The following is a 68,722-nucleotide window of genomic DNA, read 5'->3' as shown; positions in this document are numbered from 1 at the left end:
TCTTATAGGAAAACTTTTTAAAAACAGATCTAATATACTTGAAATTCCATGGAAAGCCTTATCAAATAAAAATTAATAGATATATATTAAATATTATAAAAGTTTTCACCTATAAGAAAGGCAAAAACAATATATTTCTTAAATATAGCCAAATTTTTCAACAGCAATAGAATTTCAAGAAAGACAAAAGCCATGCTTTTGGATCAGACCAATAATGTATCAAACCTATAAGTTTTACTGAATAAGTTTCTTTGCCAATTTTTTTAAATTAAAAAATACCTACTTAAGTTACTTTATAAATTAGCTTTTACAATATAATCGATGTCATATAAATTAAGTTACATGAGAAGCCAATGTTTTATAAATAATTGAATCCTAACTATATATGGCCGCCTACATTTTAATTAAGCTAAAAGCAAGGCAACATTTGTGGCTTATGAATTCAAAAGTAAATTTTCTTTATTTTAAAAGTAAAGATACCTTGCCATGATAGCAGTCAGCACCTGTGCATTACTACAGGTTGCCCAAGACCAAGGGCAAGGAAGGTCGGTGTACACACCCTTCTACATAGAAGTCAAAATACTTAATATTTTATATTCTACCAGGAACCCTAGCTTAGGGGCTTGATTTATTTCTAACACAGAGAATAGTATTAACAACCACATTAAAAGAAATTTTTTATCTCAGGTATTAACCATTTTTACAGATAGATCCAGTTCTATAAAGGCTAGATATACTACAGCAGAAGAGCAAAGGTCCTTCAAACCTCTTATATTTCAATAGAAATACAAGCTCTTATTTATACCTTAACAGATTTTACTACAAAGCCTATCAATCTATAATAATAGTACTTATATGGCAAGTATAGCAAAAATTATTAAAACAGCTATTATAAGGCACATTAATTCAGAGAAACTTTTCATTTAATTTTCAGTCTATAAAATGTTATTTGAGAATGACAATTTCCATATTTTATTATTAGAAATAATGTCCTCAGTATATTATCCAACTTCCTATACCAACTTTAGAGATAATTCCCGAGGACTTAAACCTAATCAAATCTAGTAAAATAAATATCACTCAATAGTAGAAAGAGCCATTCGTACTCTTAAGATCATTTTAAAAACAAAAAAGGGGGAGATAGATATTATGTGTCACCTCAAGAGAAGCTCAGTCATACTTTTTATACTTTAAATTTTTTTTAATTGTGATGCATAAGATCGTACAGCAGGCGAAAGGCATCAGGCCTCCTGTACAATAGCCTCCACAGAGTCAACTAGGTGGAAGGAAGCAAAAACCAGAAAAGAATTTTATCAGATTCAGTAATAATGCGGGGCTAGGAGTGGCTGTACATTCTTATACTAAATTATCTAATCAATTAATCAATGATGTCTAAGCCCTCACTAGTACCATTAATGATCTTCAAGACCAAATTGACTCCTTAGCTGAAGTTGTTCTACAAAATAAGAGAGGGTTGACTTACTCACAGCAGAGCAGGGAGGGATATGCTTAGCCCTACAGGAACGTTGCTGTTTCTATGCCAACAAGTCCAGAGTCGTCCGAGACAAGATCAAGAAACTACAGGAAGACCTGATAAAGCGGCGGAAAGAACTGTTCGAGAACCCTCTCTGGAGCGGACTAAACGAACTTCTCCCCTACCTTCTCCCCATCCTGGGCCCCCTCATAGGCTTTATATTAATCCTATGCTTTGGCCCCTGGGCTTTTCGGAGATTAACAGATTTTTGTAAAACAGCAGGTTGGCAGCATCTTGGCCAAACCCATCCAGGTACATTACCACCGTTTAGCCATAGCTGACCATAAGCAAGATTATGAACTTTACCATCGCTCCTTCCCTGTGGGGACAGCATGATGACCAGAGGAATGCTTACCTATTCCTCACTGGGAGAAAGGTATGGGTACCGATATGGGTGCAGAGCAAAGCATTGCAAGGGAAGGTCCAAAAAATTTTCCGGCCCCCTCTTCCCAAGGGAAGGTCACGGGAAAATTTTGACCCCCTCTGGATTTCCCTGTGAGTATACCTGGTTTGCATAGAGGTTGGTATCAATACAAATCCAATCGGCTCTGCCTCTCCTCCCCAAAAGATACCAAGAGCCGCTATTAACACTGGTGGGCCTGGGAAACCCACGGGAGGAACTAGGTCACTACTCTCCCAATCGGTTAAGGCCCACCCTCAATAAGACAAAGAGGTAGGAGATGTTGGGAGCCATCAGAGTTGAGACAAGCAACTCCATCTTAGAAAATACAACTCAATCTTAGAATTAAGTTCCTTCTAGCAGAAGTTATGCGGTGCCCTGCGGGTTTGGCCAGAAGCTAAAGATTAACCTGCCGCTTAGCACACCTTGCTCTGGAGGATCTCTGCAACGTCCCCTTCTTGATCCCCCCCCATAGCTAGCCCGGCCTTGGAAGGTTACACCTTGGAATGTTCACTGCCCTGGCAGTTAGCCAATCCTGTGTTGCCAGGTACCTTACCACCTTGTCATACACTGTCAAAGACCCCGCTGTATAGGCAACCCTGCCCCCCTTTGTTCCTGCTGTATATATACTGCCATTTCAAAAATAAAGTTTGCGGCTTGATCAGAACTTTGTCTTGCCTCCATTTCTCTGTGCCCCTGTCCCTTCTTTTCATCCTCCACAGGTCCTCCCTCTCCCCACGTTGCTGTGCCCCACAGGTAGGGGCATCAGCACAGAAACATCAATCCTAAATGACTCATTAGATCAGATGAAATTAATGGTCATCTTCAGAACATTTCACCCCAAAGCCACAGAATATACATTCTTCTTAAGTGCACATGGGTCATTTTCAAAGATAGACCACATGTTAGGACACAGGAAAAATCCCTTCAAATTCAAGAAGATAGAAATCATATCAAACATCTTCTCAGATCATAGTGGCATAAAACTGGAAATCAACTACAATAAAAATAATCCAAAGAAATCAAACACATGGAGATTAAACAGCAGGCTAGTAAACAATGACTTGGTTACCAGAGAAATCAAGGAAGAAATAAAAAACCTCCTGGCAACAAACGATAATGAAAACACAACAATCCAAAATCTATGGGACACAGCAAAAGCAATCTTGAGAGGGAAGTTCATAGCTCTGGCTCTACAAGGCTACTGCAATAAAATAAAATAAAAATAAAGTAATACATTTTCTAACACTACAACTCAAAGAGTTAGAAAAAGAGCAACAAGAAAAGCCCAGTGTAAGCAGAAGGAAGGAAATAATAAAAATCAGGACAGAGATAAACGACATGAAGACCAAACAAACAATACAAAAGATCAACAAAACCAAGAACTGTTTCTTTGAAAGAATAAACAAGATTGATGAACCCCTAGCCAGGTTTACCAAGAAACAAAGAGAGAGAACCAAATAAAATCAGAAATGAAAGAGGTGAAATAACAACAGACCACGCTGAAAAACAAAGGATTGTTACAACATACTCCTAACAACTCTACTTCAACAAACTGGACAATCTGCAGGAGATGGACATATTCCTAAAAAAATATAACCTTCCAAAACTCAATCAGGAAGAATCTAAAAATCAATAGGCCAGTAACTTTGGAAGAAACTGAAGCAGTCATCAAAAACTTCCAGCAAACAAAAGCCCGGGCCAGATGGCTTCATAGAAGAGTTTTACCAAACATTCAAGGAAGAACTAAAACCTATCCTCCTCAGACTATTCCAAAAACTACAAGAGCAAGGAACACTTCTAAGCTCCTTTTATGAAGCCAGCATCACCATAATACCAAAACCAGATAAAGACAACACAATGAAAGAGAATTTCAGGCCAATATCCCTCATGAACATAGATGCCAAAATCCTCAACAAAATCCTAGCAAATCTGCTCCTGCAACACATCAGAAAGATCATATACCATGACCAAATGGGAGTTATCCCAGGAATGCAAGGATGGTACAATATCCGCAAATCAATAAATGTGATATATCACAAAAACAAATTGAGAGATAAAAATTATACAGTCCTATCAATCGATGCAGAAAAAGCATTTGACAAAAATCCAACACCCTTTCCTGAAAAATACTCTCAACAAGGTGGGAATAGAAGGATCATACCTCAACATAATAAAAGCTTTATATAATAAACCCACAGCCAACATCATACTCAATGGGCAAAAACTAAAACTATTCCCTCTAAGAACAGGAACAAGACAGGGATGCCCACTCTCACCACTCCTGTTTGACAGAGTACTGGAAGAACTAGCCATTGCAATTAGACAAGAAGAAGAAACAAAAGGCATCCAAATTGGAAAAGAAGAATTAAAATTGTCCTTATTTGCAGATGACATGATATTGTACGTTAAAAAAAAAAGACTTCATAAAAAAATAGATTTAATAAATGAATTCAGCAATGTAGCAGGATACAAAATTAATGTTAAGAAATCTATGGCATTTCTATACACCAATAGTGAGCATTCAGAAACAGACACTAAAAATCCAATCCCATTTACCACCACACCAAAAAAATTAAGATAGCTAGGAATAAACTTAACTAAGGAGCTAAAAGACCTATATGTGGAAAACTACACGATAGTGAAAAAAAGAGGTAGAAGAAGATGTAAACAGATGGAAGAACATACCATGTTCATGGATTGCTAGAATCAACATCATCAAAATATCCATACTTCCCAAAGCAATTCATAGGTTTAATCCACTCCCCATTAAAATACCAATGGCTCTGAAACCAGTTTGACTCAATGGATAGAGCGTCGGCTTCAGCACTGAAAGGTCCCGGGTTCGATTCCAGTCAAGGGCATGTACCTTGGTTGCGGGCATACCCCCAGTAGGGGGTGTGCAAAAAGCAGCTGATCGATGACTCTCTCTCATCAATGTTTCTAACTCTCTATCTCTCTCCCTTCCTTACTGTACAAAATCAATAAATAATATTTTAAAAAATAAATAAATAAATAAATAAATAAAATAAAATAAAATACCAATGGCATACTTCACAGACCTAGAAATAACTCTCCAAAAATTCATCTGGGCAGAAACTGATTTGGCTCAGTGGATAAAGTGTCGGCCTTCTGACTGAAAGGTCCCAGGTTCGATTCTGGTCAAGGACATGTACCTTGATTTCAGGCACATCTCCAGTAGTGTGTGTGAAAGAGGCAGCTGATTGATGATTCTCTCTCATCAATGCTTCTAACTCTCTGTCCCTCTCTCTTCCGTTCTGTAAAAATTCAATAAAATATATATTTTTAAAATTAAAAAAAATTCATCTGGAACAACAAAAAAAGACCCCAAATAGCTACAGCAAGACACAGAAAGAAGAGTAAAGTAAGAGGGATCTCAATACCAAATTTCAAGCTGTATTACAAAGCCACTGTTCTCAAAACAGCCTGGTACTGGCACAAGAACAGACATATATATCAATGGAATAGAATACAAAATCCGGATATAGACCCATACCTCTATATTCAATTAATTTTGACAAAGGAGGCATGAACATACAATGGAGTCAAGACAATTTCTTCAGTAAATGGTGTTGGGAAAATTGGACAGTACATGCAAAAAAAAATGAAACTAGATCACCAACTTACACCATACACAAAAATAAACTCAAAATGGATACAGGCCTTAAACATAAGATGGGAAACCATAAAAATACTAGAGGCATCCACAGGCAGCAAAATCTAAGACGTATGCCAAAAGAACTTCTTCACTGATACTGCCCCTAGGACAATGGAAGCTAAAGAGAAAATAAACAAATGGGACTACATAAAAAAAAAAAAAGCTTTTTTTACAGCAAAAGAAACCATTAACAAAACAACAAGAAAGCCCACACTGTATGAGAGAACATATTTGCAAATGTTATCACTGAGAAAAGTTTAATCTCCAACATCTACAGGCAGCTTGTACAACTTAATAAAAGGCAGATAAATAATCCAATAAAGAAATGAGCAATGGACCTAAATAGAATTTTTTCAAAAGAAGACAGAAGGAAGGCCAAGAGGCACATGAAAACATGCTTAAAGTCACTAATTATCCGAGAGATGTAAATCAAGACGACAATGCAGTACCATCTCATACCTGTCAAAATGGCTATCATCAACAAATCAGCAAAGGACAAGTGTTGGCGAGGCTGTGGAGAAAAAGGAATCCTTGTGCACTGCTGGTGGGAAAGCAGGCTGGTGCAACCACTGTGGAGAACAGTATGGGGTTTCCTTAAAAAACTGAAAATGGAACTCCCATTTGATCTAGTAATCCTACTCTTAAGAATATATCCTAAGAATCTATAATAGAAACACCAATTAAAAAGAATATATGCACACCTATGTCCATAGCATCAGAATTTACAATAGCTGGGATTTGGAAACAGCCTAGGTGCCCATCAGCAGATGATTGATACATTTACACTATGGTACATCTACATGATGGAATACTATGCTGCCATAAAAAAGAAGGAATTCTTATCATTTGCAGCAACCTGGATGGAATTGGAGAACATCATGCTGAGGGAAATAAGCCAGTCAATGAAAGAGAAACACCACATGACCTCACTCATTTATGGATAATAAAGAACACTATAAACTGATGACCAAAAAGATAGATACAGATGCAGTAAAGGAACAAACAGACTGTCAAATTACAGTGGGTAGGGTAGGGAGATATGGGGGAGATAAGAGATCAACCGTAGGACTTGTATGCATGCCTATAAGCATAACCAATGGACGCAAACTCTGGGGAGGGAGGGTATCTATGTGAGTGGGAGGGGCAATGGTAAGATATGTACACATATAATACCTTAATAAAAAAAATAATAAAAATTTTAGCACACTAGATCCACTATTACATTTGAAAGATTATTCACCATGACCAAGTGAGATTTATTCCAAGGATGCAAGGCTGGTACAATATCCGCAAATCAATAAAATTTATATGTCAGATAAACAAATTGAGAGACAAATTCATGTAATAATATCAATTGATGCAGAAGAGGAATTTTACAAATTCCAACACCCTTTTCTGATTAAAACGCTAAGCAAAGTGGTAATAGAAGGTTCATACCTCAACATAATAAAAGCCATATATGACAAACCTATAGCCAACATCATACTCAATGTGCAAAAACTAAAACCATTTCTCTTAAAAACAGGAACAAGACAGGGATGCCCGCTTTCACCACTCCTGTTCAACATAGAACTGGAAGTGCTAGCCAATGCAATCAGACAAGAAGAAGAAATAACAGTCATCCAAATTGGAGAAGAAGTAAAATTTTCATTATTCACAGATGACCTTATACTGTAGATAGAAAATCCTAAAAACTCCATAAAAAATTATTAGACTTAATAAATGAATTCAGCAATCTAGCAGGATACAAAATTAATGCCAGGAATTCAATGGCATTTTTATACATCAACAGTGAATTTTCAGAAAGAGAGATTTAAAAAACAATCCCATTTACCATTGCACACAAAAAAAAAATTAAAATACCTAGGAATAAACTTAACTAAGGAGGTAAAAGACCTCTCCTCAGAATACCATAGGACGTTGAAAAAGGAGATAGAGGAAGACATAAACAGATGGAAGAACATGGATTGGTAGAATCAACATCATTAAAATGTCCAAAGCAATTTATAGATTCAATGCACTCCCCACTAAAATACCAACAGCATATTTCACAGACCTAGAACTAACTCTCCAAAAATTCAGCTGAAATAATATAAGGCCCCAAATAGCCGCAGAAAGCCTAAGAAAAAAGAACAAAGTAGGAGGGATCTCAATACTGGATATGAAGCTCTATTACAAAGCCACTTTCTCAAAACTGCCTGGTACTGGCACAAGAACAGACATATAGATCAATGGAATAGAATAGAGAACCCAGAAATCGTCCCAAACCACTATGCTCAATTAATATTTGACAAATGAGGCACAAACATACAGTGGAGTCAAGACAGTCTCTTCAATATATGGTGCTGAGAAAATTTGACAGGCACATGCAAAAAAATGAAACTAGACCACCAACTCACATTATACACAAAAATTAACTTAAAATGGATAAAGGACTTAAATGTAAGATGAGAAACCATAAAAATACTAGAGGAATCCAAAGGCAACAATATCTCATATATATGCCAAAGCAATTTCTTTTCCAATACAGCTCATATGGCAATGGAAACTAAAGAGAAAATAAACAAATGGGTCTACATAAAAATGAAAAGTGTCTGTACAACAAAAAAAATCATCTATAAAGCAATAAGAAAGCCCACTAGATGGGAGAACATATTTGCCAATGTTATCATTGATAAGGGTTTAATCTCCAACATTTACAGGGAACTCATACAACTCAACAAAATGAAGATAAACAACCCAATCAAAATATGGGCAATGTCCATAAATAGATACTTTACAATAGAGAACATAAGGAAGGCGAAGGGATATATGAAAACATGCTAAAAATCACTAATAATATTAGAAATGAAAATCAAAATGACAATGAGGTACCATCTCACACCTGTCAGATTGGCTATCATCAACAAATCAACAAATGATGGATGTAGAGAAAAAGGAACCCTCATGCACTGCTGGTGGGAATGCAGACTGGTGCAGCCACTGTGGAGAACAGTATGGAGTTTCCTCAAAAAACTAAAAATGGACCTTCCATTTGACCCAGCAATGCCACTCCTCAGGATATATCTAGAAACACAAATCAAAAAGGATATATGTAACTCTACGTTCATAGCAGCACAATTTACCACAGCTAAGATTTGGAAACAGCCTAAGTGCCCATCAGCAGATGAGTGGATAAAATACTGTGGTACATCTACACAATGGAATACTATGCTGCTGTAAAAAGGAAAGAACTCTTACCATTTGCAACAGCATAGATGGAGCTGGAGAGCATTATGCTAAGTGAAATAAGTCAGTCAGAGTAAGATAAATATCACATGATCTCACTCATTTGTGGATTATAATGAACAACATAAACCGATTAACAAAAACAGATCCAGAGACAGAGAAACATTGTTCAGATTCTCAAATATCAGAGGGAAAGCAGAGGAGGGTGGGGGAGAGATCAACCAATGAAGACTTGTTTGCATTCATTATAGCATAACCAATGGATGCAGATAACAGAGGGTGAGAGTGAGGGCAGGATTGGGTGGGTGGGAGCAATAGGGGGATAACACATTTGCAATACCTTAATAAAATAAATAAATAAACAAACAAACAAATAAATAAAGAAAGAAACACCAGAGAAATTCCAATTCAAGGACATTCTATAAAATAATTGGACTATATGCTTTGAAATGTCAACATCATGAAAGGCGAGAGAAAACCAAGATGGTGGCATAGGTGTTTGCTGCCTTGCACAACAATTTCAAAACTACAACTAAAAGAAAGCACGGACACCATCCAGAACTACAGGAAAGCTGGCTGAGTGGAAATTCTACAACTAGAAGGAAATATGATAGAAAAACTCATGGAGAATCAGAGGAGCTGTAACGGGCTGAAGTACAGAGACACACATTCAGAGAGAAAGGGTGTCTGAATGCCTGGCTGGCTTTCTTTGTGGGAGGTGGAAGGAAGCCCCTGACCTCACTGAACCCCAGTTCCAGCAGAAACCCTGTGGACTCAGGCTCATACAGGGGGAGTCTGGACTGTCAGGTAGAGAGAAAGGCACAAGGAGTCTTGGAGACTCAGGGGAGCCTTGGCAGGCAGGGTTCTGGAGGCATGCACATGTGTGCGTGCATGCAGAGAAGACTGACTGCAGAGGTTGCTGTAGGCTTTCCCTAGCAGAAGGGAGTCAGAAGCTCCTGACTGCACTGAACCCCAGTTCTGACTGCATTGAACCCCAGTTGTGGGCAAGCCCCTGGGGACCCACACTTTTACAGGGTAGGATCTGGACTGTCAGGCAGAAACTCAGGAGAGCTGCGGAAGGCAGAGGTCTGAAGGTGCACACACAAGGGTAGAGCTGACAGGAAGCCAAGACTGTCTGCTCAGCCCTGAAACTCCACCCTATCCAAGCTGAGCACAGAGGCTTTTTTAAATTTTTCAAGTCTGGTCCTATAAGGCTATCTCCAGCACAGAAGGTCCCCTGGCATTGACACAGCTGATTCTCACAGCCACTGGCCTGGAGGTCAATTCCTCCCAGTGATACCAACAAAAATCAAGACTTAACTACAACAATGCTGTACACACAGTCCACAAAGTGGTGCACCAAGAGTGTCCACCTCAGGTAACTGGGGAGGCCAATCCACTGGGCCATATAGGAAATCTAGATCACAAAGATACCCTACCAACTCAGTGAAGCAGCAAAAATTTCAGAGACAAAAAAACAGACCACAGACCAAAAAAAAAAATGGAGGAAAACAAACAACTGGATATAGAATTCAAAACCATAATTATAAGGTTTTTCAATAATTTCCTAGAAAAGGCTAATAAATTTAGCGAGACCTTTGAGGATATGAAAAAGAACTACCTAGAAATTAAACATACACTGACTGAAATAAAATATATATATATATATATATATATATATATATATATAATACAGAGACCCAACAGCAGACTAGAGGAACACAAGAATCAAGTCAAAGATTTGAAATACAAAGAAGCAAAAAACACTCAACTGGAAAAGCAAAAAGCAAAATGAACCAAAATATTGAAGATAGTGTAAGAAGCCTCTAGGACAACTTCAAGCATACCAACCTCAGAATTATGGGGGTGCCAGAAGAACAGAGAGAGCAAGATACTCAAAACCTATTTGAAGAAATAATGACTGAAAACTTCCCCCACCTGGAGAAAGAAATAGTCCAGGAAGCACAGAGAACTCCAAACAAGAGGAATCCAAAGAGAACCACACCAAGACACAACATAATGAAAATGCCAAGGGTAAAAGACAAAGAGAGAATATTAAAAGCAGCAAGAGAAAAACAGTTACCTACAAGGGAGTGTCCATACAACTGTCAGCTGATTTCTCAACAGAAACTATGAAGGCCAGATGGGAGTGGCAAGAAATATTCAAAGTGTTGAACAGCAAGAACCTACAACCAAGATTACTCTACCCAGCAAAGTTATCATTCAGAATGGAAGGTCAGATAAAGAGCTTCACAGGTAAGAACAAGCTAAAGGAGTTCACCATCACCAAACCAGTATTATATGATATGCTGAAAGGTATTCTTTAAGAAGAGGAAGAAGAAAAAAGTGAAGATAAAAATTATGAACAACAAATACTTATCTATCAACAAGTGAACCTAAAAATCAAGTGAATTAAAAATCTGAGGAACAGAATAAACTGATGAATATAATAGAATTGGGGCATAGAAAAAGAGTGGACTGACAATTCTCAGAGGGAAAATGGTATGGGGGGTGCAGGAAGAAACTGGACAAAAATTGTACACCTGTGAATGAGGACAGTGGGGCGGGAGTAAGGGCAGAGGGTGAGGTGGGAACCGGGTGGAGGGGAGCTACCGGGGAAAAAGGAGAAACAATTGTAATAATCTAAACAATAAAGATTTATTAAATTAAAAAAGAATAACCTCTCTTAGGTATCTAAGTATAGCAAGTTCATAATTGAACTAGAGGCCCGCTGGCATCTGGTTGGCCCACCCCGCCCACCCCAATTGGGCCAATTGGCAGGTTAGCTGGGAGGAGGGGCTGAGGGCGGTCAGATCAGGATTAGGGGGTCCGGGTGGAAGGGCTGCAGGCGGTTGGCCGGCCTAGCCCCCTGATTGAACTCCCACTTGAACTCCAGGTTGAATTCCTGGTTGAGGGGACAATTTGTATATTAGCCTTTTATGTTTTTATTTTTATTATTATTATTTTAGGTATTATTTTATTTTTTTAAATAAATCTTTACTGCTCAGATTATTACACTTATTTCTCCTCCTCCCCCCCCCCATAGCTCCCTTCCACCAGGTTCCTGCCACACCTTCTGCCCTTACCTTCCCCCCTCGCTATTGTCATCATCCATAGGTTATATGATTTTAATCCAGTCTCTTTCTGCACCTCCACACCCCTTTCCCACTGATAATTATCAATCCACTCCCTTTTTTTGCCCCCGATTCTATTATATTCACCAGTTTATTCTGGTCTTCAGATTTTTGTTGTTGTTGCTGTTGTTGCCAATGCAAAAACTAAACCACATACCTGTTATTTTCAAAACTTGAATGTCAAGAGCAAAACTCTGGCTATTAAATAATAACAACAATGCCAATGCAAAACAACAAAATAAGAAATCAGAATTATGGACATATTAATATTTTTAGCTACTAAATGAGTCTTTTGTTGCTGGTGTAGATTTACTCAGATTCCTTGGACTTGCTGCACAAGACTTTGCAGAAGACTGAAAGCTAACAGATTCTAGCATGAGCAGGAACATGATTAAAGAAGAGGCTTCCACTTCAGTCTTTAATTTCTTTAGATGACTCCATGTTGGCACCTCAGTCCCTTGTGTAGCCTTCAGTTTTTTTCTCCCACTTTGCTGTCGTCTGGGCAACTCTCAGTCCTTTTGGATGAAGGGACACAGGAGCTTCTCTGAGTCCATTGTGATGACAGACATAACACTCTGGTACCCCAATTGGCTGCATTGCTCCTTCTTTCCTTTCATTTTGAACCCAAGGTTTGAACCCACAGCACTCCCGGCCTGGCTGCTCCGGGCCTGGATGCTGTTCTGGGCCTGGCTGCTTCGGGCCTGGCTACTCTGGGCCTGGATGCTCTGGGCCTGGATGCTCCAGGCCTGGCTGCTGTTACTCCGGGCCTGGCTACTCCAGGCCTGGCTGCTCTGGGTCTGGATACTCTGGCCCTGGCTGCTGCTGCTCCAGGCCTGGCTGCTCTGGGCCTGGCTGCTCCGGGCCTGTCATTCTTCCATTTCTCCAGCTGGTCACATTTTAAGAGCCCCATCGGTCCCTCATTGCTCTTATTATCATGTTAATTGTTGACTATTAACTACCCAGTACCTCCTTCCTGTGGTTTTGGATGACAGATGTCCTTCATATTAGTTTTAATTTTTAAATTGTTGTGGGAGTGGCAGACCAGTTGCTCACCTATGCTGCCATCTTGGTTTCTCATATATTAGCCTTTTAGTATATAGGATGATAAGCTTATTTCAAATATATGTCCTAAATACTGGTTTTGGGGAAAAAGGTGGGCAGAAATTCAGAAACCTGAGGATTAAAAAAGAAAAAGATCATGAAAGGCAAACAAAGACTAACTATTTCAGATTAAAGAAGACTAATGAGACACAATAACTAATTGCAATGAGTGATACTGGATTGAACCTCGCATTTATATTTTCTATAAAAGACGTTAGTGGGACAAATAGCAAAGTTGAATCAAGTCTGAATGTCAGAGAATAGTATTGTTTTGATAATTGTGTTGTGGTTATATAAGTGAATGTTCTTGTTTTTAGAAAATACACACTGAAGTATTTAAGGATAAAGGAGTATCACGTGTGTAACTTATTCTCAAACAGACCAGAAAAATGTATTCATATTTATAATGAAAGAAAATAATAAAGTATAATGATATAAAATGCTAAGTATGGGAGAATCTGGATGATGAGTATATGAAAATTGTAATATCTTTGCAATTTTTCTGTAAACCTGAAATTATTCCAAAATGAAAAGTTTAAAATATCTGTAGTCATCTATCTTTGTCGCTCTAATATGTTTTAGATGGAAAATCTACACACAAATCATCTTCTTTTCCTGGCAGAGGTATCTTCAATTAATTCATGGAGCATATGATCATATTTAAATCTAAGAAATAATTTAAATCCACTTTAATTTCAAAAGTAGACCTGTGAGGACTAGGTGATGCAGAGACTCCAAAATAAATCTGGCAGGATTATTCCAGGAATGACAGACCATTCAACTTGATAATTGGTACCCTAAAGGGAAGGTTGCCATCTCTGCTGGGTGCCTACCAACTTTCCAAGCACCAGTGCCTATTCAGAGATGTTTGTCCACAGAGCCAACTTCCATTAAAATCCATTGCCGCAGTATTACGTTTGACCACCTGAGGGCGTGCTAAAATTACTTTTACTAACTAAGAGATTTCCAGGCACTGGGAAGTGTGTGAGAGGTCTGAGTCCCAGATGTCTTCTGGTGCCTATACAGACTCCTGGTAAGCCGAAAAGGGAGGGAGTTGTAATTTCAACCTTAGGAAAACTATGTTCTCTTCAGAGTTCGACTTCATTGTCTTCTGCCTGCATTCCCATTTCTCTTCTCTAGATATCCAGAGCCCTCTTGGTCTCTTTAATCCTCCAACAGTTTTGCTCCAAACTCATCTACGCTCAGGTGTAAGACTAATAATAATGACAATCATCATAGCAGAGGTCTCAACTGATAATGATAATCATGTTAGCAGAATGTGGCCTCTCTCAAGAGAAATTTACAAGTTAACAGGAATCCATGCGTTAAACTTTAGGATTAGGCTCAGATTGGAAATTCACACCTCAAAGCTAGTGAAGGAGAATATGGGAGTTCATAGGAGCCTTTATTACTATCCTAAAATCATACTTTGATGTTTAAAGGGAGCCTGGCTGTGATCCAGCTAGGCAAGGAAATAAGGTGCTTAGGATTTGTGAGGGGTTGGAGGGAGATATTTGTTTTTCAGGGCTGAAAACTGGCCTGTAGAGGGGTGTTGGTTGGAAGACAGAAAAGTAGATAAAGTGAAGAACTGTCACCACCAGGGAACTTGGCAAATGCCCAATTGTCACAACCTTTTTAAAAAAAGGTTGAGTAATACAACTGTAAAGCAAAGATTGCAGATCCTCTTGTAGTTGCCCCTTTTCTACCCCCCAAAAAAGCAGAACTCTCCTTTATTTTGAAGCAGAGAAGAAAGTTGGGTGTGATACAGCAATGTACATGGTTAAGGCTTCTGGGGGAATTGATGGTGTCATGAGACTAAATCTATTAAAGGGACCACTTCCAAGAACAATGTTGCCCACCATATATCTTAAGAGAAATTTATCTATACAAATCTTTAATCACCAATTAAAAACTTATAAACATTCATTTATTCATTCAGTAATTATAGACCTGGACTTTAGATGCCTTTTAAGAAGTTTGATTTTAATCCAGTCTGTTTTATCCCAATTGTCTCTCAATAAACGTGTGGAAATATCCATCAAATTTTGAGCCCCAGGCTGGTTTGCCTCTGCGCCAACTTTCCTGCCCATACTGAGTTGTCACCCTAACTCAATCTGTTAAGATTGGCCTCCAGTAAAGCAAACAAATGTCTATGTTCACCCAAAATTGTGAAACTATATGGTGAGATGTTCTGGACCACCAATTCCTGAAAAGCAGTAGGTATGCCTCTTTCATTAAAGAGCCTGTACCTTGTTATCATTGGTCTACCTGTACTCCACATGTCTGACACTGTGTATTTTGAATAAGTAAATATTTAATACATTTTTGTGAGTTTGTAGTGTTTTTAAAGGATATTATAAAGTAACATACCATCCAAAGTTGGCAAATGTCTATCAGATACTCAACTCTATAATTTCAAATTATTCTTTAAGTTCCAGTTAAAATCACTTTCCAAAAAATACAGGGAGGAAAATAGCTAAAACACTGCCAAAGTCAACTTTTGGGAATGTACTTGCTTCTATACTATAATTTTCTGTATTATATAACTAACACATTCCAATCTATATATCTAAAAGGCTAATATGCAAAGTGTCCACTTAGGAGTTTGAACCAGAGACCGGGAGTGAGATCGCTCACTATGATGTGCGCTGACCAGGGACCAGTGCAGAATGAAAAAAGGCCCCGGCTGGCAGCCGGCAGCGAGGGAAGGAAGGCCCTGGTCAGCAGCCAGAAGACCCTGATCAGCTGTGATTGCTGGCCAGGCCTAGGAACCCTACCCATGCACAAATTTCATGCACTGAACCTCTAGTTAATTTATAATTAATAACATTAAATATACCCTTAAAATATATAGTATGAATATTCTTTTATGTCTAAAAGCAGTGTGATGTTAAAAAGGAAAACACTTTCAACTTGCCTCAGGAGACCTAGATGTAAATTATCACAGTGTTTATGGTGATGCCAAGTGATGAGATCCCTGTGCTTTTTCTTGCCCTCTCCCTTCAATCTGCCAGGAGGACACCACTTATTCTGTAAAGCTTTTCCTTTTTACAGACCTTTCCCTGGCACTAATATGTTTTTCCAGTACTTTCCTATGCCAGTCTCCCTGCTGTACCACTAGAGACTTCAGACAAAACCTTAGGACATCATCTTCCCCCACACACACACAACCCACCCCCAACACACATACCAGTCACATTTGTCTGTTCACACATCTGTCTCCTCTGCCAAAGATCAGACAGTACTGGGTTTTGTAGCTGCTCTTCTGAGTTCAGCACCTGGTATCCCGTAAGCCTTTGATATAGGTCCATATATTTGTATGTCTTCATAATTGTGCATTTTATTCTGCCACTTGTCTGCTCCTTTCATTTCAGCCATGTGATTGATTCTGCAGTTGTAGCTAAAGCAGGCCAATTTTAATACAGAAGCCGGATTGTCCAGCAGAGGGAGCCCTAAAGCCCTGGTCTGTGCTTGGGTGGCATGGAATTCAACTCTCAAACTGCAGCCTGGGCCTCACCTTTCCCAATGCCAGCTTCCCTCTACTCAGGAATACATATCTACTGTCAAGCTCTGCACAACTCAATGCCTGGACATAAATGGACAAGGGCAAGCCACAGGGGTTCTTCCAGAAAGAGATATATTCTGTTTGTAATCTAAGATAACTGAAACAGCAAGTGGGTAGCAGCACCAGAAATGAACACTAAACAAAGCACCAAAACCCCAAGAAGAATAAAAATTCTTGTTTTTGTTGTTGTTATAGATAACATGATATGAGCACTGATTAGGTGCCAGGATCTATGCTAAATGCTTGACTTATGATTTAATCATCAAAACAACTCTCTGAAGTTGAGGCCATTATCATCCCCATTTTGCTAATAAGAAACCGGAAGCTCTAAGAGTTTAATGGAACTTGCATGTTCATTTTGATATTAAGTAATAAAGCCAAGATTCAAAATCTGTTTTGTATAATGTGAGCCCCAACATGTATATAATATGTCATAATTCAAGGAAGAAATTGAGATGAGGAAATGTGGTTAAATGGGAAACAAGAACATGAGTTGGTAACTGGACAGTTGATTTTTAGAAAGTTATACAATAAACCTCTCAAAATCATCTCTCATACCACTCTTTGGAAAACACTGGGTATTAAAAAAATGACATTGTCTCCAGAAGGCCACTGGTTCAACTGAAAATATATAACTTAACATACTTAACTAGATAGTGCTGTATGTTTCTACACTAATGGGCTTTCTTGAATAGAATTTTGAGAGGACAGTACACATGACAGGTATCAAAGATCAAGGGGAGCCTTTAATATGCCATAGGGGAAAAGTTCCCTGAGTGAAATGGAAGGATTTGTAACAAAATCATTGCTCAGTGGATAAATCCAAGCTCTTATCTTCTGAAACCTGATTCTGTTCACAGGTCTTAAACTCAGCTGGCCCACAGGGAAAGGTGTCACTCTTGGGTGTAACTCTTAAGACATGAATGTTGGTATTTCACTATTGCTTTATGATAATGTTTCATCTTTAAGAGTAACCATATCGCTTTATGTCTCATTCTAAGAAGGTCTGATTCCCATTCACAATCAACTTCTTGTAGAGGGAAAAGCAAACAAGGAGGACCCTATATGTACCCAAGAATAGTGCTCATGGAGAAGATGTGAAAGATTTGCATACCCACTCCTGAAGACATGGCAACCAAACAAAGTGGAAAGTTGCCAGTCAAAACCTTTGCCAGCCCAACTGAAGTCACAAATGTTTATGCAGATGGTATAACTTTCTGTCTCAAAGTGACTTGATATGTGTCACAGGGGCATAAATTTCTTCCAAATGTACTCTTCCTGAGAGAAACTGAAAAAAAAAAGTTTCACAGCAAACTGTGCCTAGGAATGCATATTATTGGGGGCCTTATGCCTGTCTTGGAAAAAGAAGGTAACTTCACCCTTAGACTCTCAGGCCAACCTCACTGCTACTGCTTGGAAAGCCAGCCTTGGTGTACGTATAATTAGTACATCAAACTCATGATCACATGGATATTAGTGAGTACATAGCTACATTTAAAAGATAATTCCATTTGTATGCACCAATAATGAACTCTCAGAAAGAGAAATTAAGAAAACAATCCCATTTACAGTTGCATCAAAAAAATAAAATACCTATGAATAAATTTAGCTGAGGAGTTAAAAGATCCCACCTCAGAAAATTATAAGACATTGAATAAAAAATTGAAGAAGATACAAATTTTAAAAAAAGCATATTCAATACAACCTTCCAAAGCTCAACCAGGAGGACTAAAAAAATCTGAATAGGCCAATAACTATGGAGGAAATTGAAGCAGTAATTAAAAAAAAAAAGTTTAAACAAACAAAAGCCCTGAAACAGATGGCTTCAAGGGGAGTTTTATCAAACATTCAAAGAAGAAATAAAACCTATCTTCATCTGACTATTCCAAAAAATTCAAGTGGAAGGAGCACTTCCAGGCTCTTTCAAAGCCAACATTACTCTAATCCCAAAACCAGATAAAGACAATACAAAGAAAGATAATTACAGGCCAATATTCCTCATGAACATAGACTCCAAAATCCACAACAAAATTCTAGCAAATCAAATCCAGCATTACATTAGAAAGATTATACACCATGACCAAGTGAGATTTATTCTGAGGATGCAAAGTTGGTACATATCCACAATAAATGTGATACACCACATAAACAAGCCGAGACATAAAAAACGTATAATCATATCCATTGATGCAGAAAAAACATTTGACAAAATCCAACACCCTTTCTCAATAGAAACTCTCAGCAAAGTGGGAATAGAAGGATCATACCTCAACATAATAAAAGCCATATATGACAAATCCACAAGCCAACATCACATTCAATGGTCAAAAACTAAAATCATTTCCCCTAAGAATAGGAACAAGGCAGGGATACCTACTCTTACCATTCCCCTTAGACATAGAACAGACAAGAATAAAAGGCATTCAAATTGGAAAAAAAGTAAAACTGTCCTTATTCGCAGATGACATTATACTGTACAGAGAAAACCCCTAAGTCTCCATAAAAAAACTACTAGACCTAATAAATGAATTCGGCAATGTAGCAGGATACAAAATTAACAACCAGAAACCTATGGATTTTCTATACATCAATAATGAACTCAGAAAGAGAAATTTAAAAACCAATCCCATTTACCATTGCAACAAAAAAATGAAGATACCTAGGAATAAACTTAACCAAGGAAACAAAGGGACTATGCTCAAAATATTTCAGAATACTAAAAGGGGCGGGGGGGAGACATGAACAAATGGAAGAATATGCCATGTTCATGGATTGGTAGAATCAACATCATCAAAATGTCCATACTACCCAAAGAAATCTATAAATTCAATGCAATCCCAATTAAAATACCAACTGCATACTTTAAAGACCTAGAACAAATTATCCAAAAATTCATCTGGGAAAAAAAAAAAAAAACACAAAAAAACAAATAGCTGCAGCAATCTTGAGAAAGAAGAACACTATAGAAGGGATCACAATACCAGATATCAAGCTATACTACAAAGCCACTGTTCTCAAAACTGCCTGGTACTGGCACTAGAATAGAAATACAGACCAGTGGAACAGAGCAGAGAACCCAGAGATTGACACAAGCCAGTTTGTTCAATAAATATTTAACAAAGGCGGCAACAACATACAATGGAGACAAGACAGTCTCTTCAATAAATGATGTTGGAAAAACTGGACAGATACATGCAAAAAAATAAAACTAGACCACTAACTTACACCATACACAAAAATAAACTAAAAATGAATAAGGGACCTAAACATAAGATGGGAAACCATAAAAATCTTAGAAGAAGCCATTGGCAGCAAAATAGCAGACATTTCTAGTAGCAATATCTCTACACATAAGCTCCTAGGGGAATGGAAACTAATGAGAAAATAAACAAATGGGACTACATAAAAATAAAAAGCTTCTTCACAGCAAAAGAAACTGTCAACAAAACAAGAGAGCCCACAGCATGGGAGAACATATTTGCCAATGTTATCTCTGATAAGGGTTTAATCTCCAACATTTACAGGGAACTCATACAATTTAACAAAAGGAAGAGAAACAATCCAATAAAAAACTGGGCAAAGGAAATAGACACTTTTCGAAAGAGGACATTCAGAAAGCCAAGAGACATATGAAAACATGCTCAAAGTCACTAATCATCTGAGAGATGCAAATCAAAACAACAATGAGGTACCATCTCACACCTGTCAAAATAGCTATCATCAACAAATCAACAAATGACAAGTGCTGGAGAGGATGCAGAGAAAAAGGAACTCTCGTGCACTGCTGGTGGGAATGCAGAATGGTGGGAATACATACTGAGAAAACAGTATGGTGTTTCCTCAAAAAATTAAAAATGGAACTCCCATTTGACCCAATAATACCACTTCTAGAAATATTTCCCAAGAAAACAGCAACACCAATCAGAAAGGATATATGCACCCTTTTGTTCATAGCAGCACAATTCACAATAGCTAATATTTAGAATCAGCCTATGTGCCCATCAGCAGATGAGTGGATTGAAAAACTGTGGTACATATACACAATGGAATACTATGCTGCTATAAAAAGGAAGGAACTTCTACCATTTGCAATAACATGGATGGAGCTGGAGGGCATTATGCTAAGTGAAATAAGTCAGTCAGAGAAAGATAAATATCACATGATCTCACTCATTTGTGGATTATAATGAACAATATAAACTGCTGAACAAAAATAGAACCATTGACAGAGAAGCATCAATCAGATGCTCAAACCTCAGAAGGAAGTTAAGAGAAGTTGGGGGTAAGGATGAAAGATCAACCAAAAGACTTGTATGCATGCATAACCAATGGACAGAGAAATGAAGGGGTGAGGGCATATATGGGAGTGAGGTGGGGGGCAATGGAGGAATAAGGACACATATGTAATACCTTAATAATTTTTTTAAAAAATAAAGAAAATTAAAAAAGGAATTCTTATCATTTGCAACAGCATGGATGGAATTAGAGAGCATTATGCTAAGTAAAATAAGCCAATCAGTGAATGATAAATACCACATTATCTCACTTATTTGTGGAATATAAAGAACATTATAAACTGTTTAACAAAAATAGAGACAAAACAGCATCGAACAGACTGTCAAAATACAGCGGGAAGGCAGGGGAGTGTTGTGGGGCATAAGAGTTCGACCAAAGGACTTGTATGCATGCATATAAGCACAATAAATAGAGACAAGACACTGTGGGGTGTGTGTGTGAGGGCAATGCAGGGGGTAGGGGAGGCTGGAAGGAGGTCAATGAGGAGGGAAAGGAGACATATGTACTATGCTTTGTAATATGTTAAACAATAAAATAAATTAAAAAAAACATATTCCATGTTCATGAATAGGAAGAATTAACATCATTAAAATGTTCATACTATCCAAATCAATCTATAAAGTCAATGCAATCCCTATCAAAATACCTATAGTGTTTTTTCACAAAACTAGAACAAATAATCCAAAAATATTTAAGGAACCACAAAGACCCCAAATAGTTACAACAATCTTGAGATAAAGGAACGAAGTTGGATTTATCATGCCACCTGATATCAAATTATACTATAAGGCTATAGTAACCAAATCAACATAGTACTGGCACAAAACCAGACACATAGATCAATGCAAAAGAATAGAGAGCCCAGAAATAAATCTACGCCTATATGATAAATTGGACAGATACAGACAAAAGTGAAATTAGACTACATTCTTATACCATATACAAGAATAAACTCAAAATGGATTAAAGACTTAAGAGTAAGACTCAAGAACATAAAACTCCTAGACAAAAAACATAGGCAGTAACATTTCTGACACATCTCTTATTTTTATCCTGGTGCAGAAAACAAGAAAAAATAAACAAATAAGACTACAACAAACTAAAAAAATTTTGCACAGCAAAACAAACAAAACCATCAGCAAAATGAAAAGGCAACCTACCAAATGGAAGATGTTCACCAATAAGGAGTTAACATCCAAAATTTATAAAGAACTCATAAAACACAATACACACAAAAATAAATTCAATTCCAAAATGGGCAGAGGACCTAAGTAGACATGTCTCCAAAGAGGACATACAGATGGCCAATACGTTTATGAAAAGATGCTCAGCCTCACTAAACATCAGAGAAATGCAAATTAAAACCACAAATGAGATATCATCTCATACCTGTTAGAATGGCAATCATCAATAAATTAGCAAGCAGTAAGTGTTGGTGAGGATGTGGAGAAAAGGGAACCCTTGTGCAATGTTGGTGGGAATGCAAATTTGTACAGCCATTATAGAAAACAATATGGAGGTTCCTCAAAAAATTAAAAATGGAACTACCTTATGACACAGCAATTCCACTCCTGAGTATAAATCCAAAGAAATCCAAAACACTAATTCAAAAAAATATGTGTATCTATATGTTCCTTGCACCCTTATTTATAACTAGATGCCTGTTGCATGAATTCGTGCACTGGTGGGGACCCTCAGCCTGGTCTGCTCCCTCTTGTAATCCAGGACCTCTTAGGGGATGTCAGAGGCCTGGTGCACTGATACCACCTGATTCCCACAGGCCAGGGTGCATGAAACCAGTACTGAGCCTCTAGTATGCATATAAGATATTTGGTTAATCTCTTCCCGCCCTGCCCCCTCCCTCCTTCCCCCTGAGATTCATCAGTCTGTTCCATGTTCCCATGCCTGTGCATTGAGCTTTTGCCCCCTGGTGGTCAGTGTGCATCATAGTTACTGGACAAAGGGTTTAATGGTCACTTAGGCTTTTACATATTATATATAGATAACCAAGATATGTAAGCAGCCCAAGTGTCCATTAGTAGATGAGTGAATGAAAAAGCAGTGGTGCATAGTATATACAATGAAATATTACTTAGCCATAAAAAAGAATGAAATCTTATCATTTGTGACAGTGTTTATGGAACTAGAGGCTATTATGGTCAGTGAAATAAGTCAGACAAAGATAAATACTATGTGATTTGTGGAATTAAAGACCAAAATAAATGAATAAACAAAATAGAAACATACTCATAGATATAGAGAACAAACTGAGGATTTCCAGATGAGAGAGGGTTTAGGACTGGGAAAAAATGGTGAAGGAATTAAGAAATATAAATTGACAGTTACAAAACAAATATGTAGATGTAAAGTATAGCTTAGGAAATATAGTCAACAATACTGTAAGCTATGCACAGTGTTAGATGAGTACTAGGATTACTGGGGGATCACTTCATAAATTAAACTGGAGGCCCGTGCACAAAATTAGTGCACAAAATGGGTGCAGGGAGGGGTGTCCTTCAGCCTGGTCTTGGCCTTCAAAGATGCCAGCATCCCTCACCTGGCCTCTAGCCAGGGATTCCCCCCACTCCTTCCACACAGCCTCTGGGAAGATGCTTGTCCTGGGGCCAGCTCCAGTACTCAAGTGCTTGGGCTTTCAGGTCCGGCTTCCTTGCCTGGCTGTGCATCAGCTGCCATGGGAGCCTTGCCTCAGGAGTCGCCCCCTTGGACCATACTACTTGCGAGTGAACAAAGGCAGCCTCGACAGCAGTGATTTGATGTCTGTAGCATGCCTGCAGGACAACCCCCCTGCGACGCCACACTGGTCCTGTCTGGACTACTGGCAGGGGGCTTCCAGTCTGCTACTGGGGCTGCTGGGCTGTGACTGGGGGCTGCAGGTGGAGGACCCTGGCACCCATAGGGCTCTGTCAGCATCAGGAACTGGAAAGATCCATTTTTCTGGTTCCTCCCCTGCCAAAGGGACACTGAGCTTGGGGCCCCACAGGCCTCTTCCCTCCTGCCACAAGTCAGACTCTGGGCTCGCGACCCCACAGGCTCCTTCCCTCCCGTTACACAGCAAAGGTGCAGTCACTGGGCTCACGGCCGGCCAATGCATAGACACTGGGCTCCTGGCCCCACAGGCTCCTTCTCTCCCCAGCACAGTCATGGCTCAGATGCTGAGCTCGTGCCACTGCTGGTGATTCGAGCTCACTTTCCTGCTTCCAGTCCTTTGGCCAGAGACCTCTCCCCTCCCTCCAAGGCCAAGGAGCAGATACTGGGCTCCCATTGCCTGGGTGATGCTGCCAGCATCTGCTATGGGTGCCGCCATTTTTGTTGTGGAGTAATGGCTAATTTAGATATTACCCTTTTATTATATAGGATAATTGTCTATCCACTATGTTGTGCACCTGAAATTAACATAATATTGAATACCAACTGTAATTGAAAAATAATAAAAAGATGGCCAGCTGGTGTGGCTCACTGGTTGAGCATCAACCTATGAACCAAGTCACAGTTCAATTCCAGGTCAAGGCACATGCCCAGATTGTGGGCTTAATCCTCAGTAGAGGTGTGCTGGAGGCAGCAGATGAATAATTCTCAATCATCATTGATGTTTCTATCTCTCCCCCTCCTTTTTTCTCTGAAATCAATAAAAATACATTTTAAAAAATAAATAAAGCAGAAATAAAAGCAACAATAACAAAAAATCAATAAAATAAAATAATCCCACCTCAGTAATCCAAAATAAAAAGATATGCAGAAATATTTTTAAAAGATTATTCTGTTTGAAATCAATTTAAAGTAAAACATTTAGTAAGTGATGGTATTAATGTTATTTAAAATGGCAAAAAACTGGCCCTCATGTGACCAATATTTGAGGACACACACTTCCAGAGGAGTACCACAACAGTAGAAATCCCAGTCACCATGGCAGGCCTACTGGGAAGCGGGGGGAGTCTCTGGGGAAGACCATTGTTCCCTCACCCTGACTTCCTAGGAGTTGGTCTAGTCTGCCTATAATGAACAAAGATGCACACACGTTCTGAAGCCAGGAAGAGGGAAAAGTGGATCATGCTTATTTGGGGACTAGGTCCACATTCTCCCCGCTCTGTAGAAACCTGAGCAGGGCTTCGGGGCTGAGTCTCCCATCAGTCCAGAGATAGAGTGATGGGTTTCAATAAAGCATTGAAGCAAATCTTAATCTTTTTTCTTTCTTTCCCACTTTCCTTTTTTTTTTACCCATCCAGTAAAAAAAAAAAAAAAAAAAAAAAAAGAAACATCCTTTTAAGAGAACCAGATAATTTATTTCAATTAGCACTAGGGAATTCCTGGGTCACAGAGCACAAATACTTAAAAATGAATGAATTGCTTAGTTAGCTTAGGAAACATTTTCTGTAATGGAATGGCTAAAACTGATGAATGTGAATATCAGATGCTTCTTTCTAACTGCCCAATACGACAGACTCAGAGTGGTAATAAGGAGGCAGTGGTAATAAGAGGAATTACAGCAAGGAGATGGAGGCTAACCCTGCCCATTTGTGTAAACAGGTATAATGAACGTGTTCCAAGGAACCCTGCCAGAACACATAAAGCTTTCATTTTCTCATAGTATACCTGAACTAGAGAAGTCCCTTAGAGTTGGAAGCATTCTAAAGTAGTGCCAGCTGAGCAAATGTACACTCAAAATATACCAGAAAACATATTTTAAAAGTCCCAAACCTGTAATTCACTGTGCCTGTGACAAACCATCCACAGACTTCAGCTCCTGGCTCTGGCTCCTCTTTAGCAGAAACCTGTACCAAACTCATTGGAATAGAAGTATAATTCTCAAATCTTTTCCTTTGGGGTAAAAAATAGCAGTGCTAAAATAATTTACAGTCCTCACTTCCACCCTCCTTCCCCCAAAATGTCACCGTTGCCAAAAGTATAAATGGAACTCTGGTTCAGGCATTTCTAATTCTTCTCCCAAGAATTAAAGCACATAAAAAGTAAATTCTTGCAGAAACCGGTTTGGCTCAATGGATAGAGCGTCGGCTTGGGGACTAAAAGGTCCCGGGTTCGATTCTGGTCAAGGGCATGTACCCTGGTTGCGGGCATATCCCCAGTAGGGAGTGTGCAAGAGGCAGCTGATCAATGACTCTCTCTCATCGATGTTTCTAACTCTCTATCTCTCTCCCTTCCTCTCTGTACAAAATCAATAAAATATATATTTTTTAAAAAAAAGTAAATTCTTGCGCTAGCTGGGTTTGCTCAATGAATAGAGTGTTAGTTAGCCTGCAGACTGAAGGGTCCCAGCTTCAATTCTGGCCAAGAGCACATGCCTGGGTTGTGGGCTCGATCCCCAGTGGGGGCGTGTAGGAGGCAGACAATCAATGATTCTCTCTCAACATTGATGTTTATATCTCTCTCTTCCTCGCCCTTCCTCTCTGAAATCAATAAAGAGATATATATATATTTTTTAAATACTTCAACACTAGATTTTAAAAGGGGTCCACATACATTTTGAGTTCATTATCTATACATCTTCTTCATTTGTATCAGCAATCATATAATTACTGCCCAACTCTCAAGAAACCAGGGTGCATATCCCTTGTCCTTTACTCCTCCACCTATGAGTTGTGATGGGGCCAGTGAACCTTTGCAAATTATTGGAACCCTGAAAGTCGTTCCTACCCTTGAGTGCCAGGGTTAACCAGTTTTCATTTACATGATAAAAATGGTAAGTCTGAGTACAGACAATAATACCCAGAGCACTAATTTTCCCCTTTGCTTTTGACTCTATATTCAACATCTGGAAGGCCCACCCACACCCAAATTCACAACATCCACAAATGAATTCATCCTCTTTCCCCAAAACTCAGTCCTTCCATATTTTATTTCTCTTTGTAAGTGGTGTCATCTTCTGGCTCAAGCCGGAAACCCAGAAATTATTCTTGACACTTCCTTCCTCCCTAATTCACTCCATCAGTAAATTCTACTACTTCTATTATACTTAAAAGAGTTTTTTTTTTCTCTCCACCTCCATTATCATCATTAGGAGGCAGTAGCCTCCTAACTTATCTCCCTGCCTCTACTGGTTCCACCTTTAATAATTCTTTCTTCATACATTAACCAGCAGAATTTTTATATAACATGCATCAAATCATGTTACTATCCTAAGATTCAATGGTGAAGATGTCAATTTTCCACAAATCGATATAGAGCTTTAATGCAATTCTTATCAAAATCTCTGGAAATGTTTTTTTTTTTTGTAAATATAGACAAGATTATTCTAAAATTTACATGGAAATGCAAAGGAGCTAGACTAGGACAAACAATTTTGCATAATAAAATAGGAACAATCATGCCACATGATTTCAAGATATAACTACAATAATCAAGACTGTGTGGTTTTAGCAGAGGGACAAACACATAGATAAGAGAAACAGAATAGAGAATCTAGATATAGACCCACACAAATATGCTCAACAGAGTTTTTAAAAAGGCACAAAAATTCAAATGGTGCTGCAGCAATTGGACATTCGCAGGCAAAAGGATGAGCCTCAACTCAAAACTCAAAGCTTATATAAAAATCAACTCAAAATAATCACAGTCTTAAATGTATATATAAAAATTCTATAAATATTTTAGAAACGACTAGGAGAAAGTATTCAGGATCTGTGACTATGCAGAGTTCTTAAATATAAGCTGACTCATAGGGGGAAAATTTATGAATTTGGCCTCATCAAAATTAAAAACTTTTTGTTTGTTAAGGGTATAAAACTTACAGAGTTCCAATTATAAAGGTACAAACAACCAATTATAAGATAAACTAGAGGCCTGGCACATGAAATTCGTGCACGGGTATGGCCTGTGATCAGAGCCACTTTCCCCAGCTGCCCGTAGCCAGCCCCACCCCTTGCCACCACCCACCCCCAGTTACCTGTTCACCATTAGGTGATCCTTGCCTGACAGCTGGGGGAAGGAACCAAGAGATTGAGAGGTGGCTGTTCCTGCCTGCTAGCTGGACCCACCCCTGCTGCAGCTAGTCATCAGGCATTGGAGCCTGCTGGCTGGGGAAAGGGACCAAAAGATGGTGAGTGCACCAACAAGTGACTGATCCAGCAGTTGTTCTGCTGATTCTGCTGTTCTGGTCAATTTGCCTATTACGCTTTTATTATATAAGTATTGATATGCAATGTAAAACATAATGACTACAGCTAACACTGCTATAAAGTATGTTAGAAAATTGCTAAGAAAATATATCCTAAAATTCCTCATCACAAAGGAAAACTTTTTGTAATTATATAAGGAGATAGATGTTAAACATTTTGTGATCATTTTGTTATGCCCAGATTTCGTGATCCCCACGGACCACCAGGGAGCCGAGTCCCATGCAACAACAAAAAGCCTGTATTCGGACTAGTCCAAACTCTGTCTTACTTACACTAACAGTGGTGTGGCAGAAGAGATAGCTTCAACAGATTAAAGGGTTTTATAAGGGTCTGGGGGAGGGGTGGTAATGTCACTGCTTTGGCTGGCCCCGATTGGTTGGATGAGGGCTAAGGTCCAGTTACAAAATGGAGGATCAGAAGTTAGCCCTGCCCTGCCTCACAGTACAAAATGGAGTCAGGAGTTAGCCTCGCCCCACCCTGCCCTCTCATTCCCCCCTTGTCTTGAGACTTACAGGCCCAATCATGGGACCCTTTGCACTTCTGAAGGGTGTATAAAGTTCCTCCTTCCCGGTGCCCTGATCTGACATTTTGGGGGAGTCCATGAGATGTGTCCAGTGGAGATAGAAGACTACACGGCGGGGTCAGGAGTGTCCAAGGCACATGCAGAAGTGAGTCTTTCCTCCCGAACCAGAGTATGGGGTGTGGGGACTCCCAGCAGCCGGAGCGGCCACAAACAGAATTTCCAGTATCAGGCAGGTTGAGTACACCATAACTTGAGCTTGCAGGGGTTGAGGGGGTTGTCTCAGTCCCAGTTGATGCTCCATCAGTTGGCGAAGTCTTCCGGATCACAGAGGAGTCAGCTGGCCAAACATGGGTGTGGTGGACCCAGGTCGCAATGCTGTCCACTTTGAGGGTGGTGGGCGTCATCAACACCACGATATATGGTCCTTTCCAACATGGTTCAAGAGTCTCCCAGCAGTGTCTTTTGACAAAGACCCAGTCTCCCTGCCGGTACTGGTGAGGTGGCAGAATCGGACCAGCCTCATAGATGGCCTGTAGATGTGGCCAAATGTCCTCATGCCCTCTTTTTTTTTTTTTTCCTCGTGCCCTCTTAAAGAAAAAGATATTTGTTGGTTTTCAAATTCAGTTAGCAGTTCTGCCTTAAGATTGGGGATGATAGGCAGGGGCCTACCACACATAATTTCATAGGGAGTGAAGCCTAGGGTATAGGGTGAGTTCCTCACCCAGTAAAGAGCATAGGGAAGGAGAGCCACCCAGTCCCCACCAGTCTCCATGGTTAATTTAGAAAGGGTCTCTTTTAATGTTCTATTCATTCTTTCTACCTGTTCTGAGCTCTGGGGCATATGCGCACAATGTAATTTCAAATCTGCCCCTATAGTCTTGGCTACTGCCTGTGTTACCTGTAAGATGAAAGCCGGGCAATTGTCTGATCCTATCATAGCTGGGAAACAGTACCTGGATAGAATGTCCTCCAGTAGCTTCTTAGTGACCATCTGGGCTGTTTCATGCTTAGTTGAGTATGCTTCTACCCATCCAGAAAAGGTGTCTACAAAAACTAGAAGATATTTATAGCCATACTTTACTGGTCTTACTTCAGTGAAGTCAATCTCCCAGTGCACCCCTGGCTTAGTTCCTCTGAGCCGGGTTCCTGTTCCACTTGACCCAGCCCTTGCATTTGTAAGCTGGCAAGTTTTACAGGCTGATACAATTTGATCTATTCTGGCGTCCAGCTGGTGAATTTTGATCTTAGCATGCCGGACCAGATCCTTTAGTTTCCGGGGCCCTAGCTGAGTTGATCAGTGTATGTGTTTCAACATCGGGATCCCATGCTGGTCTGGTAGCAGGAGCTTCCCATCTGGAGCACCAACCTCTGACTTCTTTGGTCGTGGGGTAGCTTTTGATTCATTGTAGTTCTTCCTGGGAGTATCCGGGTTGATCCGGCAGGACTGGGTTCCCTGGGTCTGGCAATTGCAGGGCCAGTGCAGGGACTGCAGTGAGGGCTACTTCTTTGGCCACCTGGTCAGCCTTCTGGTTGCCCCTGGCTACAAGATTGTTGGCTTTCTGGTGTCCTGGGCAGTGGATGATGGCTAACTTGGCTGGGAGCCATAAGCCAGCTAGCAAGTCGAGTATTTCTTGTTTACTTTTTATAGTCTTTCCTTCTGTTGTCAACAGCCTCTCCTGATAGATTGCCCCATGAATGTGAGCCTTAGCAAAGGCGTAGCGGCTATCCGTAAAGATGTTGAGTCATTTCCCCACCCCTACCTTCAATGCCTTTGTTTGGAGTGATGATTTCTGCCCACTAGGCAGAGCCTCTGCCCATAAGGTGTTAGTCTCAGTTACTACTGCCTCACCCACGTACCTGTGCCTGTTTCTCATGAAGCTGCTCCCATCGGTGAACCATGTGGCCTCTGCATTTGAGAGGGGCCGGTCTGTCACAGGTCCTTCCAAAGTCCATGCACCTGTTCCAAGATCCCCGCACAGTCATGTAGCGGGGAGTCCAGGTTGGGGTCAGGCAGGAGAGTTGAGGGGTGGAGGGCTGCACTGGGGCAGAACTGCACTCTTGGAGGGTTTAGAAGGAGGCTCTGGTAATGAGTCATGAGTGCATTACTCATCCATCTATCAGGTGGCTGTTTTGGAACTCCCTCAACTGCATGGGGGGTTGTAATCCAGATTTCCTGCCCTAGAGTTAGCTTGCCAGCATCCTTCACTACCGTGTTTCCCTGAAAATAAAACATCCTCCAAAAATAAGACCTACTTACAGGTTTCCTGCTGAGTGAAATATAAGGCATCCCCCCAAAAATTAAGCCCCCCTAGGCTCTGTCTCAGAATGAAAATTAATTTACCTTAAACTGGTCGCTAGGACCGCCCCAACAGGCGACTAGCAACCAGTGACGTTACACGGAGTCCTGTTGTGTAGAGGCGGAGCAGAGGTCAGAGTGAGTGGTGAGCGCGGGGCTGGAGAGAGGAGGAGACTTTCCCAGATGCCTGTAGAAGAACAGGAGGATTAGAGAGGACTGGATGTGGCAAAGGTGGTGAGTGCTGGTCTGTCTCTGGTGACACTACCTGATGCTCGCGGCCGCCCTCATGATGACTGAAGGTTCTCAGTCAGTGGCAGACCCTGCTCCAGCCCAGATCCAGGCCCAAGTAAGCCCAGTGACAGTCCCCAGGCAGGCCCCAGGGGGTAAATTTCTGATAAAGGGGTAGGGGGGATGTCTGGTGAAGGTGTTCAGTGGCACAGGGGTGGGGGCGATCACTTAAAATGATACAGGAGGATCAGAGGGGCAATCAAAATGACACAGGAGGATCAAAAGGGGTTACTAAAATGGTAATCCCCCCTCTGACTCTCCTGTGCCATTTTGATTCTCCCCTCTGACCCCCCTTGTGTCATTTAAGTTGTCCCCATCCCCCCACCTTGATACCCCAACTCCTTTCTTTTCACCCCTAGAAATGAGCGCAAAAAGAAAAAGCTACTCCGTGGAGCACAAGAAAGGAATTGTGGAAGACTCTTGGGGCCAAAATATTACTGCTTTCTGCAAAGAGAAGATGTTGAGTATCTGATTGGTCCAAAAATGGCAAGCAGAGTATGGTAACCTCATTGAACAAGTGGACAAGGGAAATGCTAAAAAGCGCAAGTGTGGATCAGGTCGGCAACCATTATTTTTCGAGCTGGAAGACCTGATCTGTGAATGGGTGGTTGACAGGAGAGCACAGGCTTTGGTTGTGAATAGGGCTCAGATTCAAGAATTTGCCCTTGCAATGGCACCACAGTTTGACATAGCCCACAAAGACTTCAAAGCATCACAACACTGGCTGGATAATTTCCTTCAGTGAAGTGAACTGTCTGTAAGAAGATCTACAACATTGTTTAGGTTGGAAGATACTCAAGTTATTAAGCGAGCACTTGCATTCAAGTCCTTTATTGATGATGCTGACTTCTCTAAACACAGTCTTTCCAACATGATTGCTATGGATGAAACTGCAGTGTTTATGGGCCAATCATCTCAAACAACAATTGAACAGCGGAGTGCCTCCTTAGTGTACATTTCCTCCACTGCTTACGAAAGTGCACGTGTTTCCTGTATTTTGGCAATTCGTCTGGATGGCACTAAAATACCACCTTTAATCATTTCTAAGGGCAAGAAGGAAAAGATTGAACATGTTTTGGGCATTTTTATTCTTGAAACTGAAAAATCCTGGGCCACACAAGCAGTTATAAGGAAGTGGGTCGAATTAATGCTGCCGCTTGTTATGCGAGGGAGCCAAAGAGGTTTGCTAGTCTGGGATGCAGCCAACACTCACCACGCTAAAGACATGAAGACATTTCTTCACAAAAGAAAAATAGACCAGATAATGATTCCCACAGGAATTAGGGCCTATCTCCAGACTCTTGATATTGCCATAAACAAGCCATTCAAAGACAATTTGCGCATGGAAATTAATGACTACATTGAAAATAGAATGGAGAGAAATCAGCGTGGAAACTTTGTGAAATCTAAACTCCAAGAAGTTGTGACTTGGGTGAAGAATTCATGGAAGAAAATCACTGACAGTTGCATTGCAAATGCACTGCGAGCAGGCAACCTTGACAAGAAGTACTCATTTAAAGACAGTGCTATTGCTAAACATGAGAGATTTGGTCCACTGATTCTGAAAGAAATGGAGTCACAAGAAATTCACCAGGAAATTCAGGAATTGGATTGTTATGATGATGTTCCAGAAGATGACGACATGATTGTCATTGAATAAATGAGTAAATTCTTGATACTGTAGGATTCACAGTTTGTCTGTTTTGTGTTGACAACTACCGTACTTCCGTACCATATACAGGTAGTAAATTTCCTTTATTTTCATTTAAAGATAAATGTGTACCATATTCTTCTTCATGGGAAAATAAGACATCCCCTGAAAATGAGACCTAGCGCATCTTTGGGAGCAAAAATTAATATAAGACACTGTCTTATTTTCAGGGAAACAGGGTATTAGTGCTGTTGCCGCAATGATCCTCAAGCACGGTGGCCAGGCGGCAGCCACTGGGTCTAATTTCTTAGACAAGTAAGCTACTGGATGGCTCCAGGGGCCCAAGGCTGGAGTTAAAACCCCCTTCACTATCCCTTTGTGCTCATCTACAAAGAGGTGAAAGGGCTTTGTAATGTCTGGCAGTCCCAGAGCCTGGTCATCTAGGAGGGCCTTTTTCAACTGATTAAAGGCAGCTTCTTCTTTCTCTTTCCTTCAAATGTCTCCCCCTCTCTGGTAGCTCCATATAGGGGCCTGGCGATCTCAGTAAAACCTGGAATCCAAAGACAGCTGTAGCTGGCTGACCCTAAGAATTCCCTTACTTCTCTTTGAGAGGTGGGTGTAGGGATCTTTAAGACAGTTTCTTTTCTGGCATCTGATAACCGCCATTGTCCGCCCTCCAAGATGTAACCCAGATAACTTACCCTCTCTCTGCATATCTTTGCCTTTTTTGTGGATGCCTGATACCCCAAAGCTCCCAGGGTAACCAGCAGATCCTGGGTTCCTCGTTCACAGTCCTCGGCCTTGTCGGCATCAATCAGGATGTCATCCATGTACTATAGGAGGGTGAGGCCAGGGTGCTCCCTTCTGTATTCACCCAGGTCCTCGTGTAGCACCTCATCAAAGATGGTGGGTGAATTCTTGAACCCCTGAGGCAGTCGTGTCCAGGTGAGTTGTCCGCTGTAGCCCTCCTCTGGACCATACCACTTGAAGGCAAACAAGGGTTGGCTTCTGGGTGCTAGCGGCAGACTGAAGAAGGCGCCCTTTAAATCTAGTACAGTATACCAGACTCTGGAGGGCACCAGGGAGCTCAAGAGAGTGTATGGATTGGGGAAAGTTGGGTGTATGTCCATGACTCTTTTATTTACTTCCCGGAGGTCTTGCACCGGTCAGTAGTCATTTGTGTGAGGCTTCTTGACCGGCAGTAGGGGGGTGTTCCAGGCAAACTGGCAGGGAACCAGCACCCCTAGACTCCGCAGTCTCCGGATGTGTAGCTGAATTCCCTCCTGGGCCTCCTGAGACATGGGGTACTGTTTGATCCTTTCTGGACCTTCTCCTGGCTTTAGCTCCACTAGGACTGGGGTCCTGTGAGCAGCTAGTCCTACCCCTCCTGACTCTTCCCAGGCTGTGGTAAATTCTTGTAGCCCTCTATCCATGTTATCCCCCCTTGGGAGAGCCTCCTGGTGGAGGCGGTACTCATCTTCTAGCCTCAGAGTCAGAACGTGGATGGGGTGGCCCTTGCCATCAGTGACCTGAGGCCCCTCTTGTCTGAAAGTTATCTGAGCTCCAATCTTGGTCAGTAAGTCCCATCCTAACAGTGGGTAGGGGCATTCTGGTATTACCATGAAGGAGTGGGTTACCCGGCCTGTTCCTAGATCCACTGTTCTTCGGGTAGTCCATGAATACTGGTTCATACCAGTTGCCCCTTGCACCCAGCACTTTTTGCTAGTTAGTTTTCCTTGTGGAGTGCAGAGGACCAGATGCTGCACTCCGGTGTCAACAAGGAAGTCAACAGGGGTCCCCTCCACTCTAAGAGTTATCCTGGGCTTGGGGAGGGGGTCCGAACCCCGACTCCCCTAATCACTTAGTTCATCAAGCTCTAAGACCTTTACTCGGTCTGTCTTGCTCCCTGTCTTACCACTGTCCTTCTTCAGACATTCTTGAGCCCAATGCCCTATCTTCTTGCAGCATGCACACTGATCCTTCTGCAGTCTCCACCTCCCTTCCCCAGAGGTCTCCTTACCCTTCTTTTGATCGCTCGCAAACTGTCAGAGGCGGAGGTCCCGTTTCTCGGGGGAATTCATAATGGTAGCCAATAGGATCCTAGCCAGGTCTCGGGTCTGCCTGTTGCTGGCAGCCATCAGGGCACGAGCCCGTTTATCTTCAGGGGGCTCCCGGTTATTGTACACCTTTTCAGCCACCTCCAACAAGTCCTGCAGACTTTTCTCCCCTAGTCTATCTATTCTTTGCAGTTTTCTCCTAATATCTGCAGCACACTGGTTTACAAAGGCTATAATAACAGCCACCTTGCTCTCAGGAGCCTCTAGATCCATGGGGGTATAGGTGTGGAATGTCTCCATGATCCGCTCTAAAAAAGCTGCTGGACATTCATCTTTCTCCTTCTGTACGCTCCCCATCTTAGTCAAATTAGTCAGCTTTCTGGCAGCCGCCCTGAGACCCCGCATTAGAGCCTGGCGATAGACCCAGAGCCTCTCCATACCTTCTGCTGTGTTGAAATCCCATTCAGGCCTAGTCAGAGGAAAAGAGGTATCTATCTGAGCCTGGTTGGTGGTAGGATTCCCATCCACGCCCTGATTCAGCTTCCAGGCCTCATTAAGGATCCTCTCCCTCTCCTCGGTGGTGAACAGGACCTGCAAGAGCTGCTGACAGTCATCCCAAGTTGGCTGATGTGTAAAAAGGACAGAATCTAGCAAATTAATAAGCCCCACTGGCTTCTCAGAAAATTTAGGATTTTGAGCTTTCCAATTATAGAGGTTGCTAGTGGCGAAAGTCCAGTAGTGATGGGGCTGATCGCCCCTCTCATCTGGGGACCAGTGACTCACAGGGGTAAAGTCTTAACAGTGTAGTCAGCGATGGAGGTAGAGTGTTCCCTCTGGGCTCTTTGTCTGGTATACCACGGGCTTCCCGCTCTCCTCATGGTGTCTGCTTCCCTTAGTGGGAGAGGGTCAGGTCCCCCCTCTGGCACCCTAGGGAACTGATATGGGGGAGGAAAAATTAATTCTTCTTCAGTTCCCGCCTGCGAGACAGAGTAGGGGGGAGCTGATGGTAGGGTGATTTTCTTCTCCTCTGTCCTCTCCATTCTCTGTAAGGCAAAAATAGGTTCCGGCTCCGAGGGGCGAGGAGCCATGAAGGGCTTAAGCCAAAAGGGTGGGTTCTCCACAAGGTCCTGCCACATCATAATGTATGTGAGCTAATCTTGGTAACCCATCTTGGGTCGAGAGACAACACTCTGAACCCGGCGAAGAGTAGGGAGATTGAATGTTCCCTCTGGTGGCTATCAGACATTGAAAGCTGGCCATTCACTAGAACAACAAGTCTGCCATAGGCCCTTCTGGACCTCCATACTAAAATTGTTAGCTCTTTCCTTAACTTCCTGAAAATGATCAATCTCAATGCTCAAAAGAGTAATTGAATCTGTCCCATAACATCCATACAGTGAGTCCACAGAATAACACAGAAAATCACAACAACAAACAAGAAGAGGGGGCCCAACATCAACATTTTCAGTATTATAACAATTCAATACATTTAGAGCTAAGTTTTTATCATTTGATTTAGTAAACTTCTAAATTCTTTTCAAAATGGCCGGAATTTCCCTGCTGGCTACTTGCCTAAGGGCGGGAAATTTCAAAAGCTGCTTTAATTGCCTTGGGAAACTGCCCTGTTCCCCCCAAAATAAGACAGTGTCTTATATTAATTTTCGCTCCCAAAGATGAGCTAGGTCTTATTTTCCCATGAAGAAGAATATGGTACACATTTATTGTTAAATGAAAATAAAGGAAATTTATTACCTGTATATGGTACGGAAGTACGGTAGTTGTCAACACAAAACAGACAAACTGTGAATCCTACAGTATCAAGAATTTACTCATTTATTCAATGACAATCATGTCATCATCTTCTGGAACATCATCATAACAATCCAATTCCTGAATTTCCTGGTGAATTTCTTGTGACTCCATTTCTTTCAGAATCAGTGGACCAAATCTCTCATGTTTAGCAATAGCACTGTCTTTAAATGAGTACTTCTTGTCAAGGTTGCCTGCTTGCAGTGCATTTGCAATGCAACTGTCAGTGATTTTCTTCCATGAATTCTTCACCCAAGTCACAACTTCTTGGAGTTTAGATTTCACAAAGTTTCCACGCTGATTTCTCTCCATTCTATTTTCAATGTAGTCATTAATTTCCATGCGCAAATTGTCTTTGAATGGCTTGTTTATGGCAATATCAAGAGTCTGGAGATAGGCCCTAATTCCTGTGGGAATCATTATCTGGTCTATTTTTCTTTTGTGAAGAAATGTCTTCATGTCTTTAGCGTGGTGAGTGTTGGCTGCATCCCAGACTAGCAAACCTCTTTGGCTCCCTCGCATAACAAGCGGCAGCATTAATTCGACCCACTTCCTTATAACTGCTTGTGTGGCCCAGGATTTTTCAGTTTCAAGAATAAAAATGCCCAAAACATGTTCAATCTTTTCCTTCTTGCCCTTAGAAATGATTAAAGGTGGTATTTTAGTGCCATCCAGACGAATTGCCAAAATACAGGAAACACGTGCACTTTCGTAAGCAGTGGAGGAAATGTACACTAAGGAGGCACTCCGCTGTTCAATTGTTGTTTGAGATGATTGGCCCATAAACACTGCAGTTTCATCCATAGCAATCATGTTGGAAAGACTGTGTTTAGAGAAGTCAGCATCATCAATAAAGGACTTGAATGCAAGTGCTCGCTTAATAACTTGAGTATCTTCCAACCTAAACAATGTTGTAGATCTTCTTACAGACAGTTCACTTCACTGAAGGAAATTATCCAGCCAGTGTTGTGATGCTTTGAAGTCTTTGTGGGCTATGTCAAACTGTGGTGCCATTGCAAGGGCAAATTCTTGAATCTGAGCCCTATTCACAACCAAAGCCTGTGCTCTTCTGTCAACCACCCATTCACAGATCAGGTCTTCCAGCTCGGAAAATAATGGTTGCCGACCTGATCCACACTTGCGCTTTTTAGCATTTCCCTTGTCCACTTGTTCAATGAGGTTACCATACTCTGCTTGCCATTTTTGGACCAATCAGATACTCAACATCTTCTCTTTGCAGAAAGCAGTAATATTTTGGCCCCAAGAGTCTTCCACAATTCCTTTCTTGTGCTCCACGGAGTAGCTTTTTCTTTTTGCGCTCATTTCTAGGGGTGAAAAAAAAGGAGTTGGGGTATCAAGGTGGGGGGATGGGGATAACTTAAATGACACAAGGGGGGTCAGAGGGGAGAATCAAAATGGCACAGGAGAGTCAGAGGGGGGATTACCATTTTAGTAACCCCTTTTGATCCTCCTGTGTCATTTTGATTGCCCCTCTGATCCTCCTGTATCATTTTAAGTGATCCCCCTCCCCCCTGTGCCACTGAACACCTTCACCAGACATCCCCCCTACCCCTTTATCAGAAATTTACCCCCTGGGGCCTGCCTGGGGACTGTCACTGGGCTTACTTGGGCCTGGATCTGGGCTGGAGCAGAGTCTGCCACTGACTGAGAACCTTCAGTCATCATGAGGGCGGCCGCGAGCATCAGGTAGTGTCACCAGAGACAAACCAGCACTTACCACCTTTGCTACATCCAGTCCTCTCTAATCCTCCTGTTCTTCTATAGGCATCTGGGAAAGTCTCCTCCTCTCTCCAGCCCCGCGCTCACCACTCACTCTGACCTCTGCTCCGCCTCCACACAGCAGTGATGTCAGGACTCCGTGTAATGTCACTGGTTGCTAGTCGCCAGTTGGGGCGGTCCTAGCGACCAGTTTAAGGTAAATTAATTTTCATTCTGAGACAGAGCCTGGGGGGGGGCTTATTTTGGGGGGGGATGCCTTATATTTCACTCAGAAGGAAACCTGTAAGTAGGTCTTATTTTTGGAGGATGTTTTATTTTCAGGGAAACATGGTAGCTTGTATTTCTCTCCCGGTTCATGTTCACCATCCCCAAAGCCAAAAAAACAGCCCAGGGTTTTCACTCTACACACAGAAAAGAGTCAAGCCTAGCTCAAAAACTATGCACACTACTTTTTAAACTGGTCTTTTCCCCTTACATGAGCACAGAAATCCCCGATCCATAAAAGCTTTACGTTATTAGCTGGAAAAAAAAGATGGTGAATGTGAGGCCTCTTATGGCGGCTTTTTTGGGAAGTCGCGTCCACATTGGATCGCCACGTGTCTTCCCTCCCCCACCTCCTGCCTGCTCTGGGGGAAAGAGTCAACAATGTTCTGGTATCTATTGTTAAATTTGTACCTTTAAATTAACCTTAGCACTTTAAAATTTCAATTTAATATAGCAAATTTACAAACAAGAGCAAACTGAAACCCTTTCTTATACAAACATACAAACATTGAACACAGAAACAGACAGTAGGCCCCTAAGAACAGTTCCAACTCCATGGAAGCAACACTGAAAGTTAGATGACGGCCTCACGCTGACTGGTGGAAGCAACTCGCCTCCTGCCTGAGAGGGGATTCCATTTCCCTCCTGCCTGAGAGGGGATTCCATTTCCCTCCCGGGAGGATTGAAACGTCTTTCGAACCCTCCAGTCCATGGTCTTCCAGCAGTGCATCTACCTAGATCTCTTTGGCCACTACTGCCATGAGGGGATTCCACATCCCTCCAGAGCCAGCTTACACAAGCACACAGACACACACGCACACACCTACCACAGCCAGTCAGGCTCTCCAGATCAGGGACCCTCAGGGTCTTGGGGATCCCGGACAAGCCCCCAACTGTTATGCCCAGATTTTGTGATCCCCAAAGACCACCAGGGAGCCGAGTTCAATGCAACAACTAAAAGCCTGTATTCGGACTAGTCCAGGCTCTGTCCCACTTACACTGACAGTAGTGTGGCAGAAGAGAGCGAGCTTCTACAGATTAAAGAGTTTTATAGGGGTCTGGGAGAGGGGTGTTGATGTCACTGCTTTGGCTGACCCTGATTGGTTGGGTGAGGGCTAGGGTCCAGTTACAAAACGGAGGATTAGGAGTTAGCCCTGCTCTGCCCCACAGTACAAAATGGAGTCAGGAGTTAGCCACACCCCATCCTGCCCTCTCAGTTTCACAATATATGTAGGTAATTATGCTGTACACCTTAAACTTATACAGGACTGTATATAAATTATATCTTAATAAAACTATAAAAATAAACATTTTTTAAAACTTTTGCTCTTTCAAACACTGTAAGAGGAAGAAAAGATAAGCTACAGACAAGAGACAAGAAGAAAATATTTACAAACCACATAATCTAGAATCTAGAATATATTTTTTAATTCCACATATAATAAAAGCAAAGTATTTGTCCTGTTCTATCTGACTTATTTCACTTAGCATAATACCCTCTAGGTCCATCCATGTTGTCACAAATGGCAAGGTTTCATTTTTATTGCTGAATAATATTCCACTGTATACTTAATTTTTTAAAAAAGGAATCTATAATATGTAAAGATCTATCAAAACTCTCAACAGGAAAAACAAAAACTCCATTTAGAATATGGACAAAAACATTAACAGACATGCATCAAAGATGATACATATACAAAAAATGTATATACACTTTACAGCCAATAGCTCAAGTGATGTTTTTTTCTTTTCAGATTTAACCCATTGGAATTAATAATTATTCAAAATGTTTATATATATTTTGAGACACCCTGTAGATAGCAAATAATCACATGAAAAGATATTCAACATCATCATCCATTAGAAAAATGCAAATTTTCTTAATGAGATATCACTGTATACCTATCATGAAAAAAAAGTGACAACATCAAATGGTGCAAATGTGAAGAAACTCTAATAATGCTATTGGTAAGAATATAAAACTGTACAGCTACCCAAAAAAAATTGTTTGGCAGTTTATTTTAAAACTAAACATAGCCCTGCTCATGTGGCTCAGTTGGTTGGAGCATCCTCTTATAGATCAAAAGGAGGTTGCAAGTTCAATTCCCATACCTAGGTTGCGGGTTCGATCCCCAGATGGGGCATGTGCAGGAGGCAACCAATTGATGTTTCTTTCTCTCTCTCTCTCTCTCTCTCTCTCTCTCTCTCTCTCTCTCTCTCTCTCTCTCCAATAAAAGCATAGCCTCTGGCAAAGATTAAAAAATCAAAAACACTAAACACACAACAACATAAGATCCAGAAATCACATACTTGTTTTATAGCAAAGAAATGAAACTAATGTTCACACAAAAACCTGAACATGAATGTTCACAACAGCATTTTTTTTTCATAATAATAAAAAAATAGAAGCAACCCAAAAATCTTTAACAGGCGAGTGGTTAGCAACATTACTAAGGAATAAAAAGGAATAAACTATTGATATACACAACAACCTGAAATAGATCTCAAGGGAATTATATTGAATGAAGAAAAGACACCTGTGCCAAATGTTATATATGTATTATTCCATTCATATAATTTTCTTAAGTAACAAAATTATAGTGAGAGAAACATGGATGTGAGAGAGAAACAACTATATGTTGCTTCCTACATGCACCCTGAGCCTGCAAACTGGACATGTGCCCTGACCAGGAATCAAACAGGAAACCTTTCAGTGCATTCAACCAACTGAGCCAGATATTTTACTATAAAGTGGAATAAGGCAAATGCCAGAATAGAGAAGAGCAACATAATCTTATGGAAGTTCAAAGGAGAGTTAAGGGGGCAAGGACAAGATGGCGACCGAACAGCTGGACTTGTTCTGACTCCGGTCCCAGAACAGATAAAAGCAGCGTCTGAGTTGCTCAGAGAAGGTTGATCTGCAGCTAAGGGGCAGTAGAACTCTCAAGGAAGGTAAGGAAGGGTCCACTGGACAGGATTTCCTGACCAAGCGGCCAGCACTGCCGTGGCTGCTCTCCAGGAGCTACGGGCTTGAAGGAAAGGCTGAGCCATCTTACCAGGAAAGGAGGATCTTCTCTGAGGCTTGGAAAACCCACAGCGGAGGAGTCCATCGAGCAGCTGTGACGCCCCAATCGGCACAAACACGTGGATTCAAGGGAGTTCTTCAACCACCCACGGAAAGGTCAGAGTCTGCCGGGATAGCCTGAGGGATCTGGGTCCCGTGGTGCCGGCAGCTATGGTAGCTGCAGAGCTCCCGTGAGGCCCCACCTCCACTGTAGCCCCCAAGCACCCCGCAGCGGCCCGCTCCAGAGCTGCTCCAAAAGAAGGCTGGAGAAAGAACCCTGCCCGGCTACACCCAGTCCGGGGTTTGGCGTAATCTTCCCCAGAAGTGGGACTTTTTAAAAATGCCAGGGGACGCGGGACAGATTGTTAAGAATCGCAGCTGTCCCGCCAAGGGGGGGACATCTGGACACCTTGGTGCCTGATCCTCTTCACCCCCTTGCATCTGAATACTAGGGAAGGACTGCCCAGTTGGGCATATCCGGGGAAATTGCAGGGGGAAATTGCCTTCCTGGAAACAAGGGATCAGAGCCAGAAGAGATAGTCTGGGAGCCAGTTTGCACTCTGCCAGCTAGAGCCATAGAGAAAGAAGGCCAGAGCAACCCAAAAGACTGGGAGGTCAAATCGGAAACACTGACACCTAAGAGCTGAATTACATACTACCTTTTTTTTTTCTTTTTTCTTTTTTCTTTTAATCAAAAATAAAAGGACACAAATAACTAAGATATAGCCTACTTAAAATTAAGGATTACCTTACAAAACTGAGGTGCAGTGGAATGCTGAGAACTGCAAGACTGTCTGGTCCAAGAATCAGGAGTGCCAAATACAATAACAGAGGAAGTGAATGACCACCATTGGACATTTTTATGCTAATTTTACTATTCTTTATTTTATTTTTATTTTTTACATCTTTTATTTAATTTTCATTTTTTACATCTTTTACTTAAGAAACGAAATTTTTTCCTTACTTGATTTTACCTTTTCAATTATTACATTTTTCAATCTCTATCATCACTATTACTACTGCTATTTTGCAATTTTTGTTTCTTTATTTTTTCTCTCCAGTACCTTTTTATTTTTTCTTTATTTTACATTGGGAGTAACCTTCATTCTATTTTAATCTCTACTATAGCATCATTCAACCCTATCTCAATTCGACATTTACACCATCACTCTCTTACTAAACTTTACCCCTTTAGTCTCCGGTTTATCCTATCCCTTTCTGGCTTTAGTTTTTCCTCTATTCTTTCTGTATACCCCCTGATAAAGCTCTCTTATAGACCTCAGTTCCAACCCCTGATCCAAGTGTATAAACACCACTCTCTGCACTATATTAACTAGTTAAAAAAAAACAAAACTGTTCTCCCTTCTATCCTTTTCTCATTGTTTCTGTGAAGGTGGATTATTGTGAATTTTTATGCTTTTTAGTGAAATTGTTATGCTTATTCCTGTGTTGTTATTGTTGCTTTGTATTTTTTTTTTAAATCCTCTGTTTTTGTTTGTTTCTTTTACTTCTGTATATCATAGCCTTACTTAATAATAGTGGATATTGTAGTTTGTATTAATCTCCAAGTATTGTTACTGGCATTGGCTGGGTTCAGTGGTTGTTCTATGGCAATTTTGTCCACATATATATATAGTTTGTTTCCCATTTCTCTTTTAGTATTCTTCTCTCTCTCTCTCTCTCTCTCTCTCTCTCTCTCTCTCTCTCTCTCGCTCTCGCTCTCGCTCTCGCTCTCTCTCTCTCTCTCTCTTCCTTTCTTTTTTCCCCTGTTTTCCAACTTCATTTTGTCATTACTTTTTTTTCTTATTTTTCTATCTTTTATCCCTCTTTCTTTATTTTATTTACTTATTTTTTTCTTAAATTTTTCTTAATTTTATTTCTACCTTCCTTCCTTCTCTCCTATCCCCTAATTTGCCTTTCTCTGGTGGTCACCTTTATTAGAGGTTATTAATATTGTAAATACATTCCTGTTAAGTGCCTCTTGTGTTGTACCTGGTAGGGTTGTATTCTGTACCTTTAAATCAATGCAGGAGAAGGAACACCTGGATAGATGAACCTCTAGCCAGGCTAACCAAGAAACAAAGAGAGAGGACCCAAATAAACAAAATCTGAAATGAAAGAGGTGAAATAACAACAGATACCACTGAAATTCAACAGATTGTTAAAAATACTATGAACAACTCTATTCCAACAAACTGAACAACCTGGAGGAAATGGACATATTCCTAGAAAAAAACAAACTTCCGAAACTCAATCAGGAATAATCTAAAAATCTCAATAGACCAGTGACTTGGGAAGAAATTGAAACAGTCATCAAAAAGCTTCCAGCAAACAAAAGCCCAGGGCCAGATGGCTTCACAGGAGAGTTTCACAAAACATTCCAGATGGCTTCACAGGAGAGTTTTACCAAACATTCAAGGAAGAACTAAAAACTATCCTCCTCAGACTATTCCAAAAAATTCAAGAGGAAGGAACACTTCCAAACTCCTTCTATGAAGCCAGCATCACCCTAATACCAAAACCAGATAAAGACAACTCAATGAAAGAGAATTACAGGCCAATATCCCTTATGAACATAGATGCCAAAATCCTCAACAAAATTCTAGCTAATCGGCTCCAGAACAACATCACAAAGATCATACACTATGACCAAGTAGGATTTATTCCAGGAATGCAAGGATGGTACAATATCCGCAAATCAATAAACGTGATACATCACATAAACAAATTGAAAGATAAAAATCATATAGTCATATCAATTGATGCAGAAAAAGCATTTGATAAAATCCAACACCCTTTCCTGATAAAAACTCTTAACAAGGTGGGAGTACAAGGATCATACCTCAACATAATAAAAGCTATATATGATAAACCCACAGCCAACATCATACTCAATGGGCAAAAACTAAAACCATTCCCTCTAAGAACAGAAACAAGACAGGGATGCCCACTCTCGCCACTCCTGTTTGACATAGTACTGGAAGTACTAGCCATTGCAATTAGACAAGAGGAGGAAATAAAAGGCATACAAATTGGAAAAGAAGAAGTAAAGTAATCCTTATTTGCAGATGACATGATTTTGTACTTAAAAAAACCAAAAGACTCCATTAAAAAACTAATTGACTTAATAAATGAATTTGGCAATGTAGCAGGCTACAAAATTAACGCCAAGAAATCCATGGCATTTCTATACACCAACAGTGAAACTACAGAAACAGAGACTAAAAAAGCAATTCTATTTACCATGGCACACAAAAAATTAAGATACCTAGGAATAAATTTAACTAAGGAAGTAAAGGACCTATATGCAGAAAACTACAGGACACTGAAAAAAGAGATAGAGGAAGATGTAAGGAGATGGAAGAACATACCATGTTCATGGATTGGTAGAATCAACATCATCAAAATGTCCATACTTCCTAAAGCAATCTATAGGTTCAATGCACTCCCCATTAAAATACCAACAGCATATTTCACTGACCTAGAAAGAACTCTCCAAAAGTACATTTGGAACAATAAAAGACCCCTAATAGCCACAGCAATCCTGAGAAAGAAGAGTAAAGTAGGAGGGTCGCAATACCCGACTTCAAGCTGGATTACAAAGCCACTATTCTCAAAATAGCCTGGTACTGGCACAAGAACAGACACATAGATCAATGGAATCGGATCGAGAATCCAGATATCAACCCAAATCACTATGCTCAATTAATATTTGACAAAGGAGGCACGAATATACAATGGAGTCAAGACAGTTTCTTCAATAAATGGTGTTGGGAAAATTGGACAGACACATGCAAAATAATGAAACTAGATCACCAACTTACACCATACATAAAAATAAACTCAAAATGGATACAGAACTTAAACATCAGACGAGAAACCATAAAAATACTAGAAGCATCCACAGGCAGCAAAATCTCAGACGTATGCCAAAAGAACTTCTTCACCGATACTGCCCCTAGGGCAATGGAAGCTAAAGAGAAATAAACAAATGGGACTACATCAAAATAAAAAGCTTTTTTACAGTAAAATAAACCATCAATAAAACAACAAGAAAGCCCATGGTTTGGGAGAGCATATTTGCAAATGTTACCACTGATAAAGGTTTAATCTCTAACATCTACAGACAGCTTATACAACTAAATAAAAGGAAGATGAATCATCCAATTAAGAAATGGGAAATGGACCTAAATAGAATATTTTCAAAAGAAGACAGAAGGAAAGCCAAAAGTCACATGAAAACATGCTCAAAGTCACTAATTATCTGAGAGATGCAAATCAAAACAACAATGCAGTACCATCTCACACCTGTCAGAATGGCCAACATCAACAAAGGATAAGTGTTGGCGAGATTGCAGAGAAACAGGAACCCTCGTGCACTGCTGGTGGGAATGCAGACTGGTGCAACCACTGTGGAGAACAGTGTGGAGTTTCTTCAAAAAACTGAAAATGGAACTCCCATTTGACCCAGTAATCCCACTCCTAGGAATATATCCCAAGAAACTAGAAACACCAATCAGAAAGGATATATGCTCCCCTATGTTCATAGCAGCACAATCTACAATAGCCAGAATTTGGAAACAGCCTAGGTGCCCGTCAGCAGATGATTGGATCCAAAAACCGTGGTACATCTACACAATGGAATACTATGCTGCCATAAAAAAGAAGGAATTCTCATCATTTGCAGCAACCTGGATGGAATTGGAGAACATCATGCTGAGTGAAATAAGCCAATCAATGAAAGAGAAACACCACATAACCCCACTCATTTATGGATAATAAAGAACAATATAAACTGATGAGCCAAAAGATAGATATAGAGACAGTAAAGCAACAAGCAGACTGTCAAATTACTGTGGGGAGGGGAGGGAGATCTGGGGGAGATAATAGATCAACCGAAGGACTTGTATACATGCATATAAGTACAAGCAATGGACATAAAACTCTGAGAAGGGAGGGCATAGAGGGAGGGAGGGGGCAAAAAAATCAATAAAATATATTAAAAATAAAATAAAATAAAATTACTATCTACAAAAAATTAAATAAAGAAATAAATAAAATTGAACAAACTTAATTTTAGAAAGCTATAATATTTGGTAAGCTAGTGATGGTACTGTGTTTATGAGAAATGAATAAAATTATCTCAAAAAAAAATAGCTACAAGTGTTGGATTCCTGCATCTTCACTTGTAGCTATTAACAACAGTCATTCTATAAGTTTTCTGGTCATGATGTGCAAAGACGTTAGGCAGAATCGAAAGAAAAAATCATGGAATTTTATTACTGACTTCTGGTTATGCAATGAGGCCCAGACTCTAGATGGGTTTTTGTATTCAAATGATTTAGTCTCATGGAATAAACCTGAAGGGTCTGTGGTATTATAAGATAGGATAAGAAATGCAAAATTATTGTCACATAAAATCTCCAGCAGTTGCAGATATCTATAAGCCATCTTTCCTTCCCTCCTGTCCTCTGTAAATGCTAGAACTAGATATGCAAATAGCCTTTCACTTTGTCAGTGAAGACACAGTCTCAAGAGCCTGTGCTCCTCCCAAAGATAAGTATGAAAAGCCACCATATGCCCCTTACATCTCTAATAAGTAATGACTTTTTTTTAAAAGCCAAAGTTTTGGGTTCTGACATGAATTATAATACCCTGTATACATGAATTATAATTTATTAATGCTATTTAATAAAAATAGACATATCCTTACTAGAGCTTCATCAAAAGCCAGACCACTCTTCATATCATTCTTAATGACCAGAAAGCCCCCTACTCCTTTCTCACCACTGGCAACACCTGGGACAAGTGACCCTTACTTGTAGTAGAAACAACCTATAAGAATGACTATGCACCTATGTTCATAGCAGTGCAATTTAAAATAGCTAAAATTTAGAAACAGCCTAAATGCCCATCAGCAGGTGAGTGAATAAAAAACAAAAACAAAACAAAAAAACCATGGTACATTTACACAATGGAATACTACATGACAATAAAAAAGAAATAGCTCTTACTATCTGCAATAACATTGTTGGACCTGGAGAGTATTATGCTGAGTGAAATAAGCCAGGCAGAGAAAGATAAGTATCACATGATCTCACTCATATGTGGAATCTAATGAACCAAGTAAACTGATAATCAAAAATAGACCCAGAGTCATAGGGGCATGAAAAGACTATTGAACCTCAAAGGGAAGACAAGGGAGGGTGGGTGGGAAGAAATCAACCAATGAACTTGTATATTTATATGCATAATCAGTGAACACAGACAATGGAGTGGTGAGGGTGGTGGGGGAGGGAAGGGGGGAGGTGGAGAAAGGCTGGAAGAGGTTAATGAGAGAAAAAGGAGGACCTATGAAATACTTCTAACAATAAAAATTACAAAAACAAAACAAACAAAAGCATCATATTAATAAATACTAAGTAAATAATTTAAGAATGAAATTTCCATAATATTACATCTCTCTTGACTCCAAAGATCCTTAAAAACCATCTGAAGATTGCCTCAGTTTATAACTTATTATTTACTTCATAAAAGGATCATTGCCTTGCAGGATTCCTCAGGTCTAAGCCTACATCAGCCAGTTGGCCTTCAGCAAGGAGAAGGAATATAAGTAAGTGTGCCATCTTGGTGCGGCAGTGCCAAAGCCACAACTAGGGTATTATGAGCCTCTGTGTGAAGCATCTGCTGCAGATTATCCTGGCACTTAGCTCCTGGAGGCTGGTTCCTAATGGCCCCAAGTAAGTGGAATGAAGTACTGATTTATGCCACAACATGGATGAACTTAGACAATGTTATGCAAAGTGAAAGAAACCAGACACACACAAAGAACACATATTGTATAATTCCATTAATATGACATGTCCAGAAAAGACAAATCTATATGTAGAGAAATTAGATTCAATAAGAAGTGAGTACTTAATGGGTAAAAGTTACCTTTTGAAATGATGAAAATATTCTGGAACTAGATTGTGGGGACGATTGCATACAATTGTACTAAATGCCACTGAATTATACACATTAAATGGTTATTGTGGTAAATTTTACATTATGTGTATTTTACCACAATAAAAAAGAAAAATGCATTAATCTTTTAGTTCCATTTCTAGAAAGCCTTTGTTTCTTATTGATATTTAGTTATCTATCCCTTGTGTTTTATATATCCTCTTATTTATTTAAATATGTTAAACACATTTTTAAATAGTTTGCATCTATTTAATAAGTCTGTAAAGATCTAAAATTTTATTTTTTTTCTTTGTGCTAATGTGGCTTTTAAATTAAGAGAACTTTAACTGTGAGACCCCTCCAGAAAGGAAAGGATGAGATTTGCTTTTGCCACAAGTCTGGGTTTGCTGCCAGGACTGAATTGGACTATGCTGATAGTGTTAATTTGAACTCCAAAGCCACATGAGGGAAGGCTTGTGATTGTAAACAAGGGACACTATTAAGAAAGTGAAAAGTGACAAAATCCAACACCCTTTCCTGATAAAAATTCTCAACAAGATGGTAATAGAAGGATCATACCTCAGCATAATAAAAGCTATATATGATAAACCTACAGCAAACATCATACTCAATGGGCAAAAACTAAAACCATTTCCTCTAAGAACAGGAACAAGACAGGGATGCCCACTCTCAGCACTCCTGTTTGACATAGTACTGGAAATATTAGCCATTGCAATTAGACAATAAGAAGAAATAAAAGACATCCAAATTGGAAAAGAAGAAGTAAGGCTATCCTGATTTGCAGATGACATGATATCGTACATAAAAAAAACCAAAAGACTCCATCAAAAACTAATTGACTTAATAAATGAATTCGGCAATGTAGCAGGATACAAAATTAACGCCAAGAAATTGATGGCCTTTCTATACACCAATAGTGACCTTATAAAAAGAGAGACTAAAAAAGCAATGCCATTGACCACCACACCAAAAAAATTAAGATACCTAGGAATAAACTTAACTAAGGAGGAAAAAGACCTATACGTGCAAATCTACAGGACAATGAAAAAAGAGATAGAGGAAGATGTAAACAGATGGAAGAACATACCATGTTCATGGGTTGGTAGAATCAACATCATTAAAATGTCCAAAGCAATTTATAGATTCAATGCACTCCCCATTAAAATACTAACGGCATATTTCACAGACCTAGAAAGAACTCTCCAAAAATTCATCTAGAATAAAAATAAAAAAAGACACTGAATAGCACAGCAATCCTGAGAAAGAAAAATAAAGTAGGAGAGATCTCAATACCAGATTTCAAGCTGTATTACAAAGCCACTGTTCTCAAAACAGCATGGTACTGGCAAAAGAACAGACATATAGATCAATGGAATAGGATAGAGAATCTAAATATCAACCCAAATCACTATGCTCAATTAATATTTCACAAAGGAGGCATGAATATACAATGGAGTCAAAACAATCTCTTCAATAAATGGTGTTGGGAAAATTGGATAGTACATGCAAAAAAAAATGAAACTAGATAACCAAATTACACCATACACAAAAATAAACTCAAAATGGATACAGAATTTAGAGGAGGAAATAAAAGGCATCCAAATTGGAAAAGAAGAAGTAAAGTTATCCTTATTTGCAGATGACATGATTTTGTACTTAAAAAAACCAAAAGACTCCATTAAAAAACTAATTGACTTAATAAATGAATTTGGCAATGTAGCAGGATACAAAATTAATGCCAATAAATCCATGGCATTTCTATACACCAACAGTGAAACTACAGAAACAGAGACTAAAAAAGCAATTCCATTTACCATCGCACCAAAAAATTAAGATACCTAGGAATAAATTTAACTAAGGAAGTAAAGGACCTATATGCAGAAAACTACAGGACACTGAAAAAAGAGATAGAGGAAGATGTAAGGAGATGGAAGAACATACCATGTTCATGGATTGGTAGAATCAACATCATCAAAATGTCCATACTTCCTAAAGCAATCTATAGGTTCAATGCACTCCCCATTAAAATACCAACGGCATATATCACTGACCTAGAAAGAACTCTCCAAAAGTTCATTTGGAACAATAAAAGACCCCAAATAGCCACAGCAATCCTGAGAAAGAAGGGTAAAGTAGGAGGGATCTCAATACCGGACTTCAAACTGTATTACAAAGCCACTGTTATCAAAACAGCCTGGTACTGGCACAAGAACTGACATATAGATCAATGGAATCGAATGGAGAACCCAGATATCAACCCAAATCACTATGCTCAATTAATATTTGACAAAGGAGGCATGAATATACAATGGAGTCAAGACAATTTCTTCAATAAATGGTGTTGGGAAAATTGGACAGATACATGCAAAAGAATGAAACTAGATCACGAACTTTCACCATACACAAAAATAAACTCAAAATGTATACAGGACTTAAACATCAGACGAGAAACCATAAAAATACTAGAAGCATCCACAGGCAGCAAAATCTCAGACGTATGCCAAAAGAACTTCTTCACCGATACTGCCCCTAGGGCAATGGAAGCTAAAGAGAAAATAAACAAATGGGACTACATCAAAATAAAAAGCTTTTTTATAGCAAAAGAAACCATTAACAAAACAACAAGAAAGCCCACTGTGTGGGAGAACATATTTGCAAATAACACCACTGATAAAGGTTTAATCTCCAACATCTACAGACAGATGTTACAACTAAATAAAAGGAAGATGAATGATCCAATTAAGAAATGGGCAATGGACCTAAATAGAATATTTTCAAAAGAAGACAGAAGGAAGGCCAAAAGTCACATGAAAACATGCTCAAAGTCACTAATTATCTGAGAGATGCAAATCAAAACAACAATGCAGTACCATCTCACACCTGTCAGAATGGCCAACATCAACAAAGGACAAGTGTTGGCGAGATTGCAGAGAAACAGGAACCCTCGTGCACTGCTGGTGGGAATGCAGACTGGTGCAACCACTGTGGAGAACAGTGTGGAGTTTCTTCAAAAAACTGAAAATAGAACTCCCATTTGACCCAGTAATCCCACTCCTAGGAATATATCCCAAGAAACTAGAAACACCAATCAGAAAGGATATATGCTCCCCTATGTTCATAGCAGCACAATCTACAATAGCCAGAATTTGGAAACAGCCTAGGTGCCTGTCAGCAGATGATTGGATCCAAAAACCGTGGTACATCTACACAATGGAATACTATGCTGCCATAAAAAAGAAGGAATTCTCATCATTTGCAGCAACCTGGATGGAATTGGAGAACATCATGCTGAGTGAAATAAGCCAATCAATGAAAGAGAAATACCACATGACCCCACTCATTTGTGGATAATAAAGATCATTATAAACTGATGAACCAAAAGATAGATATAGAGACAGTAAAGCAACAAGCAGATTGTCAAATTACTGTGGGGAGGGGAGGAGGATCTGGGGGAGATAATAGATCAACCGAAGGACTTGTATACATGCATATAAGTACAAGCAATGGACATAAAACTCTGGGGAGGGAGGGGATGTGTGGGAGGGAGGGAGGAGGGCAAAAAAAATCAATAAAATATGTAATAAATAAATAAATAAATAAAATGGATACAGGACTTAAACATAAGATGGGAAACCATAAAAATTCTAGAGAAATCGGCAGGGAGCAAAATCTCAGACATATGCTGAAAGGCAATGGAAGCTAAAGAGAAAATAAACAAATGGGACTACATCAAAAAAAAAAAAAAAAAAAAGCTTTTTTACAGCAAAAGAAACCATCAACAAAACAACAAGAAAGCCCACTGTATGGGAGAACATATTTGCAAATGTTATCACTGAGAAAAGTTTAATCTCCAACATCTACAGGCAGCTTGTACAACTTAATAAAAGGAAGATAAATAATCCAATAAAGAAATGGGCAATAGACCTAAATAGAATTTTTTCAAAAGAAGACATAAGGAAGGCCAAGAGGCACATGAAAACATGCTCAAAGTCACTAATTATCTGAGAGATGCAAATCAAAATGACAATGTGGTACCATCTCACACCTGTCAGAATGACTATCATCAACAATTCAAAAACGACAAGTGTTGGCGAGGATGTGGAGAAAAAGGAACCCTCGTGCACTGCTGGTGGGAATGCAGACTGGTGCAACCACTGTGGAGAACAGTATGGAGTTTCTTCAAAAAACTGAAAATGGAACTCCCATTTGACCCAGTAATCCCACTCCTCAGAATATATCCTAAGAAAAAGAAACACAAATAGGAAAGGATATATGCACCCCTATGTTCATAGAAGCACAATTTATAATAGCTAAGATTTGGAAACAGCCTAGGTGCCCATCAGCAGATGACTATGGTACATCTAACAATGGAATACTATACTGCCATAAAAAAGAAGGAATTCTTACCATTTGCAGCAGCCTGGATGGAACTGGAGAACATTGTGCTAAGTGAAATAAGCCAGTCAATGAAAGAAATATACCACATGATCTCACTCATTTATGGATAATAAAGAAAATTATAAACTGTTGAACAAAAAGATAGATTCAGAGACAGTAAAGCATCAAACAGGATGTCAAATTACAGTGGGAAGGTTAGGGAGAGGTGGGGAAGATAAAAGATCAACCGAAAGTCTTGTGTGCATGCATATAAGCATAACCAATGGATGAAAAATTCTGGGAAGTGAGGGCAAGTATGTGAGTGGTGGGTGCAATGGTAAGATATATACACATATAATACCTTAATAAAAAAATTAAAAAATAATAAATGTGTTAATATATAGAAAGTATTATGAACAATATTTAACACATAGTAAGAATTAGCTAAGTGTTAGCTATAGTAATAATTTCAATTTATCCTCACAACAACCCCATGAAGTAGTAATAGTTATTCCCATTTTACAGATGAGAAAACTAAGGCTCAGGGAGAAGAAACAACTCACTAGATTAGCCAACTAGCAAGGATTTAGTCACCAGCAGTATGACTTCCGAGTCCTTGCTCTCAACTATTGCCATGCTCTATCTCACATAAATCTGGTATATTATTTATCAAACCCTTGGATTCATAGGTATTTTTGTCTAGGATGAGGTTCAGTTAGGTATTTAAAGTTTTCAAAGAGTGAATCAATTCAAGTAAATATGTTAAGTAAACACTACCATGGCTGGTACCCAGGTTTGGAAACCTTGCGAGGGAGACATGACTGACTGAGGCTTACAAAACACTACAGTAAATAAACCATGGAAACTTAAGATGTGACAGAACACACCTGAGCTGTTACCAACGTACTAGCTGACCACTGCACACCATAATTAAAACCTGTATGATTCTCTTATGTAATATCTTGGCCCACGCCAAAATTGTTCACCAGGTATCTAGCCAAAAAGAGAGCGGAGCCTGTAGAACTCAGCAAGAGCCATCCTGCAGAAATATCTTGATTAAAGTCAGAGGGGTACTGTGGGGTTGGCATCTTTTTTAAAATGAACTGCTTGCAATGGTAAATGGCATTGTTTTCTTAGTTTCCCTTTCTGAGAGTTCATTATTGGTGTATAAAAATGCCATGGGCCTGTGAGTAGGGATGGGGGGGTGAAGAGGGTCAATATGGGACAAAAGGGGAACGTTTGTAATATTTTCAATAAAGATAAATTTAAAATAAAAAAAATAAAGTGAATTGGCCATTCAACCATCTATTAGCTAGTTTCCTACCACCCGCCCTCTGGGCTCCTCCATTAGGCACAGTAGTCACAGTAACTACCACTTTTAGGAACCCATGAAAATTTAATTTCTTTTGAAATCAAAAGAAAAAAAATTAATATAACAAAGCCCAGATTATATTTATCTTTATAACAACACAGTTGTAAAATACAATTTTAAAAAATTATGACCAAGGTGGCCGAGGCACAAGAGCAGGAGTGGATGTGGGGGGTGTCAGCCATGAAGCACACCGCCCAGGATGGTTTAATAGACAAAGATAAGAGAAATTATTTACAGTGCCAAGCAGAGGGCCCATTATTAGAAGTTATTCTTATAATATGAAGGGCATCAACACCTCCTGGGGCACCGATAAACATTTCTTTGAGGAAGAACCTTAGGAACTTTCAATGGTAGTCTGGCTCTTATTTTATTTGACGCATTAGTGGGGGAAAACAGCTCAAAAAAATAATTCTACATAAAGGGTGGGGGAGGGGAAGAGGTGGTAGTGGGGAAGGCAAAAACTCTTCCCAGGTCTACTTTACTGGCCCAGGAATAAGGCTAGCTTTAGGTGCCTGCAAAGCACCATGCAGTAAGGAGCGTAGCAATCTAGCTCAGCAAATGTTACATGTGCCAGGATTAAAGAAGCGGCCCCGTGCAGCATGCGTTCTTGGATGCACTAAGCATTTGGCAAGTTTCTACACTTGTATTCTGTCATGGGCTTATTACTAAAAACCTAAAGTCCTTGGGACTTCCTCAGGAGGCACTTGGGGTTTCCTGCTGCATACATCTGCTCCTCCAAACCCACCCCAAACTCTGGCTCCCAAAATGCAAGGGAACTGATTTTTAAAACCCTGTGACATCAGCTTCCAAGCTAATCATTTCCTCTTCACCACTAGCTCAATATGCGGGGTGGGCGCGGTTTTATAGCCAAGACAGTCCTATGCATTGCTCACCAGCTTTTAGGAAGGGAGAATCGCTTAGAGCCCAGTGTAAAATTCACTAATAACTTCCCTTCAGCGTACTTGACTGAGGACTCTATGCTTTCTCAGTCTTAACTTTCTTTGCCTCTAGGAAAGCGAGGGAGTCCAGCGTGGAGCCATTCATTCGCAGGCTACACCACTTGGAGGGTTGGGCGGAGGAATATTCACTAAACACTTATCCAAGAGCTCCAAAAACTAATGTGAATTCTTGCCCTCCTCCCGCCCCACAATAAGGCTTTTACAGTCCAGGAAACCCATGCCTCCGATCAAACACTTGATCTGAGTTGGGAGTAGTCAGTTAAGCTGCAAATTGGAGTCACCGTTCCTCACTGAAGTACACAAGCCCACTCTTGTACACTCTCGCCGCCCTATTTTACTTAAACACCCGGTCTTCGAGGGCTACCCTCTCTGTTTCCACACTCACCGAGAGAGGTAGGGCGCACTCTAATAGAGGGAGTCTAGACAGCGAGAGCGCATCTCTCGCGCATAAACATTGGACTTTTGGAAAGCAACAATGTACCCTTTTAAAAGGCGCGCCAGCTCACGACTAGACGCTAGCTTTATTCCGGACCTGGGATAGCCAGGAGCGCTAACGCAGACTCTGCAGGAGCTCGAGACTTCATCGACAGCACTCTAGACATGAAATCTTATTCAGGGAGCAGTTACTATGATACAGGCTACTGCAACCTAGGCGCTGACGAGGAACAGCGTGGTGAGTGCCTAGACGGGAAAACCGTCCTGTAAACTCGAGGAGACTGATTTCCCTGGGTGGGACGTGGGCTGGGTGCTGCGAGGAGGTCCTCACTACTTCTCCATAGCGGCCTCTTACCGCCTCTAGCCCACTACCGTGGGCGCCAACAGCCTGGTCACTCCCTTTTGCTTACACCCTTCCTCAGATGTGCCGCCTATCTTAACAGGGGGAGATCGGGAGGGTACACGGTCCGAACCTGAGCTTAGAGCCGCAGCACCGAACTACCTCGGCGGGGGAGAGCCCGAGTTCTTGAACAACCAAGTCCGTCGGGGCGATGGTCCGAGCAGCGGAGGTGAGGACGGCAGAGGCAGGGGCGTCGCAGGCGGCGACCAGGAATTCCAGCAGCTGCAAATGGAGCCTGCTCCCCGGGTCGAGGCTGGTCCACAAGTCGCAGGGAGAAATCCGCGCCGCTACCGAACCGTGTTCACTGCGTTGCAGCTGCGAGAGCTGGAGAACTTATTCCGTCACTGTCAGTACCCGGACATTTTCGCAAGGTAAGTGGCTTGTGCGGGAGGCACTGTTCTCCAAAGGGGAGCTTGGGCTCATACTGGGGCGCCTTAGGCTCTTCCTCAGGACCCTCTTCCACCTCTTCTGAACCAAAAGCCACTTAAGGGGTTCATGAGTGCTGGGGTCTGCCCTAGCTTTCTGGAATTGGTGCATTGTCTACAGTGCTTTTGGGGTTGTGGAAACCAGAGCAGTACTTGAGCGAAAGGAGTAAGGGAGAATCTAATTAAACCTGCTTTTCTTTAAAATGTTGGTATTTTGCTTATCATTGTGTTTTTTTTGCATAATTTTTATAGTTTGAATATTGCATGAAAGTATTTATTGTGATAACTTTTGTTTTTTGCATCCTTAAATTTTGTTACGTGAGAGCGCGCCACTGCCTCACCCCAGCCAGTAATGCCCTGCCACGTGGAGCGCTGTTTCCAGGTGGCAGAGTTTTAATGGAAATATGATGATAGATAGATAGATAGATAGATAGATAGATAATAGATGAATGAAAAGTTAAAAATAAAATAAAAAGCTAAAGACTCCTTCGCTCCTCTTCGCTTTCCTTTGAGCCCTTGTGTACAGACCACGGTAGTGCGTGAAGGGGCAGTTTTATTCCGGCCCTGCAGGAATGTGTGACCTGGACAAGATGGTGTGAAGTTTAGGGGCACCCTTTCGGGTTCCGCTGTAGTCAGCCTTCGCCCGCCAAAGAGCAAAATAGAATTTCTCTTGATGCTCCCAGGAAATGGTTTGGAGTTTCTCCTTGAGAGGTTAGGCTCCCTTTTACAATAAACAAATAATCTAGTTAAAAACGCCACTTTGAAGGTGCTTTGGCATTTTTGTTTTTTCCGAGGGACCTCCCAAAAAAAAATTTCCAGGGTTGTTTTCTGTTGTTTCACAAACAGAAAAATTGATTAAGTCATATTTACCTAACATACTATTATATTCCCTTTTCCTATCTTATTTAACAGACAAATTGTCCATGGGAAAAATTGTACTTTAAAGCAAGCCTTAAGCTGCATTAGAGACAACTGCACGGGGCAGTGGGATAGAAATAATATACATAATATATTTTATTTTATCCACAACTCCAAATACTGAACATTTACAATTTTCTCCCTCAGACAGCAGATTGCTGGACGCCTGAATTTGACTGCAACCAGAGTGCAGGTCAGTCAATCTTCAAAAAAACAGTTGGCAGGGTAGCCATTCTAAAACATGCTTTAGGTTTTGTCCTGTACATTAATTCTCAAGTTGGTGTGTTTTGTTGTCTTTTCTACAATATTTTAGCAAATAAGTTCTGAACATTGAGCGCTTTGAGGACTAAAAATGGAATAAGTAAGCTTAACTTATGAAAATTGCTCATTACCAGAGAAAATAATTTCCTAAAGGGGAGAAAATAATACCCCCCCTCTCTCTATATAGATAGATAGATAGATAGATAGATAGATAGATATTTCTCTACACACACACACATACACACACTTTTCTCCCCAATAAAGTTCACCTTCTAACGCTGGAATCCTTTAGGAATGATGTTAGCCCTCCCTAAAGAAATATTTCTGTGTAGAATCATATTGGGCTTAGTTCCACCTGGGAAATATTCAAATTAATACATTGAAGAGCTAGGTTATAAGAAGTTTCAACTGTAATAAATTATTTAAAATATTTAAAACCAGCCCTAGCCAATTTAGCTCAGTGGATAGAGCATTGGCCTTCCTGGTCCGGGCTCAAATTGATGTTTCTCTCTGTTTTTCCCTCTCTTCCACTCTCCCTAAAAACCAATGGAAAAATATCCTTGGGTGAGGAATAAAATATATATATATATATATATATATATATATATATATATATATATATATATATTTAGAAGCAGGCTAAATGAGTGGATTTGTAAACACAGACATTGGCATGAGGGAGTAATTCACACACAGAACACAGTAAATGAGTAACTGATGTATGTTTAAACTGAGATTGGGAGGAGGGTGTGTAGCTTAAAAGTGCAAGTGCCTAGTCCTCCTGTCATTGTTTTTAAGTGTTTTTTGGAAAACAGTGTAAAAAGAGTCAGCCTTAAATTTTAATTTTTTGAAAGACTTTAATATTAGCCTGAAAACATTGCCAAAATATAGTAATTAAGTTGATAATGGGAAAATGTTTGCAAGCTTTAGAAATTTATCTATTAAAATGAAACAAAAACTAAATAATTTTATGTATACATGTACATATTTTATTATGTATTATGTTGTGTCTGTATAGAGTTAGAGGATAGCTATAAATATTTTGTAAAAGTGAGAAGCTCTTTATATTAAAAAGTATTCAATTTAATAATTTACTTTTATTTAATTCAAAACAAGAAAAATTATTGTGAAATGGAAAGAATTATTGAATTTTAAATAAATGTGTCTTTTCCACAAAACGTATAATAAAATATTCCTTTAAGAACAGAGAAAAGAAAGGGATGTGAGAGTAGGAGGATGGGAGGGAGGGTAGGAAAGAGAGAGAGTGAGAATTAAGTGGTTGGAGATTTTTAAAAGCTACATGTTATAGTTTTCAGCTAGTAGAATTAATTATTGATAAGAAAGATGAGAGTATTAACATTTATGCATTTTCTCCTATCACGTCTTTTGTTTCCTGATTTTTAAAAGTTACACTATGATTATTTTTAATTTTCCAGGTTTATAACAATACATGTTTAGTAATAGAAATATGTTTCTCATAAATTTTTTGTTCTTGTAATTTTTTTCTTTCAATTTTATCTTGTACTAGTTTCAGGTATACAACTTAGTGGTTAGACAATTATATACTTTACAAAGTGTTCACCCTGTTACATTCAGTACCTAAGTGGCATCATACATAATTATCACAATATTATTGACTATATTTTCTATGCTTTACTTACATCTCCATGACTACTTTGTGAATATCAATTTCTTGTTCTTAGTCCCTTCACCTTTTCACCCACTCCCCCAAGCCCCCTCCCCTCTGGCAACCCCAAGTTTGCTCACAGTGTCTATGAGTCTGTTTCACTTTTGATTGTTCATCTATTTTGTTGAGAAAGAACAATTTTGAATGAAATCCAGTGGCCTAAGGAGTGAAAAGGTAGAGAAGAATTGTATACATTCAAATACTATGCATTGCAGATGCTACACAAATTCAAGTTTATGAAACTACCAAATGCAGAAGTAAGAAGGTTTTAACATAAGATTTTTTTCCTTTTTGGTGGTATTATTTTGAAAAGATAGAGGTGGGTTTTCTGGAATTTTATTGGTTGTAGGGTGCTCTCACTTCAGTCCAGAATCTTACCTGTATTAATTTAAAATATTTTTTTCATTTATTCAGGCAGTGATTACTAATGTGTAGGTCATGGGATCAAAAAAAAAGCGAATATTTGAGGTCAGAGAAAACTGTGGTTACATCAAAAAAGTTTTTGTCATATATATATGTGTGTGTGTGTACAAAAAAATGTATGCACTCTAACAGCTGATAACTCAATTTTGAAAATGAAATGTATTTTAATAAACACTGCCTTTATAATTATTCAGTGTGTGTATACATTTTTGGGACACCATATATATATACAATATATACTTTTTCAGATGGCTTAGTAGCTTGTGCATGCATAAGTTCTGTCAGTGATGTACAGAAAATCAGCCAAGCAAATCAGGCCCCACCAAGTGCTGGCATCCTAGTACCACAGGCTGGACTATCACCCAGGCTCTCAGGTGGGAAGGATAAATCTTCCACTTCCTCAGGCAAAGTGAACTCAGAGGGAAAGAAAAACAAGGTTCGCTGAGTTGCTTTTCTCCCTCCCTGTGTTCACATAGTCCTCTCAATGGATTTCTGAAGAGAAAATGATCCAGGAAACACAAATAAGGGGTGGGGGGGAGCTATGTTCTCATAGAATTCCAAACTCTGTGACATGAATTTCCCTCAAGAAACTTAATAGACACTGTCTTGCCCCCTTTTATTCAAATATAGTAGACCTGTTTTATAAAACCAATATTGAGAATATGGACCTAATAGCAGACCATACCAGAATTTGCCAGATGTGGGCTTTGGTTATGTTTACAAAGGTTTGACAGCAGGTACTTTTGAATAATTTAAAAGTAAACACTATCACACTGGCCTTCTTCAGACTATACATTCATGCAACAAAGGGACTCCAAACCCTAAGGTGGGAGATAGAAAGGTATCATTGGGTGGAGAGGAGAAGCCCTTTGTCTCACTTAAATTTTGCAACTTGGGATCTTCCAAAATAATTAAATGCATTGGAAACCCCATCAATTAGTATGCTAAAAGAACAGTAAAGTCAATTGTCAGCTTTTAGTCTGTTTATTTGTTAATAGTTGGCTAGCACATAGGGAAGAGCTTCTTGTGACCTCTAACCCCACATTGTTGATGAATATCTTCCTAAAATGCATAATTGGACCTTCTTTCTGTAAGAAGGAGTGATGTGAATCGGGGTGCCCTAGTTAAGAAATGGAACTGGCAGAGCCTAAGGCACCCCACCAGTCTGGGTAAAGCAGCTCTTGCCCATCTAGGATCCTGAAACTATACCTACAGCTGAATAAGCTGACCTAGGCATAAGCCTAGGAGTGATTAGAGGGCACGGCAGATTGTAGTATACAAAATTGGCAGTGGTGACAATGGGATGCCCAATTTCTAATCTGGGGAAAGGGATTTTGAGTCTAGTGAATTTGGATTCAATTAAGCTAAACTTTTCCTTAACACTAAAAGCTAAAATATCAAGACAGTGTTCAGCAACTCTCAAGTCCCAACAAGACAAGCCACAAAGTCCTTAGGACCCCGTGATCAAGACTCCCTTACATACCACCTATTTAATTCTTAAGAGGTGTCAGAAAGAGTGATCCCTTAAACATCATTGAAGGAAGACTTCTGTCTAAAAGGGCAATGTGCTACTAGGGATTAATTACTTCAGCAGAAGATGGACTTTTTGAATAGGGAGGGGTTCCCCTCAGTATGACTTTAATAAGCATGACACCTTGATGTCATGCTGAGCTTCACCCTCCTGTACTTCAACCAGGGTGACACTATTCCTGGTGAGAAGAGGGTAGAGGCAGCTGGAGAGCTGATGGTCCAATGTTTCTTTACCTTATTACCAAACAGCATTAACAGCAATTCATCAGTTAGATCTGTATCAAAGGCCTATGAAAAAAAACCACTAAGGAATACTAAAAAGAAGAGAGACAAAGTAATGTGCCAAACTTTGGACCAGGCAAGGCTCATTAAGTTATCTAAAGCAGAAGGTGTGCTCTTTACATCCCTGAACTATTTTAGCAATAAAGAAATCGCTTCCCCTGATGCAGTGTAAAATCTCAATGGCAGAGTTGCATGTTGTGTGTTTTCTAGTATGATATTAACTGTTCAATATACTAAATCAATCTCTTTTTCCTCTCTGACTCAAGGTTTGGTTTCAGAATCGAAGGACCAAGTGGAGAAGAGAACACAGGGAAATGATGTACAGAAATATGGTCCCCATCGCCATGGGCCCCCCTGGGGGAGCAATCTATGATAGGCCCTATGCTGCCATCCCTGTTTTGGAACCTGCATTGAGATGTGTCCCTCTGGTGCAGTGTCCAATTATGCAACCTGGGCCACCCCTGCCACCTAGGCCACCCCTGATACCTGGGCCACCCCTTCCACATGGGCCACCCCTGCCACGTGGGCCACTCCTGGTACCTGGACCACCCCTGATACCTGGGCCACTCCTGGTACCTGGGCAACCCATGATACCTGGGCCACCCCTGCCATGTGGGCCACCCATGATGCCTGTGCTACCCCCACAACCTGTGCCTCCCATTGCTCTTGCCCCAGGAGGTGTGGCATGGGCCCCTATTATTGGTAATTTCCCAGGTCCCATTCACTGAAGTATGACCTTTAAGACAGTTTTCCAAAGTTTTTTCTGCCCGTTATAAACTGCATAACACATCAAAAGTAATTTGTTAAATGAATTTAGTAAATGAAAATTTCAGTGCCTATTGTTATTGTAAGGTACATTGCATTTTCAATAAAAACACAAGTTAAAAATATATTGGTTGTGAGTGACAAGGTGGATAAGTATGCATGGAAATAGCTAAGGAAATGCCATTCAAGCAGAAGGAGGCCTCATTTCATGTCATACACAGCCTTGAGTAACCATCAATAGGCCATGCACATCACAAAGTTTTCCAAGTAACCATGGTGGGTTTACACTGACCACAAATTTTACTTCCACATCTCCTCCTCCCAACATATTCATTCCCACCTTGTCCCATTGGGAGCACATACATGTGCAAGATGAAGAAGGGTGAGTCTCCAGTGAGAAAACTATTTCCAGGCAAGGCCATGTTCCTTTCATGCCAAAGATTCAACAGCCATGGACTCTAAGGGAAACTTCCTAAGAGTCTACTCACGAGACTTTAAGGGAAAGTGGTGATCAAACATACATCCATACTCTCGAAATTCTGTTCACTGCATTCCATGTCCTAGAGGTGATAGAATAGTTCAGAGACTACATTAAGATGGTAAAAAGGCTCTTTGTTTTCATACCCCCAGGCCAACCGAACCTATTATTATAGCATACCCATCACAGAAGTGAACAGTCACACCATTAAGTGTATTTGGCACCTTCAACTCTAAGAGATGTCCCCCAGAATTGTTCCAGAATAAGCAGTTATTGAACAGAAGCAGACCTTTGTTTTCATACTGTCTTCATGTAAAACTGCTAGGAGAGAAAGAAAAACAAACCAGCGGGTGGGAAAAGGAGTCCGGGCTTACTATTTTTAAAGCATTATTTTCAGTAGAACTTTGGCTTTTGCTCAATCTCTAGCAATATACAGTAATTTTATGAACATAGTCATGCTAGGAAATGACTGCAATGTTTTCAGATAAGGGTGTCACAGTAACACTGGAATTTTGTCTCCCAGGAGGTGGGCTGGGGAGAGGGGTAGCAAAGAAGTTTCACAGCAGTTATATATTCCTAGCTTGAAGGGAGGCTCAATTTTCTTGTATAAGCATGTTTTCTGCAGTGTTGTCTGATAATTTTTCATTCCTTTGTGCACTTAACACATATGGGTGCAAACATTAGCCAAGCAGTTGTATCTAATGTGTAATTTCTGCAGCGAGGAGGTCATTGCTATTCCAGAGGCCCCAGCCCCTATCAGGAGTGAGAAACATCCAGAAAGGCACCTGTGAATGCCAATGCCATCATCACAGGATGATTTTTAAAACCAAGCCATTCTTGCCCAGCCAGTGTGGCTTGGTTGATTGAGCATCAGTGCACCAAAGGTTGCTGGTTTGATTCCAGGTCAGAGAGGGCAGGTTTGATCTCCAGTAGGGCACATACTGATGGCAACAGGTCAACAGGTTCTCTCTCTCTCTCTCTCTCTCTCTCTCTCTCTCTCTCTCTCTCTCTCTCTCTCTCTCTCTCTCTCTCCTTTCAATATGTCCTCAGGTGATTAAGAAAAAATAGATAACCATTCTTATGTCCCAATGTTGACCCCTTTCCTTTTTGTTAAATACCAGGTTCCTCAGTGCTTGAAGTCCTCTTAGAACTACAGAGTCCTCTTAGAACTATAGAGTTTGTACAAATACAATAAAAGCTCCAGGACCCCATCCAGCCTTGCTATTCTGAGATTCAAAATCAAACACTACCTAGCACACAATGAATCCTCATAACCAATTTGACACATATAAACAGACACATATAAAACATTTGTTTTCTCATCTCTGGCTTCATGGAAGAAGCAAAGAAGTAAATATTTCCCATAGGTGGATGTGTTCTTCATGAGACATACGTACTATTTTAAAAATAATAGCTATTTTTCCAAATACCAGATGATTTAAGGAAAGGTGGTAGAGTGGGGCAGAGGAAAATATGCAAAACATTTTTACATAAATGTTCCCCTCAGTCTAGGTTTTAAAAAGGAGAGGTGTTCTAAAATAATCCCACAAATAACATCCCTCTTAAAGTGCATTCCATGGATCAGAAATTAATTATTGTAATTTAAGGATATCATTTTGATATATTAAAGTTTGTTAGAAACTGGCTATCAGCAAAAACACAATCTCAGGAGTAGTACAGGAGCTTTGGCATTTCACAGTAATCATTCTGGATATGCTCTTTCTAAAGTTGTTTCACATTGAAGAACACATGACAGAGAGTTTTCACAATAGTAACTTTCATGGTCAAATTAAGCAGAGAAGCTATAAAGTCTTTGGGGGAAAATAAAGCTTTTTTGATTAAAACTAGATTGTGTAAACTGGATCTTGTTTCAAAGAAATCTAATTAGCATTTTGGTGATCTAACCTAGAAGTGCCTCAGAATTAATTTGCAGCCATTATTTGGGCTACAAATATTTAGAGGAGAAAAAGCAAGGAAAGAAGGAACTAGAAATGATTCTTTAACTGAGAATACAAGTGTATCCCTTGAAATAGGTGTGAATATTGACTTTTTAAACAAAGAGCTACTGTAAATGTATAAAAAAGAGGGGAATGGAGTTCAATCTGATTTGTTTTCAAAAGGACAATCAGACATTTGCCTGAATTCTAATCATGGAATGTTATAGCTAAAACTGGGCATGATCTGAGCATAGACATACTTTTTCCCCACCCAGTTATTTGGTGCTGGTGTGACTAGGAAATGATAAAAACCTCAAAATAAAATAATGCTGTAAAATAATATAGTGCTTCCCTGAATTTCTTGATTGGTAAATCCAACTTTGTCTAACTTGAATCCCACAGGCCAGGGCCTCCTGCTGATGAAGGGGGAGGGGGGCGATAGCATAAAGTGGTACCTGCATGGGGTTCTCAAATCTTGAATGGACACTCTCTAGAGGCAAATGAGATGATAACATAACCTTCATCATGTACCCTTCTTCCTAAAAACGCTGCTTGAATATATTTTTATTTGAGGTCTTCATAACCCTCCCTTCCAATTAGTTAAGGAAATAGGATGTCCCAAAGAGAATGAATCCTGTCTCAGCTCCTTTTCCTAGCAAACACTTTTTCATTTTCCTTTGAGAAACTTTCATACAAGATCACCTTAATTTGACAAAATGAGACAAACATATATGAGTCCTGTAGTAAAAGATTATCGATGACAGAAAACCAGTACCATTCTTTCATGCCACTCTTCCAAGCAAAGTGCCATTCTTCTGGGGACACTCAGCTCAGAGGAAGAGACCCTGGTATTCTTTCTGAACTGGAGGAGGCTTTCCTGGTCATCCAGCCCACTCCCTTCATTTACACAGGCTCAGAGTCGGGAGTGGCCTGCTGGAGGTAGCATACATATTTTATCCTGGAGAAGGCCAGCCTCTGTGTGGCCATGCCATCCATTGACCCAGGATTTCCTGCTAGGAGTAGCACACACCAGCCAAGGCTCAGCTCTTCAATGATTATCACCTCCATCTACTCAGAATAGTTTCCTTCAAGGGGTTACAATCCCACAGCTCCTCCTTAAACCTCGGCACTAGGCCGTTTTTACCTCTAGGAAAAGTAAGTGATTTCCCCTGAAGGCACGCAGTGTCCACACTTTTAAAAAAATATATATGTTTTGTTTATTTCAGAGAGGAAGGGAGAGGGAGAGAGATAGAGAAACATCAATGATGAGAGAATCGTTGATTGGCTGCCTTCTATTGATACATGCCTCCTACGGGGTATCTAGCCTGCAGCCTGGACATGTGCCCTTGACCTGAATCAAACCCAGGACCCTTCAGCAAAACTGGCTAGAGCCTGGTGCCCACTCTTGAATGCTGGACAGCAGGGGCTTGAGAAAGTGATCAGGTGATCAAGGCTAAGTGTGCTTACACTACCATAACCTTCATCTCTCCTAATACCCTTACAAAGCTGTGCTTGCCAACTGGCAGCACAACACATAAGCAACAGCCAACTCTGGGCTTGTGTTGAATTAACTTTTTTGGTAAATTAGGCTAATAGTTTGGAAAATGTCATTATGCAATTAGTATTCATTTTGAAATGTGTTTGTTTATGCTTTTGTTTGATCAATGTCACTCCCTCTCCTCATATGTCACTGCAACACTATGGCACAGGGACTCATGGTGAAACAGTTTAAATTTAATTTCCAAATGCACCCCAATGGTCTGTATGCCTTCCCATGAAAAGTATAGATTTTAAGGGGACTGTATGAATTTCCAACATTTACATGCAAATATTTTTAGATTCTAGGAATACTAAAGCCTCCTTCTGAAAGCATACTCTGCTTTTCTTTACAAACAAGGGGACACAAGTGATTGAAGATGCAGCACACAGGCATGGGCAACATAATTGATACACCTGGAGCCTTCTGACCCACAGCCCCCTAGACAAAACTAGGGTCTCTGTAAGAACTACAAAGTTGGAACACAATTTTTTATTCTTAGTCCAAGAATCTTGGTTTAGGAAAAAAACAAAAGTCAGAATAGAACCGAAGGAATAATCTCTAACTTGTTCCCCCTTAAACAAGGGAGACAAAGAGATGAACCAAAAGATGTTTGAAAATGAAGAGTGGGAAAGGGGGCCATGGCAACATAGGGGAAGAATTCATCCATGACCATGGTAGGTCCCGAGATATTTCTGGGTGTGTTTGTGTTGGAGGTGGTGCAGGTATCAAACTGGGTAGTTAGTGGGAACTGGCAATTGGATAGTCTCCCTAGGAGATAGCCATTGGGGCACAAGGAGGTGGTCCTGGAAAGCTGAGCTTTACAAAAAAAAAAAAAAAAAAAAAAGGAAAAACAAAAGTCAAGTTAATATGCCAATCAGTACTTAAAGTCTCTTTAAAAAAATATTTTTATTAATTTCAGAGAGGAAAGGAGAGGGAGGGAGAGATAGAACATCAATGATCAGAGAAAATCATTGATCGACTTCCTCCTGCATATCCCCCACTGGGGATCGAGCTACAACCCAGGCATGTGCCCTGACCCAGAATTGAACAGTGACCTCCTGGTCAATGATCAGCCACTGAGTCACACCAGCTGGGCCCTAAAGTCTTCTTTTATAGTCCCCATCACAAGGTAAAGCACATGTGTCAAACACAAGGCCCGCGGGCCAAATCTGTCCCGCCAGGCCTTGCAATGTGGCCCGCACCGCGCTGTCATCACTGCACTCCGCTGCGTTTCCATCACAATGACAGTTTATTACTGTTCAGTAAACCATTGGGCCCGCGATTTAGGCTGGATTTTAGATTTTGGCCCCTTCTCTGATTGAGTTCGACACCCCTAAGGTAAAGTAATGAGTCTGCTGTTTCTTTTCCTCTCATATCTACTTTAACTCAACTGGTCACCTTATGGAGTCTCACCAGGATTGAAATATTCATGAGGAATAAGAGAAAGTCAAGACAGAGAGGAGGTCCTACCATGTGATTATCCCTGGTAGGGGTCTTCAGCCCCACCACCTCATAAACCACTCAAGCTGCCCCTGCCAGTGTGGCTCAGTTGGTTGGAACATCATCCCATAAACCAAAAGGTAGGGGATTTGATTCTTAGTCAGGTTTCAGGTTCGATCCAGGCTCATGCAGGAGGCAACAGGTCAATTTTTCTCTGTCTTCTTTCCTCCTCTCTATTTTATACAAGAAAATAAAGTGAATCTATTTCTTCATTTTAACCAGAAGGAATTTCTAAGGATGTCCAATGAATTTCATGACCCACCCACCATTTCAAAACTTCAATTCTAACAGGGAATCAAACAGAAATATTGCAGAGTGCTAAATTGGTTCTTTTGCTGTTTACTTAACACAGAGGCTTAAACTTCAGGTATCCCCATAGCCAAATCTGTTTTGCCATCAGTTGAACATTTTCTGTAGCCTCTTAACTCTTTTTATCACTTTGTTTAAGAGAGTATTCAGTCCATTGATTTCAAATAGAAAGTAAGGAGACTGGTTACCAGCTGTGATCCTAGTAAACCTGTGGAACATGAAGAGATGAGTACTTTATCACAAGTCATGAAGCTGCTATCCAAGTGTAACAAACAAAGCCAAGGCCAGAAATCAAGGTCCATTCACCTCACCCTACTCCATATCATTTCCTTCTCTGAGAATCCTCAGAAAGTTTCAATCCACAGGCAAAATTCAAAT

At 40.1% G+C, this 68,722-nt stretch overlaps 1 protein-coding gene across 1 annotated transcript; it reads right to left on the bottom strand.

Moving 5' to 3' along the window:
• Positions 1-29,985: 29,985 nt before the first annotated feature.
• Positions 29,986-56,038, bottom strand: LOC123651077. Its single transcript, XM_045570487.1, is given in 5 exon segments — positions 29,986-30,542; positions 30,545-30,816; positions 33,083-33,352; positions 33,355-35,667; positions 55,987-56,038. Coding segments are annotated over 5 exon segments (3,438 nt in total). The 3' UTR covers positions 29,986-30,011.
• Positions 56,039-68,722: the final 12,684 nt, after the last annotated feature.

The sequence above is a fragment of the Pipistrellus kuhlii genome, unplaced genomic scaffold, assembly GCF_014108245.1.
Source record: "Pipistrellus kuhlii isolate mPipKuh1 unplaced genomic scaffold, mPipKuh1.p scaffold_m20_p_33, whole genome shotgun sequence".
Classification (NCBI taxonomy): domain Eukaryota; kingdom Metazoa; phylum Chordata; class Mammalia; order Chiroptera; family Vespertilionidae; genus Pipistrellus; species Pipistrellus kuhlii.
Note: the sequence above shows the minus strand (reverse complement) of the source record. Positions and strands in the feature narration are given on the sequence as shown.